The sequence below is a fragment of the Lithobates pipiens genome, unplaced genomic scaffold (genome assembly GCF_037356315.1).
Source record: "Lithobates pipiens isolate NorthernLeopardFrog02 unplaced genomic scaffold, aLitPip1_a1.2 Scaffold_30, whole genome shotgun sequence".
Taxonomy (NCBI): Eukaryota; Metazoa; Chordata; class Amphibia; order Anura; family Ranidae; genus Lithobates; species Lithobates pipiens.
In genome coordinates, this window is record NW_027507791.1 from 27,441,569 (window position 1) to 27,513,657 (window position 72,089).

At 56.0% G+C, this 72,089-nt stretch overlaps 1 protein-coding gene across 1 annotated transcript; it reads left to right on the forward strand.

The window, feature by feature from the left end:
• Positions 1 to 5,236: 5,236 nt before the first annotated feature.
• THBS3 (thrombospondin 3) lies at positions 5,237 to 58,550 on the forward strand. Its single transcript, XM_077463815.1, has 23 exons — positions 5,237 to 5,397; positions 8,077 to 8,283; positions 10,516 to 10,772; positions 10,924 to 11,026; positions 11,142 to 11,168; positions 14,785 to 14,867; positions 15,503 to 15,554; positions 16,502 to 16,650; positions 22,993 to 23,133; positions 23,254 to 23,331; positions 23,409 to 23,561; positions 23,688 to 23,798; positions 28,131 to 28,238; positions 29,809 to 29,968; positions 30,072 to 30,190; positions 30,312 to 30,364; positions 30,916 to 31,109; positions 34,022 to 34,200; positions 48,652 to 48,700; positions 49,220 to 49,416; positions 51,202 to 51,374; positions 57,341 to 57,480; positions 58,165 to 58,550. Exons 1-23 carry the CDS (start codon positions 5,331 to 5,333, stop codon positions 58,221 to 58,223), a joined length of 2,859 nt encoding a protein of 952 aa, XP_077319941.1. The 5' UTR covers positions 5,237 to 5,330; the 3' UTR covers positions 58,224 to 58,550.
• Positions 58,551 to 72,089: the final 13,539 nt, after the last annotated feature.

Below are 72,089 nucleotides of genomic sequence, written 5' to 3' on the forward strand. Positions count from 1 at the left end.
CCCATAACTGAGCTCCTCCACCTCCATAACTTATCTCCTCCACCCCCCCATAACTGATCTCCTCCATCCCCCATAACTGATCTCCTCCATCCTCCATAACTGATCTCCTCCATCCCCCATAACTGATCTCCTCCATCCCCCATAACTGATCTCCTCCATCCCCCATAACTGATCTCCTCCATCCCCCATAACTGAGCTCCTCCATCCCCCATAACTGATCTCCTCCATCCCCCATAACTGAGCTCCTCCATCCCCCATAACTGAGCTCCTCCACCCCCCATAACTGAGCTCCTCCATCCCCCATAACTGATCTCCTCCATCCCCCATAACTGAGCTCCTCCATCCCCCATAACTGAGCTCCTCCACCCCCATAACTGATCTCCTCCACCCCCCATAACTGATCTCCTCCATCCCCCATAACTGAGCCCCTCCACCCCCCATAACTGATCTCCTCCACCCCCCATAACTGATCTCCTCCATCCCCCATAACTGATCTCCTCCACCCCCCATAACTGATCTCCTCCATCCCCCATAACTGATCTCCTCCATCCCCCATAACTGATCTCCTCCATCCCCCATAACTGATCTCCTCCATCCCCCATAACTGATCTCCTCCATCCCCCATAACTGATCTCCTCCATCCTCCATAAATGATCTCCTCCATCCTCCATAACTGATCTCCTCCACCCCCCATAACTGATCTCCTCCACCCCCCCATAACTGATCTCCTCCACCCCCATAACTGAACTCCTCCATCCCCCATAACTGAACTCCTCCATCCCCCATAACTGATCTCCTCCATCCACCATAACTGATCTCCTCCATCCCCCATAACTGATCTCCTTCATCCCCCATAACTGATCTCCTCCATCCCCCATAACTGATCTCCTCCATCCCCCATAACTGAGCTCCTCCATCCCCCATAACTGATCTCCTCCATCCTCCATAAATGATCTCCTCCATCCTCCATAACTGATCTCCTCCACCCCCCATAACTGATCTCCTCCACCCCCCATAACTGATCTCCTCCACCCCCCATAACTGATCTCCTCCATCCCCCATTACTGATCTCCTCCATCCCCCATAACTGATCTCCTCCATCCCCCATAACTGAGCTCCTCCACCCCCCATAACTGATCTCCTCCACCCCCCATAACTGATCTCCTCCATCCCCCATAACTGAACTCCTCCATCCCCCATAACTGAACTCCTCCATCCCCCATAACTGATCTCCTCCATCCACCATAACTGATCTCCTCCATCCCCCATAACTGATCTCCTTCATCCCCCATAACTGATCTCCTCCATCCCCCATAACTGAGCTCCTCCACCCCCCATAACTGATCTCCTCCATCCCCCATAACTGATCTCCTCCACCCCCCATAACTGATCTCCTCCATCCCCCATAACTGATCTCCTCCGTCCCCCATAACTGATCTCCTCCATCCCCCATAACTGATCTCCTCCATCCCCCATAACTGATCTCCTCCATCCCCCATAACTGAGCTCCTCCACCCCCCATAACTGAGCTCCTCCATCCCCCATAACTGATCTCCTCCATCCCCCATAACTGAGCCCCTCCACCCTCCATAACTGATCTCCTCCATCCCCCATTACTGATCTCCTCCATCCCCCATAACTGATCTCCTCCATCCCCATAACTGATCTCCTCCATCCCCCATAACTGATCTCCTCCATCCCCCATAACTGATCTCCTCCATCCCCCATAACTGAGCTCCTCCATCCCCATAACTGATCTCCTCCACCCCCCATAACTTATCTCCTCCATCCCCATAACTGATCTCCTCCGTCCCCCATAACTGATCTCCTCCATCCCCCATAACTGATCTCCTCCATCCCCATAACTGATCTCCTCCATCCCCATAACTGATCTCCTCCATCCCCCATAACTGATCTCCTCCATCCCCCATTACTGATCTCCTCCATCCCCCATAACTGATCTCCTCCATCCCCCATTACTGATCTCCTCCATCCCCCATAACTGAACTCCTCCATCCCCCATAACTGAGCTCCTCCATCCCCATAACTGATCTCCTCCACCCCCCATAACTGATCTCCTCCATCCCCCATAACTGATCTCCTCCATCCCCCATAACTGATCTCCTCCACCCCCCATAACTGATCTCCTCCAGTCCCCTTTTTAGTTTTATTGCCCTTCTTTGGACTCTCTCCGGTTCCAGGACATCCTTCTTGAGGACTGGTGACCAGAACTGGACGGAATGCTCCAGATGTGGGGGGAGCAGAGCTGTATAAAGCCGGAGTGCTTCCATTTATCCACAAATGCCAATTTCCTGCCGGCTTTGGTAGCTATGTCTTGGCATTGCTGAGTCTGTCATCCACTCGGACCCCCAGATCTGTCCCCATCCTGGCACCCCCCCCCCCCCAGAGGTTCTTCCCCCTAGGGGGTAGTTTGTGTTTATATTTGTAGCCCCCAAGTGCATTACTTTACATTTCTCCCCATGAAACCCCATTGGCAATATAGTTCCCCCCCCCACCCTATTATTTTATTTGGGTATTTTCTGTAAAATCTCTATATCCTGATGTGTGATGATACATGGGGGGAGGGGAGGGGGGGTGATGGATGGGGGGGAGGGGGGTGATGGCAGATGATGTCACAGAGAAGGAATGTGTGGTGTGAGATTCCAGGTGTGATTCCCCCCCCTCCCGGGAGCCCCCAATGAGGAGTGTGGGAGGTGTGGTCACCTGGGGCTTTCTGCTCTACACACCTGAGAGTACCAACATGTCCGCCAGAAGGAGCTCAGACATGGTGACTGGAGGGGGATCCCCACTGTGTTCGCACTCCAGACATCCTGACACTGGGGTGACCCCCTTCTGGCGCTGTATTGGGGTGTACCCCGGGAATGAACCCCAGAGCCGGTCAGGAAAGTGTCCCCCTCCCCCGGTGGGGGTGTATTGGGGCGTACCCTGGAGTGGTCCCCCTCCCCCGGTGGTGGTGTATTAGGGCGTACCCCGGAGTGGTCCCCCTCTCCCGGTGGTGGTGTATTAGGGCGTACCCCGGAGTGGTCTCCGGTCCCCTGGTGGTGGTGTATTGGGGCGTACCCCAGAGTGGTCCACGGTCCCCTGGTGGTGGTGTATTGGGGCGTACCCTGGAGTGGTCCCCGGTCCCCCTCCCCCGGTGGTGGTGTATTGGGGCGTACCCCAGAGTGGTCCCCGGTCCACTGGTGGTGGTGTATTGGGGCGTACCCTGGAGTGGACCCGGTCCCCCTGTGGTGGTGTATTGCGGTGTACCCCGGAGTGGTCCCCGGTCCCCCTCCCCTGGTGGTGGTGTATTGGGGCGTACCCTGGAGTGGTCTCTGGTCCCCCTGTGGTGGTGTATTGGGGCGTACCCCGGAGTGGTCCCCGGTCCCCCTCCCCTGGTGGTGTTGTATTGAGGCGTACCCCGGAGTGGTCCCTGGTCCCCCTGTGGTGGTGTATTGGGATGTATCCTGGAGTGGTCCCCCTCCCCTGGTGGTGGTGTATTGAGGCGTACCCTGGAGTGGTCCCCGGTCCCCTGGTGGTGGTGTATTGGGGCATACCCCGGAGTGGTCCCCGTTCCCCCTCCCCCGGTGGTGGTGTATTGGGGCGTACCCCGGAGTGGTCCCCGGTCCCCCTTTAGTGTTGTATTGGGGCGTACCCCGGAGTGGTCTCCGTTCCCCCTCCCCCGGTGGTGGTATATTGGGGCGTACCTCAGAGTGGTCCACGGTCCCCCTTTAGTGTTGTATTGGGGCGTACCCCGGAGTGGTCCTGGTCCCCCTGTGGTGGTATATTGGGGTGTACCCCGGAGTGGTCCCCGGTCTCCCTCCCCTTTAGTGTTGTATTGGGGCGTACCCCGGAGTGATCCTGGTCCCCCTGTGGTGGTATATCGGGGTGTACCCCGGAGTGGTCCCGGTCTCCCTGCCCTTTAGTGTTGTATTGGGGCATACCCCGGAGTGGTCCTGGTCCCCCTGTGGTGGTATATCGGGGTGTACCCCGGAGTGGTCCCGGTCTCCCTGCCCTTTAGTGTTGTATTGGGGCGTACCCCGGAGTGGTCCTGGTCCCCCTGTGGTGGTATATCGGGGTGTACCCCGGAGTGGTCCCTGGTCTCCCTCCCCTTTAGTGTTGTATTGGGGTGTACCCCGGAGTGGTCCCCGGTCCCCCTGTGGTGGTATATTGGGGTGTACCCCGGAGTGGTCCCCGGTCTCCCTCCCCTTTAGTGTTGTATTGGGGCATACCCCGGAGTGATCCCCGGTCCCCCTTTACTGTTGTATTGGGGCGTACCCCGGAGTGGTCCTGGTCCCCCTGTGGTGGTATATTGGGGTGTACCCCGGAGTGGACCCCGGTCTCCCTCCCCTTTAGTGTTGTATTGGGGCGTACCCCGGAGTGGTCATGGTCCCCCTGTGGTGGTATATCGGGGTGTACCCCGGAGTGGTCCCGGTCTCCCTGCCCTTTAGTGTTGTATTGGGGCGTACCCCGGAGTGGTCCTGGTCCCCCTGTGGTGGTATATCGGGGTGTACCCCGGAGTGGTCCCTGGTCTCCCTCCCCTTTAGTGTTGTATTGGGGTGTACCCCGGAGTGGTCCCCGGTCCCCCTGTGGTGGTATATTGGGGTGTACCCCGGAGTGGTCCCCGGTCTCCCTCCCCTTTAGTGTTGTATTGGGGCATACCCCGGAGTGATCCCCGGTCCCCCTTTACTGTTGTATTGGGGCGTACCCCGGAGTGGTCCTGGTCCCCCTGTGGTGGTATATTGGGGTGTACCCCGGAGTGGACCCCGGTCTCCCTCCCCTTTAGTGTTGTATTGGGGCGTACCCCGGAGTGGTCCTGGTCCCCCTGTGGTGGTATATCGGGGTGTACCCCGGAGTGGTCCCCGGTCTCCCTGCCCTTTAGTGTTGTATTGGGGCGTACCCCGGAGTGGTCCTGGTCCCCCTGTGGTGGTATATCGGGGTGTACCCCGGAGTGGTCCCTGGTCTCCCTCCCCTTTAGTGTTGTATTGGGGTGTACCCCGGAGTGGTCCCCGGTCCCCCTGTGGTGGTATATTGGAGTGTACCCCGGAGTGGTCCCCGGTCTCCCTCCCCTTTAGTGTTGTATTGGGGCGTACTCCGGAGTGGTCCCCGGTCCCCCTGTGGTGGTGTATTGGGGCGTACCCCGGAGTGGTCCCCGGTCCCCCTCCCCCGGTGCTGTCCTCCCCTCCTCTGGCAGGGACGGGGTTAAGGTTGTGGTGAAGAATGTTGGCGGAGACGTGTGAGAACCCCAGAGAGGGCGGAGGAGGGGAGGAACAGGCAGACATCTGTGTCATTCATCCCTGACACCCCACACTCCCTCCCAGCACTCTAACATGAAGGTCCCCGTCCTCCTTCTTCTCTGTCTCACCTCCGTCACCCCCGCCAGGCAGGAGCTACAAGGTAAGGGACCCCCGGGGGAATGGGCATGGGTTGGTGGAGGGGGCAGAGGAGTCCGAGGTGGTGGAAAGGAGTTCGGGATGGTGGGGGGAAGGGGTTTGAGGTGGTGGGGTGGAGCCAATGGGGAGGGAGAGGGGTATGGGGTGGTGGGATGGAGAGGGGTCCGGAGTGGTGAGGGGTCCGGGGTGCTGGCGGGGAGAGGGGTCTGGGGTGGTGGAGTGGAGAGCCGTCCAGGTGGAAAGGAGTCTGGGCTGGTGGAGTGGAGAGGGGTCCGGGTGGAGAGGGATTCTGGGATGTTGGGGAGGGGTTCATGATGGTGGGGCTGCGAGGGGTCTGGGGTGGTGTGTGGAGAGGGGTCCAGGTTGTGGGGCAGTGAGGGGTCTGGGGTGGTGGGGGGGAGAGGGGTCCAGGTGGACGGGGGTCTGGGGTGGAGAGGGGTCGGGGTGGAAAAGGATCTGGTGTGGTGGGGTGGAGAGGGGCCCAGGGTGGTGGGTCAGTGAGGGGTCTGGGTTGGTGGTGGGGTGATGAGAGGTCCAGGGTGGTGGGGTGATGAGAGGTACGGGGTGATGAGAGGTCCGGGGTGGTGGTGGGGTGATGAGAGGTCCGGGGTGGTGGGGTGATGAGAGGTCCGGGGTGGTGGTGGGGTGATGAGAGGTCCAGGGTGGTGGGGTGATGAGAGGTCCGGGGTGGTGGTGGGGTGATGAGAGGTCCGGGGTGGTGGTGGGGTGATGAGAGGTCCGGGGTGTTGGTGGGGTGATGAGAGGTCCGGGGTGGTGGGGTGATGAGAGGTCCAGGGTGGTGGTGGGGTGATGAGAGGTCCGGGGTGGTGGGAGGATGAGAGGTCCGGGATGGTGGTGGGGTGATGAGAGGTCCGGGGTGGTGGGGTGATGAGAGGTCCGGGGTGGTGGGGTGATGAGAGGTCCAGGGTGGTGGTGGGGTGATGAGAGGTCCGGGGTGGTGGGGGGATGAGAGGTCCGGGATGGTGGTGGGGTGATGAGAGGTCCGGGGTGGTGGGGTGATGAGAGGTCCGGGATGGTGGTGGGGTGATGAGAGGTCCGGGGTGGTGGTGGGGTGATGAGAGGTCTGGGGTGGTGGTGGGATGAGAGGTGCGGGGTGGTGGTGGTGTGATGAGAGGTCCGGGATGGTGGTGGGGTGATGAGAGGTCCGGGGTGGTGGTGGGGTGATGAGAGGTCTGGGGTGGTGGTGGGATGAGAGGTGCGGGGTGGTGGTGGTGTGATGAGAGGTCCGGGGTGGTGGTGGTGTGATGAGAGGTCCGGGGTGGTGGTGGGGTGATGAGAGGTCCGGGGTGGTGGTGGGGCGATGAGAGGTCCGGGGTGGTGGGGTGATGAAAGGTCCGGGGTGGTGGTGGGGCGATGAGAGGTTCGGGGTGGTGGTGGGGCGATGAGAGGTTCGGGGTGGGGGGGAGGGGCGATGAGAGGTCCGGGGTGGTGGTGGGGCGATGAGAGGTTCGGGGAGGGGGGGCGATGAGAGGTCCGGGGTGGTGGTGGGGCGATGAGAGGTCCGGGGTGGTGGTGGGGCGATGAGAGGTCTGGGGTGGGGGGGTGATGAGAGGTCCGGGGTGGTGGTGGGGCGATGAGAGGTCCGGGGTGGTGGTGGGGCGATGAGAGGTCTGGGGTGGTGGTGGGGTGATGAGAGGTCTGGGGTGGTGGTGGGGTAATGAGAGGTGATCCCTTTATACCCCCTTGTACCCCTTTGCACCCCCTTGTACCCTTTGCACCCCTTTGCACCCTCTTGTACCCCTTTGCACCACCTTGCACCCCCTTGTACCCCTTTGCACCCCCTTGTACCCCTTTGCACCCTCTTGTACCCCCTTGCACCCCCTTGTACCTCTTTGCACCCCCTTGTATCCCCTTGTACCCCCTGTTCTCCCATTGTCACTATTCCCATACATAGAAGGTGGAAGGACTTGTAGTGCTCCCCCTGCAGGTGACAGCAGTGTGCTCCATGTACAGATTATGGGTCTCAGAGCTCCCTCTGCTGGAAGATGCAGCAAACAGCATACAGACCTCCCATCCCCCAATTCTCTGAACTGCGACATAAACAGAGCCACGTGTGACCATTTCCTCATATAAACAAAGCCATGTGTGACCATTTCTTATATAAACAAAGCCACGTATGACCATTTCCTATATAGACGGAGCCACGTGTGACCATTTCCTATATAAACAGAGCCACGTGTGACCATTTCCCATATAAACAAAGCCACGTGTGACCATTTCCTATATAAACAGAGCCACGTGTGACCATTTCCCATATAAACAAAGCCACGTGTGACCATTTCCTATATAAACAAAGCCACGTGGGACCATTTCCTATATAAACAAAGCCACATGTGACCCTTTCCTATATAAACAAAGCCACCTGTGACCATTTCCTATATAAACAAAGCCACGTGTGACCATTTCCTATATAAACAAAGCCACGTGGGACCATTTCCTATATAAACAAAGCCACATGTGACCCTTTCCTATATAAACAAAGCCACATGTGACCATTTCCTATATAAACAAAGCCACATGTGACCCTTTCCTATATAAACAAAGCCACGTGTGACCATTTCCTATATATACAAAGCCACGTGTGACCATTTCCCATATAAACAGAGCCACGTGTGACCATTTCCCTGGGGTGTGATCTGTTTGCGATTCCCCTCCCCCGCAGTGATGGACCTCCTGACGGTCAGCGAATCGCGTCACATGGTCAGCGTGGTGGAGAAGATCCGGTCGGAGATGATGACGGTGAACGATATTTATTTCCTCTCCACGTTTCGGCTCCCCCCGAAGGCCGGAGGGGTTCTCTTCGGATTTTACTCCAAGAAAGACAACACAAAGTGGCTGGAGGCGTCTGTCATCGGCAAGGTCAACAAAGGTGAGCCCAGGAGCTAGCAATCTAATGGTCATAGTGGGTGAGGGGTCTGAGGAGCTAGCAATCTAATTGTCATAGTGGGGGAGGGGGGTCTGAGGAGCTAGCAATCTAATTGTCATAGTGGGGGAGGGGGGTCTGAGGAGCTAGCAATCTAATGGTCATAGTGGGGGAGGGGGGTCTGAGGAGCTAGCAATCTAATGGTCATAGTGGGGGAGGGGTCTGAGGAGCTAGCAATCTAATGGTCCTAGTGGGGGAGGGGTCTGAGGAGCTAGCAATCTAATGGTCATAGCGGGGGGGAGGGGTCTGAGGAGCTAGCAATCTAATGGTCATAGGGGGGGGTTTGGTCTGAGGAGCTAGCAATCTAATGGTCATAGGGGGGGTTTGGTCTGAGGAGCTAGCAATCTAATGGTCATAGTGGGTGAGGGGTCTGAGGAGCTAGCAATCTAATTGTCATAGTGGGGGAGGGGGGTCTGAGGAGCTAGCAATCTAATTGTCATAGTGGGGGAGGGGGGTCTGAGGAGCTAGCAATCTAATGGTCATAGTGGGGGAGGGGTCTGAGGAGCTAGCAATCTAATGGTCATAGTGGGGGAGGGGTCTGAGGAGCTAGCAATCTAATGGTCATAGTGGGGGAGGGGGGTCTGAGGAGCTAGCAATCTAATGGTCATAGTGGGGGAGGGGTCTGAGGAGCTAGCAATCTAATGGTCCTAGTGGGGGAGGGGTCTGAGGAGCTAGCAATCTAATGGTCATAGCGGGGGGGAGGGGTCTGAGGAGCTAGCAATCTAATGGTCATAGGGGGGGGGTTTGGTCTGAGGAGCTAGCAATCTAATGGTCATAGGGGGGGTTTGGTCTGAGGAGCTAGCAATCTAATGGTCATAGCAAGACCAGAGGGGTCTGGATTGGTTCCTCGCGGGAGGGAGATGTGAAGGAAGGGGGGTCTGGATTGGTTCCTCGCAGGAGGGAGATCTGAAGGAAGGGGGGTCTGGATTGGTTCCTCGCGGGAGGGACATGTGAAGGAAGGGGGGTCTGGATTGGTTCCTCGCGGGAGGGAGATCTGAAGGAAGGGGGGTCTGGATTGGTTCCTCGCGGGAGGGACATGTGAAGGAAGGGGGGTCTGGATTGGTTCCTCGGGGGAGGGACATGTGAAGGAAGGGGGGTCTGGATTGGTTCCTCAGGGGAGGGAGATCTGAAGGAAGGGGGGTCTGGATTGGTTCCTCGGGGAGGGAGATGGGAAGGAAGGGGGTCTGGCTTGGTTCCTCGGGGGAGGGACATGTGAAGGAAGGGGGTCTGGATTGGTTCCTCGGGGGAGGGAGATGTGAAGGAAGGGGGGTCTGGATTGGTTCCTCAGGGGAGGGAGATCAGAAGGAAGGGGGGTCTGGATTGGTTCCTCGGGGGAGGGACATGTGAAGGAAGGGGGGTCTGGATTGGTTCCTCGCGGGAGGGAGATGTGAAGGAAGGGGGGTCTGGATTGGTTCCTCGCAGGAGGGAGATCTGAAGGAAGGGGGGTCTGGATTGGTTCCTCGCGGGAGGGACATGTGAAGGAAGGGGGGTCTGGATTGGTTCCTCGCGGGAGGGAGATCTGAAGGAAGGGGGGTCTGGATTGGTTCCTCGCGGGAGGGAGATGTGAAGGAAGGGGGGTCTGGATTGGTTCCTCGCAGGAGGGAGATCTGAAGGAAGGGGGGTCTGGATTGGTTCCTCGCGGGAGGGACATGTGAAGGAAGGGGGGTCTGGATTGGTTCCTCGCGGGAGGGAGATCTGAAGGAAGGGGGGTCTGGATTGGTTCCTCGCGGGAGGGACATGTGAAGGAAGGGGGGTCTGGATTGGTTCCTCGGGGGAGGGACATGTGAAGGAAGGGGGGTCTGGATTGGTTCCTCAGGGGAGGGAGATCTGAAGGAAGGGGGGTCTGGATTGGTTCCTCGGGGAGGGAGATGGGAAGGAAGGGGGTCTGGCTTGGTTCCTCGGGGGAGGGACATGTGAAGGAAGGGGGTCTGGATTGGTTCCTCGGGGGAGGGAGATGTGAAGGAAGGGGGGTCTGGATTGGTTCCTCAGGGGAGGGAGATCAGAAGGAAGGGGGGTCTGGATTGGTTCCTCGGGGGAGGGACATGTGAAGGAAGGGGGGTCTGGATTGGTTCCTCGCGGGAGGGACATGTGAAGGAAGGGGGTCTGGATTGGTTCCTCGCGGGAGGGACATGTGAAGGAAGGGGGTGGCGGTGCCATAACCGGTTGGGTATCTTCCAGTGCTGGTCCGCTACATGCGGGAAGACTCCAAGGTCCACTCGGTCAGCCTCCAGAATGCCAACCTGTCGGACGGGAACGCGCACACGGTGATCCTGCGGCTCAGTGGCCTCCGTGGTGACACGCTCACCCTGGAGCTCTACGTGGACTGTAAGCAGGTGGACAGCAGTCTGGGCCTCCCGGAGATGATGGTGATCCCACAATTCGAGGTGGAGTCGGGGGAGATCCGCTCAGGACACAAGGCCTACCAGAGGCTGCAGGTATGGAATTTGAAGGCCCTGCCCACCTCATTGGTGATCAGTGGGAGGTGCGCTGTGTCTGGGCCCACCCCCGTGGCCTGAGGTCCAGCCCATGAGGGTCCCTGAGCCTATGGAAGGTCTGTAAGATGATTTGGTTCTTCTCTCTCTTTAGGGGTCAATGGAGTCGATGAAGATGGTTCTCGGGGGGTCTATGAGCAGAGTGGGGGCTCTGAGCGAATGCCCCTTCCAGGATGACGAGTCCATCCAGAACACAGGTAGGTACACAGAGAGGTGGGCCCCTCCTGGGCCTGTGGGGACATCCTGGCCAGGATGATGGGGACACATCTTCTTATGATTCCATCTGACATGTCTTTGTTCTCTCCCTGACAGTGAATGGCGTTGTCAACTCAATCCTTGGTAAGTCTGCTGCGTGAATATCTAATGTACTAGGAGCCAGGTGTATGGGGGAGGTATGTCCAGCAGGGGGCAGACACTCCCAGGTGTATGGGGGAGGTGTGTCCAGCAGGGGGCAGACACTCCCAGGTGTATGGGGGAGGTGTGTCCGGCAGGGGGCAGACACATCCAGGTGTATGGGGGAGGTGTGTCCAGCAGGGGGCAGACACTCCCAGATGTATGGGGGAGGTGTGTCCAGCAGGGGGCAGACACTTCCAGGTGTATGGGGGAGATGTGTCCAGCAGGGGGCAGACACATCCAGGTGTATGGGGGAGGTGTGTCCAGCAGGGGGCAGACGCTCCCAGGTGTATGGGGGAGGTGTGTCCAGCAGGGGGCAGACGCTCCCAGGTGTATGGGGGAGGTGTGTCCAGCAGGGGGCAGACACATACAGGTGTATGGGGGGGTGTGTCCAGCAGGGGGCAGACACTCCCAGGTGTATGGGGGAGGTGTGTCCAGTAGGGGGCAGACACATCCAGGTGTTTGGGGGAGGTGTGTCCACCAGAGGGGAAGACACTCCCAGGTGTATGGGGGGGTGTGTCCAGCAGGGGGCAGACACATCCAGGTGTATGGGGGAGGTGTGTCCAGCAGGGGGCAGACACTCCCAGGTGTATGGGGGAGGTGTGTCCGGCAGGGGGCAGACACTCCCAGGTGTATGGGGGAGGTGTGTCCAGCAGGGGGCAGACACAGCCAGGTGTATGGGGGAGGTGTGTCCAGCAGGGGGCAGACACATCCAGGTGTATGGGGGAGGGGTGTCCAGCAGGGGGCAGACACATCCAGGTGTTTGGGGGAGGTGTGTCCAGCAGGGGGCAGACACTCCCAGGTGTATGAGGGAGGTGTGTCCAGCAGGGGGCAGACACATCCAGGTGTATGGGGGAGGTGTGTCCAACAGGGGGCAGACACTCCCAGGTGTATGGGGGAGGTGTGTCCGGCAGGGGGCAGACACTCCCAGGTGTATGGGGGAGGTGTGTCCAGCAGGAGGCAGACACTCCCAGGTGTATGGGGGAGGTGTGTCCAGCAGGGGGCAGACACTCCCAGGTGTATGGGGGAGGTGTGTCCAGCAGGGGCAGACACATCCAGGTGTATGGGGGAGGTGTGTCCATCAGGGGGCAGACACTCCCAGGTGTATGGGGGAGGTGTGTCCAGCAGGGGCAGACACATCCAGGTGTATGGGGGAGGTGTGTCCAGCAGGGGCAGACACATCCAGGTGTATGGGGGAGGTGTGTCCAGCAGGGGGCAGACACTCCCAGGTGTATGCGGGAGGTGTGTCCAGCAGAGGGCAGACACTCCCAGGTGTATGGGGGAGGTGTGTCCAGCAGGGTGCAGACACTCCCAGGTGTATGGGGGAGGTGTGTCCAGCAGGGGGCAGACACATCCAGGTGTATGGGGGAGGTGTGTCCAACAGGGGGCAGACACTCCCAGGTGTATGGGGGAGGTGTGTCCGGCAGGGGGCAGACACTCCCAGGTGTATAGGGGAGGTGTGTCCAGCAGGGGCAAACACATCCAGGTGTATGCGGGAGGTGTGTCCAGCAGAGGGCAGACACTCCCAGGTGTATGCGGGAGGTGTGTCCAGCAGAGGGCAGACACTCCCAGGTGTATGCGGGAGGTGTGTCCAGCAGAGGGCAGACACATCCAGGTGTATGGGGGAGGTGTGTCCAGCAGGGGCAGACACATCCAGGTGTATGGGAGAGGTGTGTCCAGCAGGGGGCAGACACTCCCAGGTGTATGTGGGAGGTGTGTCCAGCAGAGGGCAGACACTCCCAGGTGTATGGGGGAGGTGTGTCCAGCAGGGTGCAGACACTCCCAGGTGTATGGGGGTGGTGTGTCCAGCAGGGGGCAGACACTCCCAGGTGTATGGGGGAGGTGTGTCCTGCAGGGGCAGACACATCCAGGTGTATGGGGGAGTGTGTCCAGCAGGTGGCAGACACTCCCAGGTGTATGGGGGGTGTGTCCAGCAGGGGGCAGACACTCCCAGGTGTATGGGAGAGGTGTGTCTAGCAGGGGGCAGACACTCCAAGGTGTATGGGGGAGGTGTGTCCATCAGGGGGCAGACACTCCCAGGTGTATGGAGGAGGTGTGTCCAGCAGGGGGCAGTCACTCCCAAGTGTATGGGGGAGGTGTGTCCAGCAGGGGGCAGACACATCCAGGTGTATGGGGGAGGTGTGTCCAGCAGGGGGCAGTCACGGGCAGGTGTATGGGGGAGGTGTGTCCAGCAGGGGGCAGTCACAGCCAGGTGTATGGAGGAGGTGTGTCCAGCAGGGGGTAGACACTCCCAGGTGTATTGGGTAGGTGTGTCCAGCAGGGGGCAGACACTCCCAGGTGTATGGGAGAGGTGTGTCTAGCAGGGGGCAGACACTCCAAGGTGTATGGGGGAGGTGTGTCCATCAGGGGGCAGACACTCCCAGGTGTGTGGAGGAGGTGTGTCCAGCAGGGGGCAGACACTCCCAAGTGTATGGGGGAGGTGTGTCCAGCAGGGGGCAGACACATCCAGGTGTATGGGGGAGGTGTGTCCAGCAGGGGGCAGTCATGGGCAGGTGTATGGGGGAGGTGTGTCCAGCAGGGGGCAGTCACAGCCAGGTGTATGGAGGAGGTGTGTCCAGCAGGGGGTAGACACTCCCAGGTGTATGGGGGAGGTGTGTCCAGCAGGGGGCAGACACTCCCAGGTGTATTGGGTAGGTGTGTCCAGCAGGGGGCAGACACTCCCAGGTGTATGGGGGAGGTGTGTCCAGCAGGGGGCAGACACTCCCAAGTGTATGGGGGAGGTGTGTCCAGTAGGGGGCAGACACATCCAGGTGTATGGGGGGTGTGTCCATCAGGGGGCAGACACTCCCAGGTGTATGGGGGAGGTGTGTCCAGCAGGGGGCAGACACTCCCAGGTGTATGGGGGAGGTGTGTCCATCAGGGGCAGATACTCCCAGGTGTATGGGGGAGGTGTGTCCAGCAGGGGGCAGACACTCCCAGGTGTATGGGGGAGGTGTGTCCAGCAGAGGGCAGACACATCCAGGTGTATGGGGGAGGTGTGTCCAGCAGGGGGCAGACACTCCCAGGTGTATGGGAGAGGTGTGTCTAGCAGGGGGCAGACACTCCAAGGTGTATGGGGGAGGTGTGTCCATCAGGGGGCAGACATTCCCAGGTGTATGGGGGAGGTGTGTCCAGCAGGGGGCAGACACTCCCAGGTGTATGGGGGAGGTGTGTCCAGGAGGGGGCAGACACTCCCAGGTGTATGGGGGAGGTGTGTCCAGCAGGGGGCAGACGCTCCCAGGTGTATGGGGGAGGTGTGTCCAGCAGGGGGCAGTCACAGCCAGGTGTATGGTGGAGGTGTGTCCATCAGGGGGCGGACACTCCCAGGTGTATGGGGGAGGTGTGTCTAGCAGGGGGCAGACATTCCCAGGTGTATGGGGGAGGTGTGTCCAGCAGGGGGCAGACACATCCAGAGCAGGAGATGTCTCTCTTTTGGTTTCAAGCTCTCGTTGATCCTCTAGGGGAGGTGGTAGGTGGGGTTTTTGCATTGGAGGGAGGAGTCTGAATTGTTTTGCTGGTTTTCTCTGCCATCGGATTGGCTGACTGTGTTTTTGTCTGTCAGGGGAGCACACCAAGGCTCTGATCACACAGATGACTTTGTTCAATAAAGTGCTGGCGGAGCTCCGGGAGGACATCAGAGACCAGGTAAGAGGACACTTGTGGGTGCAATGTGCATTAAGACCAATGGGGGTGCCGTGTCTGGGGATCAATGAGGGTGCCGTGCTTGGGGACCAATGGGGTGCTGTGTCTGGGGACCAATGGGGGTGCCGTGCCTGGGTACCAATGGGGGTGCCGTGTCTGGGGATCAATGAGGGTGCCGTGCTTGGGGACCAATGGGGTGCTGTGTCTGGGGACCAATGGGGGTGCCGTGCCTGGGTACCAATGGGGGTGCCGTGTCTGGGGATCAATGGGGGTGCCGTGTCTGGGGATCAATGGGGGTGCCGTGCCTGGGGACTAATGGGGTGCCGTGTCTGGGAACCAATGGGGGTGCCGTGCCTGGGGACCAATGGGGGTGCCGTGCCTGGGGACTAATGGGGGTGCCGTGCCTGGGGACCAATGGGTTGCCGTGCCTGGGGACCAATGGGGGGCCGTGTCCTTGGACCAATGGGGGTGCCGTGTCTGGGGACCAATGGGGGTGCCATGCCTGGGGACCAATGGGGGTGCACGGTTCCCAGAGACAGCGCCCTGCACAGCTCAGATTCCTAGTCATGGACGATGAGCCCTTCTGTAGACTCCTCGCTCCTCCTCCATGACCACCTCGCTCTTCTCTTTGTGGACAGGTGAAGGAGATGTCTCTGATCCGGAACACCATCATGGAGTGCCAAGTGTGCGGTAAGTAGTCGCCATCGCCTACCCATCCAGCACAGGGCAGCAGTCTGATTCCCCAGCATGCACTGGGCACGTTGGAAGGTGTGGGGCCCCGTGTGTCTTTCCTATAATTGGCTCACATATGGTGGGGGGGAGGGGGGCTGTATTCTGTACAGGAGGAAGGTGAGCCTGCATCTGGGAAATAATGGGAGGGGCAATCAGATTGGGGCAAAAAGGGAGGAGCAATCATATTGTGGGCAAAAAGGGAAGAGCAATCAGATTGGGGCAAAAGGGGAGGGGCAATTCGATTGGGGCAAAAAGGGAAGTAGCAATCATATTGGGGCAAAAGGGGAGGAAAAGTCATACTGGGGCAAAAAGGGGAGGAGCAATGATATTGGGGAATAAAGGGGAGGAGCAATAATATTGGGGAATAAAGGGGAGGTGCAATCATATTGGGGCAAAAGGGGAGGAGCAATCATATTGCGGCAGAAAGGGGAGGAGCAATCATACTGGGGGGAAAGGGGAGGAGCAATCATACTGGGGCAAAAGGGGATGGGCAATCAGATTGGGGCAAAAGGGGAGGAGCAATCATATTGGGGCAAAAGGGGAGGAAAAGTCATACTGGGGCCAAAAGGGGAGTAGCAATAATATTGGGGAATAAAGGGGAGGTGCAATCATATTGGGGCAAAAGGGGAGGAGCAATCATATTGCCGCAGAAAGGGGAGGAGCAATCATACTGGGGGGAAAGGGGAGGAGCAATCATACTGGGGCAAAAGGGAGTAGCAATCATACTGGGTGAAAAGGGGAGGATCAATCATACTGGGGGGAAAGGGGAGGAGCAATCATACTGGGGAGGAAGGGGAGGAGCAATCATACCGACCCCTCAGGGGCGGGACATCTGCGGTAGCCAGTCCCTGTGCAGTATTGGGGAGAAGCACAGATAATATGTGATGTTTCTGGGTCACATGCAGGCTTCCATGAACATCGGTCTCGCTGCAACCCCAATCCGTGTTTCCAGGGCGTGGACTGTATGGAGACCTATGAGTACCCCGGGTACCGCTGTGGGCCGTGCCCACCAGGATCACAGGGCAATGGGTCCCACTGCGCCGACATAGATGAGGTAACCAAACCCAGATTATTGTCGGATATCTGAGACTCCCTGTGCCCCCCCATGTGATACTACCCCTAAAATATGACGCCATCATCCCATGTGACGTAGACCTCCCCATGTGACGCCATCATCCCATGTGACGTAGACCTCCCCATGTGACGCCATCATCCCATGTGACGTAGACCTCCCCATGTGACGCCATCACCACATATGACGTAGACCTCCTCATGTGACGCCATCATCCCATGTGACGTAGACCTCCCCATGTGACGCCATCACACATGTGACGTAGACCTCCCCATGTGACGCCATCGCCGCATGTGACGCCATCACCACATGTGACGTAGACCTCCCCATGTGACGCCATCACCACATGTGACGTAGACCTCCCCATGTGACGCCATCATCCCATGTGACGTAGACTTCCCCATGTGACGCCATCATCCCATGTGACGTAGACCTCCCCATGTGACGCCATCATCCCATGTGACGTAGACCTACCCATGTGACGCCATCACCACATATGACGTAGACCTCCTCATGTGACGCCATCATCCCATGTGATGTAGACCTCCTCATGTGACGCCATCATCCCATGTGACGTAGACCTCCCTATGTGACGCCATCACCACATGTGACATAGACCTCCCCATGTGACGTCATCACCACATGTGACGTAGACCTCCCCATGTGACACCATCACCACATGTGACGTAGACCTCCCCATGTGACGTAGACCTCCCCATGTGACGCCATCACCACATGTGACGTAGACCTCCCCGTGTGACGCCATCACCACATATGACGTAGACCTCCCCGTGTGACGCCATCATCCCATGTGACGTAGACCTCCCCATGTGACGCCATCATCCAATGTGACGTAGACCTCCCCGTGTGACGCCATCACCACATGTGACGTAGACCTCCCCGCGTGACTCCATCACCACATGTGACGTAGACCTCCCCGTGTGACGCCATCACCACATGTGACGTAGATCTCCCCGCGTGACGCCATCATCCCATGTGACATAGACCTCCCCATGTGACGCCATCATCCCATGTGACGTAGACCTCCCCGTGTGACGCCATCACCACATGTGACGTAGACCTCCCCATGTGACGCCATCATCCCATGTGACGTAGACCTCCCCATGTGACGCCATCATCCCATGTGACGTAGACCTCCCCATGTGACGCCATCACCACATATGACGTAGACCTCCTCATGTGACGCCATCATCCCATGTGACGTAGACCTCCTCATGTGACGCCATCATCCCATGTGACGTAGACCTCCCCATGTGACGTCATCACCACATGTGACGTAGACCTCCCCATGTGACACCATCACCACATGTGACGTAGACCTCCCTATGTGACGCCATCACCACATGTGACGTAGACCTCCCCATGTGACGTCATCACCACATGTGACGTAGACCTCCCCATGTGACACCATCACCACATGTGACGTAGACCTCCCCCATGTGACGCCATCACCACATGTGACGTAGACCTCCCCATGTGACGCCATCATCCCATGTGACGCCATCACCACATGTGACGTAGACCTCCCCGTGTGACGCCATCACCACATGTGACGTAGACCTCCCCGTGTGGCGCCATCATCCCATGTGACGTAGACCTCCCCATGTGACGCCATCATCCAATGTGACGTAGACCTCCCCGTGTGACGCCATCACCACATGTGACGTAGACCTCCCCGCGTGACGCCATCACCACATGTGACGTAGACCTCCCCGTGTGACGCCATCACCACATGTGACGTAGATCTCCCCACGTGATGCCATCATCCCATGTGACATAGACCTCCCCATGTGATGCCATCATCCCATGTGACGTAGACCTCCCCGTGTGACGCCATCACCACATGTGACGTAGACCTCCCCATGTGACGACATCATCCTATGTGACGTAGACCTCCCCATGTGACACCATCATCCCATGTGACGTAGACCTCATGTGACACCATCATCACATGGGAAGCAGACCTCCCCATGTGGCGTAGATCTCCCCATGTGACACCATCATCCTATGTGACGTACACCTCCCCATGTGACACCATCATCCCATGTGACGTACACCTCCCCATGTGACACCATCATCCCATGTAACGTAGACCTTCCCATGTGACACCATCATCCCATGTGACGTAGACCTCCCCATGTGACACCATCATCCTATGTGACGTAGACCTCCCCGTGTGACGCCATCACCACATGTGACTTAGACCTCCCCGTGTGACGCCATCATCCCATGTGACGTAGACCTCCCCATGTGACGCCATCATCCCATGTGACGTAGACCTCCCCGTGTGACGCCATCACCACATGTGACGTAGACCTCCCCATGTGACGCCATCATCCTATGTGACATAGACCTCCTCATGTGACGTAGACCTCCCCATGTGACGCCATCATCCCATGTGACGTAGACCTTCCCATGTGACGCCATCACCACATATGACGTAGACCTCCTCATGTAACGCCATCATCCCATGTGACGTAGACCTCCTCATGTGACGCCATCATCCCATGTGACGTAGACCTCCCTATGTGACGCCATCACCACATGTGACGTAGACCTCCCCATGTGACGCCATCACCACATGTGACGTAGACCTCCCCATGTGACACCATCACCACATGTGACGTAGACCTCCCCATGTGACGCCATCACCACATGTGACGTAGACCTCCCCATGTGACGCCATCATCCCATGTGACGCCATCACCACATGTGACGTAGACCTCCCCGTGTGACGCCATCACCACATGTGACGTAGACCTCCCCGTGTGATGCCATCATCCCATGTGACGTAGACCTCGCCATGTGACGCCATCATCCAATGTGACGTAGACCTCCCCATGTGACGCCATCACCACATGTGACGTAGACCTCCCCGCATGACGCCATCACCACATGTGACGTAGACCTCCCCGTGTGACGCCATCACCACATGTGACGTAGATCTCCCCGTGTGACGCCATCATCCCATGTGACATAGACCTCCCCATGTGACGCCATCATCCCATGTGACGTAGACCTCCCCGTGTGACGCCATCACCACATGTGACGTAGATCTCCCCATGTGACACCATCATCCCATGTAACGTAGACCTCCCCGTGTGACGTCATCATCCCATGTGACGAAGACCTCCCCGTGTGACGCCATCACCACATGTGACGTAGATCTCCCCATGTGACACCATCATCCCATGTAACGTAGACCTCCCCGTGTGACGCCATCACCACATGTGACGTAGATCTCCCCATGTGACGCCATCACCACATGTGACGTAGACCTCCCCTTGTGACGCCATCACCACATGTGACGTAGATCTCCCCGTGTGACGCCATCATCCCATGTGACGTAGACCTCCCCGTGTGACGCCATCACCACATGTGACGTAGACCTCCCCATGTGACGCCATCACCACATGTGACGTAGACCTCCCCATGTGACGCCATCACCACATGTGACGTCGACCTCCCCATGTGATGCCATCATCCCATGTGACGCCATCACCACATGTGACGTAGACCTCCCCGTGTGACGCCATCACCACATGTGACGTAGACCTCCCCGTGTGACGCCATCATCCCATGTGACGTAGACCTCCCCATGTGACGCCATCATCCAATGTGACGTAGACCCCCCCGTGTGACGCCATCACCACATGTGACGTAGACCTCCCCGCGTGACGCCATCACCACATGTGATGTAGACCTCCCCGTGTGACGCCATCACCACATGTGACGTAGATCTCCCCGTGTGACGCCATCATCCCATGTGACATAGACCTCCCCATGTGACGCCATCATCCCATGTGACGTAGACCTCCCCGTGTGACGCCATCACCACATGTGACGTAGACCTCCCCTTGTGACGCCATCACCACATGTGACGTAGATCTCCCCGTGTGACGCCATCATCCCATGTGACGTAGACCTCCCCGTGTGACGCCATCACCACATGTGACGTAGACCTCCCCATGTGACACCATCATCCCATGTGACGTAGACCTCCCCATGTGACACCATCATCCTATGTGACGTACACCTCCCCATGTGACACCATCATCCCATGTGACGTACACCTCCCCATGTGACACCATCATCCCATGTAACGTAGACCTCCCCGTGTGACGCCATCACCACATGTGACTTAGACCTCCCCATGTGACGCCATCATCCCATGTGACGTAGACCTCCCCGTGTGACGCCATCATCCCATGTGACGTAGACCTCCCCGTGTGACACCATCACCACATGTGACGTAGACCTCCCCGAGTGACACCATCACCACATGTGACGTAGACCTCCCCTTGTGACGCCATCACCATATGTGACGTAGATCTCCCCGTGTGACGACATCATCCCATGTGACGTAGACCTCCCCGTGTGACGCCATCACCACATGTGACGTAGACCTCCCCATGTGACGCCATCACCACATGTGACGTAGACCTCCCCATGTGATGCCATCACTACATGTGACGTAGACCTCCCCATGTGACGCCATCATCCCATGTGACGCCATCACCACATGTGACGTAGACCCCCCTGTGTGACTCCATCACCACATGTGACGTAGACCTCCCCGTGTGACGCCATCACCACATGTGACGTAGACCTCCCCGTGTGACGCCATCACCACATGTGACGTAGATCTCCCCGTGTGACGCCATCATCCCATGTGACGTAGACCTCCCCATGTGACGCCATCATCCCATGTGACGTAGACCTCCCCGTGTGACGCCATCACCACATGTGACGTAGACCTCCCCATGTGATGACATCATCCTATGTGACGTAGACCTCCCCATGTGACGTAGACCTCCCCATGTGACGCCATCATCCCATGTGACGTAGACCTCATGTGACACCATCATCACATGGGAAGCAGACCTTCCCATGTGATGTAGATCTCCCCATGTGACACCATCATCCTATGTGACGTACACCTCCCCATGTGACACCATCATCCCATGTGACGTACACCTCCCCATGTGACACCATCATCCCATGTAACGTAGACCTCCCCATGTGACACCATCATCCCATGTGACGTAGACCTCCCCATGTGACACTATCATCCTATGTGACGTAGACCTCCCCGTGTGACACCATCACCACATGTGACTTAGACCTCCCCGTGTGACGCCATCATCCCATGTGACGTAGACCTCCCCATGTGACGCCATCATCCCATGTGACGTAGACCTCCCCGTGTGACGCCATCACCACATGTGACGTAGACCTCCCCGTGTGACACCATCACCACATGTGACGTAGACCTCCCCTTGTGACGCCATCACCACATGTGACGTAGACCTCCCCTTGTGACGCCATCACCACATGTGACGTAGATCTCCCCGTGTGACGCCATCATCCCATGTGACGTAGACCTCCCCATGTGACGCCATCATCCCATGTGACGTAGACCTCCCCGTGTGACGCCATCACCACATGTGACGTAGACCTCCCCATGTGACGACATCATCCTATGTGACGTAGACCTCCCCATGTGACGTAGACCTCCCCATGTGACGCCATCATCCCATGTGACGTAGACCTCATGTGACACCATCATCACATGGGAAGCAGACCTTCCCATGTGATGTAGATCTCCCCATGTGACACCATCATCCTATGTGACGTACACCTCCCCATGTGACACCATCATCCCATGTGACGTACACCTCCCCATGTGACACCATCATCCCATGTAACGTAGACCTCCCCATGTGACACCATCATCCCATGTGACGTAGACCTCCCCATGTGACACTATCATCCTATGTGACGTAGACCTCCCCGTGTGACACCATCACCACATGTGACTTAGACCTCCCCGTGTGACGCCATCATCCCATGTGACGTAGACCTCCCCATGTGACGCCATCATCCCATGTGACGTAGACCTCCCCGTGTGACGCCATCACCACATGTGATGTAGACCTCCCCTTGTGACACCATCACCACATGTGACGTAGACCTCCCCTTGTGACGCCATCACCACATGTGACGTAGATCTCCTCGTGTGATGCCATCATCCCATGTGACGTAGACCTCCCCGTGTGACGCCATCACCACATGTGACGTAGACCTCCCCATGTGACACCATCATCCCATGTGACGTAGACCTCCCCATATGACACCATCATCCCATGTGACGTAGACCTCCCCATGTGACGCCATCATCCCATGTGACGTAGACCTCCCCATGTGACACCATCATCATATGTGACGTAGACCTCACCATGTGACACCATCATCCCATGTGACGTAGACCTCCCCATGTAACGCCTTGTGTTGCCCCTGCAGTGCGCTTATGCCAATCCTTGTTTCTCGGGTTCCAAATGCATCAACACGTCCCCTGGATTCCGCTGTGAGGCCTGTCCGCGGGGGTACAAGGGGAACTCGGTGTCAGGGGTGGGTATCGACTACGCCAAGGCCAGCAAGCAGGTAAGAACTGAGGGTAGGGAGGGGGTTGGGATGTCTTTTGTCAATAGCCAGACCTAAGGAAGAAGGCTGAGCAGGAGGCGTGGCTTCCGATGTGTCACCACCCTCCCTTCTCCTCTCCAGGTGTGCACCGACATTGATGAATGTAATGACGGGAACAATGGAGGATGCGCCGCCAACTCCCTCTGCACCAACTCTGTGGTGAGCACCTACTCCACCCCAATTATACCCTCCTCCCCTCTCCACTCTACTCACCTCCTCCCATCTTCTCCCTTTAGGGCTCCTACAAGTGTGGCCCCTGTAAGCCGGGGTTTGTGGGCAACCAGTCTCTGGGCTGTGTGCCCAAAAAGTCCTGTATCAGCCCCGCGTTCAACCCCTGCCACATGAACGCGCACTGCGTGTTTGAGAGGAATGGTGACGTCACCTGTGCGGTAAGTTCCCACCTGCTCCTGTATTCTCACCACCAATGGTCACCATGGACTTCTGGAAAGTTCTGATTTGGCCAGTCTTGTCCTCATCCATGTCACTAACATTATCCTGTTCCTTCGTCCCCACAGTGCAACGTTGGCTGGGCCGGCAACGGGTACACATGCGGCCGAGACACCGACATAGACGGTTACCCGGACGAGCCGATGCCGTGTATAGACAACAACAAACACTGCAAACAGGTGAGACACCTCCACAACCGTGAACTGAACTTCTACTTTTATAAGACCAGCTCCTCTATGTACCTTATTATTGTGTGTGTCATGTGATCCTGGATATCACCCCTGTGGGGTGAAGGGACGTAGAGGAAACAGCAAGGAATATCATGTCATATGGCACTGGATATCGCTCCCCTATGGGTGAAGGGACGCATGGCATGTAACTGCTAGAAGGGATGTAGAGGGCACAGCAAGGAATATCATGTCATATGATGCTGGATATCACCCCTGTGGGGTGAAGGAGCATAGAGGAAACAGCAAGGAATATCCTGTCATATGATCCTGGATATCGCCCCTGTGGGGTGAAGGAGCATAGAGAAAACGGCAAGGAATATCCTGTCATATGATGCAGGATATCGCCCCTGTGGGGTGAAGGAGCATAGAGGAAACGGCAAGGAATATCATGTCATATGATGCTGGATATCGCCCCTGTGGGGTGAAGGGACGTAGAGGAAACAGCAAGGAATATCATGTCATATGGCACTGGATATCGCTCCCCTATGGGTGAAGGGACGCATGGCATGTAACTGCTAGAAGGGATGTAGAGGGAACAGCAAGGATTATCATGTCATATGATGCTGGATATCACCCCTGTGGGGTGAAGGAGCATAGAGGAAACAGCAAGGAATATCCGGTCATATGATCCTGGATATCGCCCCTGTGGGGTGAAGAAGCATAGAGGAAGCGGCAAGGAATATCATGTCATATGATGCTGGATATCGCCCCTGTGGGGTGAAGGGACGTAGAGGAAACAGCAAGGAATATCATGTCATATGATCCTGGATATCACCCCTGTGGGGTGAAGGAGCATAGAGAAAACGGCAAGGAATATCATGTCATATGATCCTGGATATCACCCCTGTGGGGTGAAGGAGCATAGAGAAAACGGCAAGGAATATCCTGTCATATGATGCTGGATATCGCCCCTGTGGGGTGAAGGAGCATAGAGGAAACGGCAAGGAATATCATGTCATATGATGCAGGATATCGCCCCTGTGGGGTGAAGGGATGTAGAGGAAACAGCAAGGAATATCCTGTCATATGGCACTGGATATCGCCCCCCTTTGGGTGAAGGGACGCATGGCATGTAACTGCTAGAAGGGATGTAGAGGGCACAGCAAGGAATATCATGTCATATGATGCTGGATATCACCCCCGTGGGGTGAAGGAGCATAGAGGAAACAGCAAGGAATATCATGTCAAATGATGCTGGATATCACCCCTGTGGGGTAAAGGAACATAGAGGAAAGTGGGAAACGGCAAGGAATATGTCATATGATGCTGGATATCGCCCCCATGAGGTGACGGGATGTAGAAGACATGGCAAGGAATATCATGTCAAATGATGCTGGATATCGCCCCTGTGGGGGAAGGGACGTAGAGGAAACAGCAAGGAATATGTCATTTGATGCTGGATATCGCCCCCATGAGGTGACGGGATGTAGAAGACATGGCAAGGACTATCATGTCATAAGATGCTGAATATCGGCCCCGTGGGGTGAAGGGGCATAGAGGACACAGCAAGGAACCTCATGTCATATGATGCTGGATATCGCCCCCTTTGGGTGAAGGGACGCATGGCATGGAATTGTTAGAAGGGATGTAGAGGGCAAAGCAAGGAATATCATGTCGTGATGCTGGATATCGCCCCCATGAGGTGAAGAGAAGCAGGGCTGCAAGGAATATCATGTCATATGACACTGGATATCGCCTCCATGAGGGGAAGGGAAGCACGGCAAGGAATATCATGTCATATGACACTGGATATCGCCCCCATGAGGGGAAGGGAAGCACGGCAAGGAATATCATGTCATATGACACTGGATATCGCCTCCATGAGGGGAAGGGAAGCACGGCAAGGAATATCATGTCATACGGCACTGGATATCGCCCCCATGAGGTGAAGGGATGCACGGCAAGGAATATCATGTCATATGACACTGGATATCGCCCCCATGAGGTGAAGGGATGCACGGCAAGGAATATCATGTCATATGACACTGGATATCGCCTCCATGAGGGGAAGGGAAGCACGGCAAGGAATATCATGTCATATGACACTGGATATCGCCTCCATGAGGTGGAGGGATGCACGGCAAGGAATATCATGTCATATGGCACTGGATATCACCTCCATGAGGTGAAGGGATGCACGGCAAGGAATATCATGTCATGTGATGCTGGATATCGCCCCCATGAGGTGAAGGGATGCACGGCAAGGAATATCATGTCATGTGATGCTGGATATCGCCCCCATGAGGTGAAGGGATGCACGGCAAGGAATATCATGTCATGTGATGCTGGATATCGCCCCCATGAGGTGAAGGGATGCACGGCAAGGAATATCATGTCATGTGATGCTGGATATCGCCCCCATGAGGGGAAGGGAAGCACGGCAAGGAATATCATGTCATACGGCACTGGATATCGCCCCCATGAGGTGAAGGGAAGCACGGCAAGGAATATCATGTCATACGACACTGGATATCGCCCCCATGAGGGGAAGGGAAGCACGGCAAGGAATATCATGTCATATGACACTGGATATCGCCCCCATGAGGTGAAGGGATGCACGGCAAGGAATATCATGTCATATGACACTGGATATCGCCCCCATGAGGTGAAGGGATGCACGGCAAGGAATATCATGTCATATGACACTGGATATCGCCCCCATGAGGTGAAGGGATGCACGGCAAGGAATATCATGTCATATGGCACTGGATATCGCCCCCATGAGGTGAAGGGATGCACGGCAAGGAATATCATGTCATATGACACTGGATATCGCCCCCATGAGGGGAAGGGAAGCACGGCAAGGAATATCATGTCATATGACACTGGATATCACCTCCATGAGGTGGAGGGATGCACGGCAAGGAATATCATGTCATATGACACTGGATATCGCCCCCATGAGGTGAAGGGATGCACGGCAAGGAATATCATGTCATATGACACTGGATATCGCCCCCATGAGGTGAAGGGATGCACGGCAAGGAATATCATGTCATATGGCACTGGATATCGCCCCCATGAGGTGAAGGGAAGCAGGGCAAGGAATATCATGTCATATGACACTGGATATCACCTCCATGAGGTGGAGGGATGCACGGCAAGGAATATCATGTGATGTGATGCTGGATATCGCCCCCATGAGGGGAAGGGAAGCACGGCAAGGAATATCATGTCATATGACACTGGATATCGCCCCCATGAGGGGAAGGGAAGCACGGCAAGGAATATCATGTCATATGGCACTGGATATCGCCCCCATGAGGTGAAGGGATGCACGGCAAGGAATATCATGTCATATGACACTGGATATCGCCCCCATGAGGGGAAGGGAAGCACGGCAAGGAATATCATGTCATATGGCACTGGATATCGCCCCCATGAGGGGAAGGGAAGCACGGTAAGGAATATCATGTCATATGACACTGGATATCGCCCCCATGAGGTGAAGGGATGCACGGCAAGGAATATCATGTCATATGACACTGGATATCGCCCCCATGAGGTGAAGGGATGCACGGCAAGGAATATCATGTCATATGACACTGGATATCGCCCCCATGAGGGGAAGGGAAGCACGGCAAGGAATATCATGTCATATGACACTGGATATCGCCCCCATGAGGGGAAGGGAAGCACGGCAAGGAATATCATGTCATATGACACTGGATAACGCCCCCATGAGGTGAAGGGATGCACGGCAAGGAACTACTAGAAGTCTAGTTGTAGGTCTCAGTCAGTTCCTGTCTCCTCGGAGAGGTCACAATGCTGCAATTCACCATCAACTCATGATGAAAAGTTTATTGAGAAAAGTTACAAAGTAAAGATTTAAAGCAGAGAAGGTATCCCGCTCAGAGATCCTCAGGAATCCGAATCGAGAACCTGGTCTCCTGACCAAACGGGAGGACTTGAAGCTCCAATCCAGGACAGTTGCCTTGTAGGACCTCCTTTCACATATCATTCACGTCAGGATTTGTAGCAGTAACACATAATTGGTGACCAGAGATATTAATTTCTGTTATTATGGAATGTCTTCTCAGCTTTTCCCGGGTTCCGGTTGTAGAACGTGGAGAACATCTCTCTATATTGCTGAACTTTCCATGGAGAAGGAGATCCAAGAACATCTCTCTGCAAAGTCATTCTAACAAAGAGAACCTGCTACTAGATGAAGAAACCTGACATTAGCATATAAGCACTCAATAGTATTAGTAATAGTATCTACATCATGATTTCTCTTTATCTTGAATATATTAATTGTCTGTATCTTCTCACGTTATGCAGGATAACTGCAGACTGACCCCCAACTCCGGACAGGAGGACGCGGATAACGATGGGATCGGGGATCAATGTGACGAGGACGCAGACGGAGACGGAATTAAGAATGTGGAGGTCATTTATATTTGTATTGTAGTTGGATAGAAAAGTGACACTTCTATAACTATCAACCAATCAGGAGGAACCTTCCTCCGTCTGACTTTCATACATTGGAGAGGATGTTCTAGAAGAGCCGAGATAAGCTCATTGCGGCCCACATGGTGGAGTTCTGTGTACTAGACACAGGGGTGGGAGGAGCTCAGAAAATCTGGAGATGGAAGGGTGGAGTTCAGTACACCTGGGGGGTGGTAGGGAGGAGCTTAGCACATGTGGGGAAGGAAGGGCGGAGCTCAGCACACCTGGGGGTGGAGGGGCGGAGCTCAGCACACCTGGGGATGGAGGGGCGGAGCTCAGCACACCTGGGAATGGAGGGGCGGAGCTTAGCACACCTGGGGAAGGAAGGGCGGAGCTCAGCACACCTGGGGATGGAAGAGCGGAGCTCAGCACACCTGGGGAAGGAAGGGCGGAGCTCAGCACACCTGGGGATGGAGGGGCGGAGCTCAGCACACCTGGAGATGGAGGGGCGGAGCTCAGCACACCTGGGGATGGAGGGGCGGAGCTCAGCACACCTGGGGAAGGAAGGGTGGAGCTCAGCACACCTGGGGATGGAGGGGCGGAGCTCAGCACACCTGGGGATGGAGGGGCGGAGCTCAGCACACCTGGGGAAGGAAGGGCGGAGCTCAGCACACCTGGGGATGGAAGAGCGGAGCTCAGCACACCTGGGGAAGTAAGGGCGGAGCTCAGCACACCTGGGGAAGGAAGGGCAGAGCTCAGCACACCTGGGGGTGGAGGGGCGGAGCTCAGCACACCTGGGGGTGGAGGGGCGGAGCTCAGCACACCTGGGGATGGAGGGCGGAGCTCAGCACACCTGGGGATGGAGGGGCGGAGCTCAGAACACCTGGGGGTGGAAGGACAGAGCTCAGCACACCTGGGGAAGGAAGGGCGGAGCTCAGCACACCTGGGGAAGGAAGGGCGGAGCTCAGCACACCTGGGGAAGGAAGGGCGGAGCTCAGCACACCTGGGAAAGGAAGGGCAGAGCTCAGCACACCTGGGGAAGGAAGGGCGGAGCTCAGCACACCTGGGGAAGGAAGGGCAGAGCTCAGCACACCTGGGGAAGGAAGGGCGGAGCTCAGCACACCTGGGGATGGAGGGGCGGAGCTCAGCACACCTGGGGATGGAGAGGTGGAGCTCAGCACACCTGAGGATGGAGGGGCGGAGCTCAGCACACCTGGGGAAGGAAGGGCGGAGCTCAGCACACCTGGGGAAGGAAGGGCGGAGCTCAGCACACCTGGGGATGGAGGGGCGGAGCTCAGCACACCTGGGGAAGGAAGGGTGGAGCTCAGCACACCTGGGGATAGAGGGGCGGAGCTCAGCACACCTGGGGATGGAGGGGCGGAGCTCAGCACACCTGGGGAAGGAAGGGCGGAGCTCAGCACACCTGGGGAAGGAAGGGCGGAGCTCAGCACACCTGGGGAAGGAGGGGCAGAGCTCACCATACCTGGGGGTGGAGAGGCGGAGCTCAGAACCCTGGGGGGCTGAGCCATGTAGTGCCAGCGGTGTTCTCACTTACTGCCTCCTCACACAGGATAACTGCAGGCTCATTCCCAATAAGGACCAACAAAATTCGGATACGGACTCCAACGGCGACGCCTGTGACAACTGCCCCAATGTCCCCAACAATGACCAGAAGGACACCGACGCCAACGGTGAAGGAGACGCCTGTGACAATGACATTGATGGTGACGGTGAGACCCAACCTGATCTACATTTTTATTGTGGGGGGGGGGGGGTAGTAAGGGCTGGTGGGGTGCAGATTTTCAGGCTAAATACCCCTCTCTGTATGTACAGGGATCCCCAACATGCTGGATAATTGCCCCAAAGTGCCGAACCCCCTCCAGACGGACAGGGACATGGACGGGGTGGGCGACGCCTGTGACAGCTGCCCCGAAACCAGCAACCCCACGCAGGTAAGAAATGTGTGGTCACGTGACCCCTGGTGCTCCAGGTGAGGTGATTGGCTGCTACAGAGCAATATACCCCTCCCCCGCAGTCCCTGCCCTTCCTTTACACCTCCTGTCCTTCCTCCAGACAGATGCCGACAGCGACCTGGTGGGCGACATGTGTGACACCAACCAGGACAAGTAAGACCCCTCCTCTGTTTCCTCCTCTCATTGGCTAATAATGTTACTCTTACTTCTGATCGGGTAATAATGTTCTCATTGGGTAATCCTATTCTTCTCTATTCTGATTGGCTAATAATGTTCTTCTCTCTTCCGATTGGCTAATAATGTTGTTCACTATTCCGATTAGGTAATAATGATCTTCTCATCATCTCTGATTGGGTAATAATGTTCTTCTTCCTTCTAATTGGATAATAATATTCCCCTCCCCCAGTGACTGTGCCTAGGCTGACATGATGTCATCAGTCTGCTGCAGGCAGGAGGAGGCATTTCCTCAGTCCCCTCTCCCAGCGATTAGATTGTACATTGTAACTTTGCAGCCAGTAACAAGGTGAGACTGATGACAGGTCCACTTTGATGTGTACATGTTATTGGATGATGGAGTGGGGGATGGAAGTCTTATTTATTACAGAGAGCGGATTGGTGGTCGCTGCTATGATTGGGGACACCAGTGTCCAATCAGAAGGCCCGGCAGTGTGGACGCTCTGAATCTGACGATTGTCCTTCCTCAGGGACGGGGACGGTCACCAGGACACTAAGGACAACTGTCCGGAGATCCCCAACAGCTCCCAGCTGGACTCGGACAATGACGGTGTGGGCGACGAGTGTGACCAGGATGATGACAACGACGGCGTCCCGGACTACATCCCACCCGGACCCGACAACTGCCGCCTGATCCACAACCCCAACCAGAAGGACACCGACGGTACGGAGGAGAACCTACCCCTGTGGGTGATGATGGGGGTCACTATGTGAAGGATGGAGATGAGGGTCACTATGTGAAGGATGGAGATGAGGGTCACTATGTGAAGGATGGAGATCAGGGTCACTATGTGAAGGATGGAGATGAGGGTCACTATGTGAGGGATGGAGATGAGGGTCACTATGTGAAGGATGGGGATGAGGGTCACTATGTGAAGGATGGAGATGAGGGTCACTATGTGAAGGATGGAGATGAGGGTCACTATGTGAGGGATGGAGATGAGGGTCACTATGTGAAGGATGGAGATGAGGGTCACTATGTGAAGGATGGAGATGAGGGTCACTATGTGAGGGATGGAGATGAGGGTCACTATGTGAAGGATGGGGGGTGTGGGTTTGTGTATGTGAGGGATGGGAAGTGAAACATTTAGACCGGGCTCTCTTCTCTCTATCTACAGCTTCAGCCTCTCCTCTCCATATCTCCAGCCTCAGCTCAGGCTCTCCTCTCTGTATATACAGCCTCCTCTCCTCTGCCTCTTCTGTCTTTGATTGCTGGACTGTCCTTATGTCTGATCCATCAGAGAGTCAGGTATGACGTTTTCCCATCATGCCTTCTACATTGTGGGGTGTATGAGGTGGGCTCCCCCCATGTCGGTGATCTTTACACCGCCAATGGGATCTCTTATTACAACCTTCACCTTCTTCTATGGCTGAGACGCTGAGGACTTGCCCGCGAGTCTCGCTGGGAAATGCCAATTCTCTCAGCGCCACCATCATCCTTCCCAATCTGAGGCCAGCCTCATCCTCTACAGTTCAGGGGATAGACTGATGGGCTGTTCTATAAGAGTTATAATCTACGTTGTTCAAATCTATTGTATCAATAATCCTTATAATACGAATCTGATATAACGAGGAATGGTGCCATCAGACCAGGACATCCCCAGGATGGTGCCACTAGACCAGGACATCCCCAGGATGGTGCCATCAGACCAGGACTTCCCCAGGATGGTGCCACTAGACCAGGACATCCCCAGGATGGTGCCATCAGACCAGGACATCCCCAGGATGGTGCCACTAGACCAGGACATCCCCAGGATGGTGCCATCAGACCAGGACATCCCTAGGATGGTGCCATTAGACCAGGACTTCCCCAGGATGGTGCCACTAGACCAGGACATCCCCAGGATGGTGCCATCAGACCAGGACTTCCCCAGGATGGTGCCACTAGACCAGGACATCCCCAGGATGGTGCCATCAGACCAGGACATCCCCAGGATGGTGCCACTAGACCAGGACATCCCCAGGATGGTGCCATCAGACCAGGACATCCCTAGGATGGTGCCATTAGACCGGGACTTCCCCAGGATGGTGCCATCAGACCAGGTCATTTCCAGGATGGTGCAATCAGACCAGGCCATCCCCGGGATGGTGCCATTAGACCAGGACATCCCCGGGATGGTGCCATTAGACCAGGACATCCCCAGGATGGTGCCATTAGACCAGGACATCCCCAGGATGGTGCCACTAGACCAGGACATCCCCAGGATGGTGCCATCAGACCAGGACATCCCCAGGATGGTGCCATCAGACCAGGACATCCCCAGGATGGTGCCACTAGACCGGGACTTCCCCAGGATGGTGCCATCAGACCAGGTCATTTCCAGGATGGTGCAATCAGACCAGGCCATCCCCGGGATGGTGCCACTAGACCAGGACATCCCCAGGATGGTGCCATTAGACCAGGACATCCCCAGGATGGTGCCATTAGACCAGGACATCCCCAGGATGGTGCCATTAGACCAGGACTTCCCTAGGATGGTGCCATTAGACCAGGACTTCCCTAGGATGGTGCCATTAGACCAGCACTTCCCTAGGATGGTGCCATTAGACCAGGACTTCCCTAGGATGGTGCCATTAGACCAGGACATCCCTAGGATGGTGCCATTAGACCAGGACATCCCCAGGATGGTGCCATTAGACCAGGACATCCCCAGGATGGTGCCATTAGACCAGGACTTCCCTAGGATGGTGCCATTAGACCAGGACTTCCCTAGGATGGTGCCATTAGACCAGGACTTCCCTAGGATGGTGCCATTAGACCAGGACATCCCTAGGATGGTGCCATTAGACCAGGACATCCCCAGGATGGTGCCATTAGACCAGGACTTCCCTAGGATGGTGCCATTAGACCAGGACATCCCCAGGATGGTGCCATTAGACCAGGACTTCCCCAGGATGGTGCCATTAGACCAGGACTTCCCTAGGATGGTGCCATTAGACCAGGACTTCCCTAGGATGGTGCCATTAGACCAGGACTTCCCCAGGATGGTGTCATTAGACCAGGACTTCCCTAGGATGGTGCCATTAGACCAGGACTTCCCTAGGATGGTGCCATTAGACCAGGACTTCCCTAGGATGGTGCCATTAGACCAGGACTTCCCTAGGATGGTGCCATTAGACAAGGTCATCCCCAGGATGGTGCCATTAGACCAGGACTTCCCTAGGATGGTGTCATTAGACCAGGACTTCCCCAGGATGGTGTCATTAGACCAGAACATCCCCAGGATAATACCATTAGACCAGGACTTCCCTAGGATGGTATCATTAGACCAAGACTTCCCCAGGATGGTGCCATTAGACCAGGACTTCCCTAGGATGGTGTCATTAGACCAAGACTTCCCTAGGATGGTGCCATTAGACCAGGACTTCCCCAGGATGGTGCCATTAGACCAGGACTTCCCCAGGATGGTGCCATTAGACAAGGTCATCCCCAGGATGGTGCCATTAGACAAGGACTTCCCTAGGATGGTGTCATTAGACCAGGACTTCCCCAGGATGGTGTCATTAGGCTCAGGCACCATTTTTTCCAAGTGTCTCTTGCGGTGGCCTATGGTGACACTGGTATTCTCTTCACAGGTGACGGAATTGGTGACGTGTGTGAAATTGATTTTGATAATGACTCCGTGGCCGACAACTATGACGTCTGTCCTGAGAGCGCAGAGGTGACGCTCACCGACTTCAGAGCGTACCAGACGGTCATCCTGGATCCAGAGGGTGACGCACAGATAGACCCCAACTGGGTGGTGCTGAACCAGGTGACGTGGGGGGCGGGGCGGGATGGTCATTGTGTCAGGAGGAGGTGCTGAGGTCACCTCGGATATAGGTTGGCTTCAGTAAGAACTGATCCGTCTCCTGCACACTAACCAATCAGATCGGTTCTTTTATTCTCCAGCCACCATGATCCAGTGCATGCTGAAATCTGATTGGTGGGTGTTATATACTGCTATATGTTGTGTGCAGAGGTCCTCCCTATACCTGAGTGTGCAGAGGACCCCCCTATACCTGAGTGTGTGCAGAGGACCCCCTATACCTAAGTGTGTGCAGAGGAACCCCCTATACCCGAGTGTGTGCAGAGGACCCCCCTATACCCGAGTGTGTGCAGAGGACCCCCCTATACCCGAGTGTGAGGACCCCCCTATACCCGAGTGTGTGCAGAGGACCCCCCTATACCCGAGTGTGTGCAGAGGACCCCCTATACCCAAGTGTGAGGACCCCCTATACCTGAGTGTGAGGACCCCCCTATACTCGAGTGTGTGCAGAGGACCCCCCTATACCCGAGTGTGAGGACCCCCCTATACCCGAGTGTGAGGACCCCCCTATACCCGAGTGTGAGGACCCCCCTATACCCGAGTGTGAGGACCCCCCTTTACCCGAGTGTGAGTACCCCCTGTACCCGAGTGTGTGCAGATGACCCCCCTATACCCGAGTGTGAGGAACCCCTATACCTGAGTGTGAGGACCCCCCTATACCCGAGTGTGTGCAGAGGACCCCCCTATACCCGAGTGTGAGGACCCCCCTATACCCGAGTGTGTGCAGAAGACCCCCCTATACCCGAGTGTGTGCAGAAGACCCCCTATACCCGAGTGTGTGCAGAGGACCCCCTATACCCGAGTGTGTGCAGAGGAACCCCCCTATACCTGAGTGTGTGCAGAGGACCCCCTATACCCGAGTGTGTGCAGAGGACCCCCCTATACCCGAGTGTGTGCAGAGGACCCCTATACCCGAGTGTGTGCAGAGGACCCCCCTATACCCGAGTGTGTGCAGAGGACCCCCCTATACCAGAGTGTGTGCAGAGGGCCCCCCTATACCCGAGTGTGTGCAGAAGACCCCCTATACCCGAGTGTGTGCAGAGGACCCCCCTATACCCGAGTGTGAGGACCCCCTATAACCGAGTGTGTGCAGAAGACCCCCTATACCCGAGTGTGTGCAGAGGACCCCCCTATACCTGAGTGTGAGGACCCCCCTATACCCGAGTGTGTGCAGAGGACCCCCCTATACCCGAGTGTGTGCAGAGGGCCCCCCTATACCCGAGTGTGTGCAGAAGACCCCCTATACCCGAGTGTGTGCAGAGGACCCCCCTATACCCAAGTGTGAGGACCCCTATAACCGAGTGTGTGCGGAGGACCCCCCTATACCCGAGTGTGTGCAGAGGACCCCCTATACCCGAGTGTGTGCAGAGGGCCCCCCTATACCCGAGTGTGTGCAGAAGACCCCCTATACCCGAGTGTGTGCAGAGGACCCCCCTATACCCGAGTGTGTGCAGAGGACCCCCTATACCCGAGTGTGTGCAGAGGGCCCCCCTATACCCGTGTTTGTGCAGAAGACCCCCTATACCCGAGTGTGTGCAGAGGACCCCCCTATACCCAAGTGTGAGGACCCCTATAACTGAGTGTGTGCGGAGGACCCCCCTATACCCGAGTGTGTGCAGAGGACCCCCTATACCCGAGTGTGTGCAGAGGACCCCCTATACCCGAATGTGTGCAGAGGACCCCCCTATACCCGAGTGTGTGCAGAGGACCCCCCTATACCCGAGTGTGTGCAGAGGACCCCCCTATACCCGAGTGTGTGCAGAGGACCCCCCTATACCCGAGTGTGTGCAGAGGACCCCCCTATACCCGAGTGTGTGCAGAGGACCCCCCTATACCCGAGTGTGTGCAGAGGACCCCCCTATACCCGAGTGTGTGCAGAAGACCCCCTATACCCGAGTGTGTGCAGAGGACCCCCCTATACCCGAGTGTGAGGACCCCCTATAACCGAGTGTGTGCAGAAGACCCCCTATACCCGAGTGTGTGCAGAGGATCCCCCTATACCTGAGTGTGAGGACCCCCCTATACCCGAGTGTGTGCAGAGGACCCCCCTATACCCTAGTGTGTGCAGAGGGCCCCCCTATACCCGAGTGTGTGCAGAAGACCCCCTATACCCGAGTGTGTGCAGAGGACCCCCCTATACCCAAGTGTGAGGACCCCTATAACCGAGTGTGTGCGGAGGACCCCCCTATACCCGAGTGTGTGCAGAGGACCCCCTATACCCGAGTGTGTGCAGAGGGCCCCCTATACCCGAGTGTGTGCAGAAGACCCCCTATACCCGAGTGTGTGCAGAGGATCCCCCTATACCCAAGTGTGAGGACCCCCTATAACCAAGTGTGTGCAGAGGACCCCCCTATACCCAAGTGTGAGGACCCCCCCTATACCCGAGTGAGAGGACCCCCTATACCCGAGTGTGTGCAGAGGACCCCCCTATACCCGAGTGTGTGCAGAGGGCCCCCCTATACCCGAGTGTGTGCAGAAGACCCCCCTATACCCGAGTGAGAGGACCCCCCTATACCCGAGTGTGTGCAGAGGACCCCCCTATACCCGAGTGTGTGCAGAGGACCCCCTATACCCGAGTGAGAGGACCCCCCTATACCCGAGTGTGTGCAGAGGACCCCCCTATACCCAAGTGTGAGGACCCCCTATAACCGAGTGTGTGCAGAGGACCCCCCTATACCCGAGTGTGAGGACCCCCTATACCTGAGTGTGAGGACCCCCCTTTACCCGAGTGAGAGGACCCCCTATACCCGAGTGTGTGCAGAAGACCCCCTATACCCGAGTGTGTGCAGAGGACCCCCCTATACCCAAGTGTGAGGACCCCTATAACCGAGTGTGTGAGGAGGACCCCCCTATACCCGAGTGTGTGCAGAGGACCCCCTATACCCGAGTGTGTGCAGAGGACCCCCCTATACCCAAGTGTGAGGACCCCCTATAACCCGAGTGTGTGCAGAGGACCCCCCTATACCCGAGTGTATGCAGAGGACCCCCCTATACCCGAGTGTGAGGACCCCCATATACCCGAGTGAGAGGACCCCCTATACCCGAGTGTGTGCAGAGGACCCCCCTATACCCGAGTGTGTGCAGAGGGCCCCCCTATACCCGAGTGAGAGGACCCCCCCTATACCCGAGTGTGTGCAGAGGACCCCAGTATACCCAAGTGTGTGCAGAGGACCCCCCTATACCCGAGTGTGAGGACCCCCCTATACCCGAGTGTGAGGACCCCCTATACCCGAGTGTGTGCAGAGGACCCCCTATACCCGAGTGTGTGCAGAGGAACCCCCTATACCCGAGTGTGTGCAGAGGACCCCCCTATACCTGAGTGTGTGCAGAGGACCCCCTATACCCGAGTGTGTGCAGAGGACCCCCCTATACCCGAGTGTGTGGAGAGGACCCCCTATACCCGAGTGTGTGCAGAGGACCCCCTATACCCGAGTGTGTGCAGAGGAACCCCCTATACCCGAGTGTGTGCAGAGGACCCCCCAATACCCGAGTGTGTGCAGAGGACCCCCCTATACCTGAGTGTGTGCAGAGGACCCCCTATACCCGAGTGTGTGCAGAGGACCCCCCTATACCCGAGTGTGTGCAGAGGACCCCCTATACCCGAGTGTGTGCAGAGGACCCCCTATACCCGAGTGTGTGCAGAGGACCCCCCTATACCCGAGTGTGTGCAGAGGACCCCCTATACCCGAGTGTGTGCAGAGGAACCCCCTATACCCGAGTGTGTGCAGAGGACCCCCCAATACCCGAGTGTGTGCAGAGGACCCCCCTATACCTGAGTGTGTGCAGAGGACCCCCTATACCCGAGTGTGTGCAGAGGACCCCCCTATACCCGAGTGTGTGCAGAGGACCCCCTATACCCGAGTGTGTGCAGAGGACCCCCTATACCCGAGTGTGTGCAGAGGACCCCCCTATACCCGAGTGTGTGCAGAGGACCCCCTATACCCGAGTGTGTGCAGAGGAACCCCCATATACCCGAGTGTGTGCAGAGGACCCCCCTATACCCGAGTGTGTGCAGAGGACCCCCTATACCTGAGTGTGTGCAGAGGACCCCCTATACCCGAGTGTGTGCAGAGGACCCCCCTATACCTGAGTGTGTGCAGAGGACCCCCTATACCTGAGTGTGTGCAGAGGACCCCCCTATACCCGAGTGTGTGCAGAGGACCCCCCTATATCCGAGTGTGCAGAGGACCCCCCTATACCCGAGTGTGCAGAGGACCCCCCTATACCTGAGTGTGTGCAGAGGACCCCCCTATACCCGAGTGTGTGCAGAGGACCCCCCTATACCCGAGTGTGTGCAGAGCACCCCCCTATACCCGAGTGTGTGCAGAGGACCCCCTATACCTGAGTGTGTGCAGAGGACCCCCCTATACCCGAGTGTGCAGAGGACCCCCCTATACCCGAGTGTGAGGACCCCCCTATACCCGAGTGTGTGCAGAGGACCCCCCTATACCTGAGTGTGCAGAGGACCCCCTATACCTGAGTGTGTGCAGAGGACCCCCCTATACCCGAGTGTGTGCAGAGGACCCCCCTATACTCGAGTGTGTGCAGAGGACCCCCCTATACCCGAGTGTGTGCAGAGGACCCCCCTATACCTGAGTGTGTGCAGAGGACCCCCCTATACCCGAGTGTGTGCAGAGGACCCCCCTATACCTGAGTGTGTGCAGAGGACCCCCCTATACCCGAGTGTGAGGACCCCCCTATACCTGAGTGTGAGGACCCCCCTATACCTGAGTGTGTGCAGAGGACCCCCCTATACCCGAGTGTGTGCAGAGGACCCCCCTATACCTGAGTGTGTGCAGAGGACCCCCCTATACCCGAGTGTGAGGACCCCCCTATACCTGAGTGTGAGGACCCCCCTATATCCGAGTGTGCAGAGGACCCCCCTATACCCGAGTGTGCAGAGGACCCCCCTATACCTGAGTGTGTGCAGAGGACCCCCCTATACCTGAGTGTTCAGAGGACCCCTCTATACCCGAGTGTGTGCAGAGGACCCCCCTATACCTGAGTGTGTGCAGAGGACCCCCCTATACCTGAGTGTGTGCAGAGGACCCCCCTATACCCGAGTGTGTGCAGAGGACCCCCCTATACCTGAGTGTGTGCAGAGGACCCCCCTATACCCGAGTGTGTGCAGAGGACCCCCCTATACCTGAGTGTGTGCAGAGGACCCCCCTATACCCGAGTGTGTGCAGAGCACCCCCCTATACCCGAGTGTGTGCAGAGGACCCCCCTATACCTGAGTGTGTGCAGAGGACCCCCCTATACCCGAGTGTGCAGAGGACCCCCCTATACCCGAGTGTGAGGACCCCCCTATACCCGAGTGTGTGCAGAGGACCCCCCTATACCTGAGTGTGCAGAGGACCCCCTATACCTGAGTGTGTGCAGAGGACCCCCCTATACCCGAGTGTGTGCAGAGGACCCCCCTATACTCGAGTGTGTGCAGAGGACCCCCCTATACCCGAGTGTGTGCAGAGGACCCCCCTATACCTGAGTGTGTGCAGAGGACCCCCCTATACCCGAGTGTGAGGACCCCCCTATACCTGAGTGTGTGCAGAGGACTCCCCTATACCCGAGTGTGTGCAGAGGACCCCCCTATACCTGAGTGTGCAGAGGACCCCCTATACCCGAGTGTGTGCAGAGGACCCCCCTATACCCGAGTGTGTGCAGAGGACCCCCCTATACCTGAGTGTGTGCAGAGGACCCCCCTATAACCGAGTGTGCAGAGGACCCCCCTATACCCGAGTGTGAGGACCCCCCTATACCCGAGTGTGTGCAGAGGACCCCCCTATACCTGAGTGTGTGCAGAGGACCCCCTATACCCGAGTGTGTGCAGAGGACCCCCCTATACCCGAGTGTGTGCAGAGGACCCCCTATACCCGAGTGTGTGCAGAGGACCCCCCTATACCCGAGTGTGAGGACCCCCCTATACCTGAGTGTGAGGACCCCCCTATACCTGAGTGTGTGCAGAGGACCCCCCTATACCCGAGTGTGAGGACCCCCCTATACCTGAGTGTGTGCAGAGGACCCCCTATACCCGAGTGTGTGCAGAGGACCCCCCTATACCCGAGTGTGTGCAGAGGACCCCCCTATACCCGAGTGTGTGCAGAGGACCCCCCTATACCTGAGTGTGTGCAGAGGACCCCCCTATACCCGAGTGTGTGCAGAGGACCCCCCTATACCTGAGTGTGTGCAGAGGACCCCCCTATACCCGAGTGTGTGCAGAGGACCCCCCTATACCCGAGTGTGTGCAGAGGACCCCCCTATATCCGAGTGTGCAGAGGACCCCCCTATACCCGAGTGTGCAGAGGACCCCCCTATACCCGAGTGTGTGCAGAGGACCCCCCTATACCTGAGTGTGTGCAGAGGACCCCCCTATACCCGAGTGTGCAGAGGACCCCCCTATACCCGAGTGTGAGGACCCCCCTATACCCGAGTGTGTGCAGAGGACCCCCCTATACCTGAGTGTGCAGAGGACCCCCTATACCTGAGTGTGTGCAGAGGACCCCCCTATACCCGAGTGTGTGCAGAGGACCCCCCTATACCTGAGTGTGTGCAGAGGACCCCCCTATACCCGAGTGTGTGCAGAGGACCCCCCTATACCTGAGTGTGTGCAGAGGACCCCCCTATACCCGAGTGTGTGCAGAGCACCCCCCTATACCCGAGTGTGTGCAGAGGACCCCCCTATACCTGAGTGTGTGCAGAGGACCCCCCTATACCCGAGTGTGCAGAGGACCCCCCTATACCCGAGTGTGAGGACCCCCCTATACCCGAGTGTGTGCAGAGGACCCCCCTATACCTGAGTGTGCAGAGGACCCCCTATACCTGAGTGTGTGCAGAGGACCCCCCTATACCCGAGTGTGTGCAGAGGACCCCCCTATACTCGAGTGTGTGCAGAGGACCCCCCTATACTCGAGTGTGTGCAGAGGACCCCCCTATACCCGAGTGTGTGCAGAGGACCCCCCTATACCTGAGTGTGTGCAGAGGACCCCCCTATACCCGAGTGTGTGCAGAGGACCCCCCTATACCTGAGTGTGTGCAGAGGACCCCCCTATACCCGAGTGTGAGGACCCCCCTATACCTGAGTGTGAGGACCCCCCTATACCTGAGTGTGTGCAGAGGACCCCCCTATACCCGAGTGTGAGGACCCTCCTATACCTGAGTGTGTGCAGAGGACCCCCCTATACCCGAGTGTGTGCAGAGGACCCCCCTATACTCGAGTGTGTGCAGAGGACCCCCCTATACCCGAGTGTGTGCAGAGGACCCCCCTATACCTGAGTGTGTGCAGAGGACCCCCCTATACCCGAGTGTGTGCAGAGGACCCCCCTATACCTGAGTGTGTGCAGAGGACCCCCCTATACCCGAGTGTGAGGACCCCCCTATACCTGAGTGTGAGGACCCCCCTATACCTGAGTGTGTGCAGAGGACCCCCCTATACCCGAGTGTGTGCAGAGGACCCCCCTATACCTGAGTGTGTGCAGAGGACCCCCCTATACCCGAGTGTGAGGACCCCCCTATACCTGAGTGTGAGGACCCCCCTATACCTGAGTGTGTGCAGAGGACCCCCCTATACCCGAGTGTGTGCAGAGGACCCCCCTATACCTGAGTGTGTGCAGAGGACCCCCCTATACCCGAGTGTGAGGACCCCCCTATACCCGAGTGTGAGGACCCCCCTATATCCGAGTGTGCAGAGGACCCCCCTATACCCGAGTGTGCAGAGGACCCCCCTATACCTGAGTGTGTGCAGAGGACCCCCCTATACCTGAGTGTTCAGAGGACCCCCCTATACCCGAGTGTGTGCAGAGGACCCCCCTATACCTGAGTGTGTGCAGAGGACCCCCCTATACCTGAGTGTGTGCAGAGGACCCCCCTATACCCGAGTGTGTGCAGAGGACCCCCCTATACCTGAGTGTGTGCAGAGGACCCCCCTATACCCGAGTGTGTGCAGAGGACCCCCCTATACCTGAGTGTGTGCAGAGGACCCCCCTATACCCGAGTGTGTGCAGAGCACCCCCCTATACCCGAGTGTGTGCAGAGGACCCCCCTATACCTGAGTGTGTGCAGAGGACCCCCCTATACCCGAGTGTGCAGAGGACCCCCCTATACCCGAGTGTGAGGACCCCCCTATACCCGAGTGTGTGCAGAGGACCCCCCTATACCTGAGTGTGCAGAGGACCCCCTATACCCGAGTGTGTGCAGAGGACCCCCCTATACCCGAGTGTGTGCAGAGGACCCCCCTATACTCGAGTGTGTGCAGAGGACCCCCCTATACCCGAGTGTGTGCAGAGGACCCCCCTATACCTGAGTGTGTGCAGAGGACCCCCCTATACCCGAGTGTGAGGACCCCCCTATACCTGAGTGTGTGCAGAGGACTCCCCTATACCCGAGTGTGTGCAGAGGACCCCCCTATACCTGAGTGTGCAGAGGACCCCCTATACCTGAGTGTGTGCAGAGGACCCCCCTATACCCGAGTGTGTGCAGAGGACCCCCCTATACCTGAGTGTGTGCAGAGGACCCCCCTATACCCGAGTGTGCAGAGGACCCCCCTATACCCGAGTGTGAGGACCCCCCTATACCCGAGTGTGTGCAGAGGACCCCCCTATACCTGAGTGTGTGCAGAGGACCCCCTATACACGAGTGTGTGCAGAGGACCCCCCTATACCCGAGTGTGTGCAGAGGACCCCCCTATACTCGAGTGTGTGCAGAGGACCCCCCTATACCCGAGTGTGTGCAGAGGACCCCCCTATACCTGAGTGTGTGCAGAGGACCCCCCTATACCCGAGTGTGTGCAGAGGACCCCCCTATACCTGAGTGTGTGCAGAGGACCCCCCTATACCCGAGTGTGAGGACCCCCCTATACCTGAGTGTGAGGACCCCCCTATACCTGAGTGTGTGCAGAGGACCCCCCTATACCCGAGTGTGTGCAGAGGACCCCCCTATACCTGAGTGTGTGCAGAGGACCCCCCTATACCCGAGTGTGAGGACCCCCCTATACCCGAGTGTGAGGACCCCCCTATATCCGAGTGTGCAGAGGACCCCCCTATACCCGAGTGTGCAGAGGACCCCCCTATACCTGAGTGTGTGCAGAGGACCCCCCTATACCTGAGTGTTCAGAGGACCCCCCTATACCCGAGTGTGTGCAGAGGACCCCCCTATACCTGAGTGTGTGCAGAGGACCCCCCTATACCTGAGTGTGTGCAGAGGACCCCCCTATACCCGAGTGTGTGCAGAGGACCCCCCTATACCTGAGTGTGTGCAGAGGACCCCCCTATACCCGAGTGTGTGCAGAGGACCCCCCTATACCTGAGTGTGTGCAGAGGACCCCCCTATACCCGAGTGTGTGCAGAGCACCCCCCTATACCCGAGTGTGTGCAGAGGACCCCCCTATACCTGAGTGTGTGCAGAGGACCCCCCTATACCCGAGTGTGCAGAGGACCCCCCTATACCCGAGTGTGAGGACCCCCCTATACCCGAGTGTGTGCAGAGGACCCCCCTATACCTGAGTGTGCAGAGGACCCCCTATACCCGAGTGTGTGCAGAGGACCCCCCTATACCCGAGTGTGTGCAGAGGACCCCCCTATACTCGAGTGTGTGCAGAGGACCCCCCTATACCCGAGTGTGTGCAGAGGACCCCCCTATACCTGAGTGTGTGCAGAGGACCCCCCTATACCCGAGTGTGAGGACCCCCCTATACCTGAGTGTGTGCAGAGGACTCCCCTATACCCGAGTGTGTGCAGAGGACCCCCCTATACCTGAGTGTGCAGAGGACCCCCTATACCTGAGTGTGTGCAGAGGACCCCCCTATACCCGAGTGTGTGCAGAGGACCCCCCTATACCTGAGTGTGTGCAGAGGACCCCCCTATACCCGAGTGTGCAGAGGACCCCCCTATACCCGAGTGTGAGGACCCCCCTATACCCGAGTGTGTGCAGAGGACCCCCCTATACCTGAGTGTGTGCAGAGGACCCCCTATACACGAGTGTGTGCAGAGGACCCCCCTATACCCGAGTGTGTGCAGAGGACCCCCTATACCCGAGTGTGTGCAGAGGACCCCCCTATACCTGAGTGTGTGCAGAGGACCCCCCTATACCCGAGTGTGAGGACCCCCCTATACCTGAGTGTGAGGACCCCCCTATACCTGAGTGTGTGCAGAGGACCCCCCTATACCCGAGTGTGAGGACCCCCCTATACCTGAGTGTGAGGACCCCCCTATACCTGAGTGTGCAGAGGACCCCCTATACCTGAGTGTGTGCAGAGGACCCCCCTATACCCGAGTGTGTGCAGAGGACCCCCCTATACCTGAGTGTGTGCAGAGGACCCCCCTATACCCGAGTGTGTGCAGAGGACCCCCTATACCTGAGTGTGTGCAGAGGACCCCCCTATACCCGAGTGTGTGCAGAGGACCCCCCTATACCCGAGTGTGTGCAGAGGACCCCCCTATACCTGAGTGTGTGCAGAGGACCCCCCTATACCCGAGTGTGCAGAGGACCCCCCTATACCCGAGTGTGAGGACCCCCCTATACCCGAGTGTGTGCAGAGGACTCCCCTATACCCGAGTGTGTGCAGAGGACCCCCCTATACCTGAGTGTGCAGAGGACCCCCTATACCCGAGTGTGTGCAGAGGACCCCCCTATACCCGAGTGTGTGCAGAGGACCCCCCTATACCTGAGTGTGTGCAGAGGACCCCCCTATAACCGAGTGTGCAGAGGACCCCCCTATACCCGAGTGTGAGGACCCCCCTATACCCGAGTGTGTGCAGAGGACCCCCCTATACCTGAGTGTGTGCAGAGGACCCCCTATACCCGAGTGTGTGCAGAGGACCCCCCTATACCCGAGTGTGTGCAGAGGACCCCCTATACCCGAGTGTGTGCAGAGGACCCCCCTATACCCGAGTGTGAGGACCCCCCTATACCTGAGTGTGAGGACCCCCCTATACCTGAGTGTGTGCAGAGGACCCCCCTATACCCGAGTGTGAGGACCCCCCTATACCTGAGTGTGAGGACCCCCCTATACCTGAGTGTGCAGAGGACCCCCTATACCTGAGTGTGTGCAGAGGACCCCCCTATACCCGAGTGTGTGCAGAGGACCCCCCTATACCTGAGTGTGTGCAGAGGACCCCCCTATACCCGAGTGTGTGCAGAGGACCCCCCTATACCTGAGTGTGTGCAGAGGACCCCCCTATACCCGAGTGTGTGCAGAGGACCCCCCTATACCCGAGTGTGTGCAGAGGACCCCCCTATATCCGAGTGTGCAGAGGACCCCCCTATACCCGAGTGTGCAGAGGACCCCCCTATACCCGAGTGTGTGCAGAGGACCCCCCTATACCTGAGTGTGTGCAGAGGACCCCCCTATACCCGAGTGTGCAGAGGACCCCCCTATACCCGAGTGTGAGGACCCCCCTATACCCGAGTGTGTGCAGAGGACCCCCCTATACCTGAGTGTGCAGAGGACCCCCTATACCTGAGTGTGTGCAGAGGACCCCCCTATACCCGAGTGTGTGCAGAGGACCCCCCTATACCTGAGTGTGTGCAGAGGACCCCCCTATACCCGAGTGTGTGCAGAGGACCCCCCTATACCTGAGTGTGTGCAGAGGACCCCCCTATACCCGAGTGTGTGCAGAGCACCCCCCTATACCCGAGTGTGTGCAGAGGACCCCCCTATACCTGAGTGTGTGCAGAGGACCCCCCTATACCCGAGTGTGCAGAGGACCCCCCTATACCCGAGTGTGAGGACCCCCCTATACCCGAGTGTGTGCAGAGGACCCCCCTATACCTGAGTGTGCAGAGGACCCCCTATACCTGAGTGTGTGCAGAGGACCCCCCTATACCCGAGTGTGTGCAGAGGACCCCCCTATACTCGAGTGTGTGCAGAGGACCCCCCTATACTCGAGTGTGTGCAGAGGACCCCCCTATACCCGAGTGTGTGCAGAGGACCCCCCTATACCTGAGTGTGTGCAGAGGACCCCCCTATACCCGAGTGTGTGCAGAGGACCCCCCTATACCTGAGTGTGTGCAGAGGACCCCCCTATACCCGAGTGTGAGGACCCCCCTATACCTGAGTGTGAGGACCCCCCTATACCTGAGTGTGTGCAGAGGACCCCCCTATACCCGAGTGTGAGGACCCTCCTATACCTGAGTGTGTGCAGAGGACCCCCCTATACCCGAGTGTGTGCAGAGGACCCCCCTATACTCGAGTGTGTGCAGAGGACCCCCCTATACCCGAGTGTGTGCAGAGGACCCCCCTATACCTGAGTGTGTGCAGAGGACCCCCCTATACCCGAGTGTGTGCAGAGGACCCCCCTATACCTGAGTGTGTGCAGAGGACCCCCCTATACCCGAGTGTGAGGACCCCCCTATACCTGAGTGTGAGGACCCCCCTATACCTGAGTGTGTGCAGAGGACCCCCCTATACCCGAGTGTGTGCAGAGGACCCCCCTATACCTGAGTGTGTGCAGAGGACCCCCCTATACCCGAGTGTGAGGACCCCCCTATACCCGAGTGTGAGGACCCCCCTATATCCGAGTGTGCAGAGGACCCCCCTATACCCGAGTGTGCAGAGGACCCCCCTATACCTGAGTGTGTGCAGAGGACCCCCCTATACCTGAGTGTTCAGAGGACCCCCCTATACCCGAGTGTGTGCAGAGGACCCCCCTATACCTGAGTGTGTGCAGAGGACCCCCCTATACCTGAGTGTGTGCAGAGGACCCCCCTATACCCGAGTGTGTGCAGAGGACCCCCCTATACCTGAGTGTGTGCAGAGGACCCCCCTATACCCGAGTGTGTGCAGAGGACCCCCCTATACCTGAGTGTGTGCAGAGGACCCCCCTATACCCGAGTGTGTGCAGAGCACCCCCCTATACCCGAGTGTGTGCAGAGGACCCCCCTATACCTGAGTGTGTGCAGAGGACCCCCCTATACCCGAGTGTGCAGAGGACCCCCCTATACCCGAGTGTGAGGACCCCCCTATACCCGAGTGTGTGCAGAGGACCCCCCTATACCTGAGTGTGCAGAGGACCCCCTATACCCGAGTGTGTGCAGAGGACCCCCCTATACCCGAGTGTGTGCAGAGGACCCCCCTATACTCGAGTGTGTGCAGAGGACCCCCCTATACCCGAGTGTGTGCAGAGGACCCCCCTATACCTGAGTGTGTGCAGAGGACCCCCCTATACCCGAGTGTGAGGACCCCCCTATACCTGAGTGTGTGCAGAGGACTCCCCTATACCCGAGTGTGTGCAGAGGACCCCCCTATACCTGAGTGTGCAGAGGACCCCCTATACCTGAGTGTGTGCAGAGGACCCCCCTATACCCGAGTGTGTGCAGAGGACCCCCCTATACCTGAGTGTGTGCAGAGGACCCCCCTATACCCGAGTGTGCAGAGGACCCCCCTATACCCGAGTGTGAGGACCCCCCTATACCCGAGTGTGTGCAGAGGACCCCCCTATACCTGAGTGTGTGCAGAGGACCCCCTATACACGAGTGTGTGCAGAGGACCCCCCTATACCCGAGTGTGTGCAGAGGACCCCCTATACCCGAGTGTGTGCAGAGGACCCCCCTATACCTGAGTGTGTGCAGAGGACCCCCCTATACCCGAGTGTGAGGACCCCCCTATACCTGAGTGTGAGGACCCCCCTATACCTGAGTGTGTGCAGAGGACCCCCCTATACCCGAGTGTGAGGACCCCCCTATACCTGAGTGTGAGGACCCCCCTATACCTGAGTGTGCAGAGGACCCCCTATACCTGAGTGTGTGCAGAGGACCCCCCTATACCCGAGTGTGTGCAGAGGACCCCCCTATACCTGAGTGTGTGCAGAGGACCCCCCTATACCCGAGTGTGTGCAGAGGACCCCCTATACCTGAGTGTGTGCAGAGGACCCCCCTATACCCGAGTGTGTGCAGAGGACCCCCCTATACCCGAGTGTGTGCAGAGGACCCCCCTATACCTGAGTGTGTGCAGAGGACCCCCCTATACCCGAGTGTGCAGAGGACCCCCCTATACCCGAGTGTGAGGACCCCCCTATACCCGAGTGTGTGCAGAGGACCCCCCTATACCTGAGTGTGCAGAGGACCCCCTATACCTGAGTGTGTGCAGAGGACCCCCCTATACCCGAGTGTGTGCAGAGGACCCCCCTATACCCGAGTGTGTGCAGAGGACCCCCCTATACCCGAGTGTGTGCAGAGGACCCCCCTATACCCGAGTGTGAGGACCCCCCTATACCTGAGTGTGAGGACCCCCCTATACCTGAGTGTGTGCAGAGGACCCCCCTATACCCGAGTGTGAGGACCCCCCTATACCTGAGTGTGAGGACCCCCCTATACCTGAGTGTGCAGAGGACCCCCAGTGTGTCTCCCATGTCATGTGACCGGTGAGGTAGGTACTCGGTACTGATGGTGATTCTCTCTCGGCAGGGGATGGAGATCGTCCAGACAATGAACAGCGACCCCGGACTGGCGGTTGGTGGGTATCGGAATGTTGATAGTGTGTGTGACGATTGTATCCGAGGGACGTCTCACCCACACCTGCTGTTCTCTATAGCCATGGCAATAGTATATGTCAGATAGTACAGTCTGCACCCTGCTGAACGCCGGCCGAGATCAGTTATGGGGGGAATTGTATAGACAGAGAGGAATGGTAGAGTGCGATCGCTGCGCCGACCCTGAGAATAATACGCCCCGTGATTTCCCTACTTCACCTAGCAACGGGGACCCCGCCCCTGACCCCAGCCCCGCCCCCGACCCCACCCCCACCCCCAGTTTTAATTGTAGAAATCCGCTCACTTTATGATATTTATTATTATGGGATGGAATTTTCAAGGAAATATGAAGTCACCCTGTCCTAAAAATGCCAAGTGCCTGGCTGCCACCCACGTCCAATGGCAATGCCTGTGAGTGTCTGTGAGATGGGGGCGGTGCTCTATGGCGGAGGGGTGTGTCCAGTCCTCCTCGTTGGTCGATAACGGTTCTCCTCTCTGTCCAGGGTACACGGCGTTCAACGGCGTGGACTTCGAGGGGACCTTCCATGTCAACACCGTCACCGATGACGACTACGCCGGCTTCATCTTCAGCTACCAGGACAGCGCCAGCTTCTACGTGGTGATGTGGAAGCAAACCGAGCAAACCTACTGGCAGGCCACGCCCTTCCGTGCCGTGGCAGAGCCGGGCCTGCAGCTGAAGGTCAGTGATTGGAGTGTGCCAAGAGGGCTGGGTGGCGGCATCTGTGGCCTCGCCCAATAATCCCCCCTCACCCAAAAATCCCCCCCAACCCAATAATACCCACTCGCCCAATAATCCCCCCACTCACCCAATAATCCCCCCACTCACCCAATAATACCCACTCACCCAATTATCCCCCAACCCAATAATACCCACTCGCCCAATAATCCCCCCACTCACCCAATAATCCCCCCTCACCCAAAAATCCCCCCCAACCCAATAATACCCACTCGCCCAATAATCCCCCCACTCACCCAATAATACCCACTCGCCCAATAATCCCCCCACTCACCCAATAATACCCACTCGCCCAATAATACCCACTCACCCAATAATCCTCCCACTCACCCAATAATCCTCCCACTCACCCAATAATCCACCCACTCACCCAATAATACCCACTCACCCAATTATCCCCCAACCCAATAATACCCACTCGCCCAATAATCCCCCCACTCACCCAATAATCCCCTCTCACCCAAAAATCCCCCCCAACCCAATAATCCCCCCACTCACCCAATAATACCCACTCGCCCAATAATCCCCCCACTCACCCAATAATACCCACTCACCCAATAATCCCCCCACTCACCCAATAATCCTCCCACTCACCCAATAATACCCACTCACCCAATAATCCCCCCACTCACCCAATAATACCCACTCACCCAATTATCCCCCAACCCAATAATACCCACTCACCCAATAATACCCCCTCATCCAATAATTCCACCAACCCAAAAATCCCCCCACTCACCCAATAATCCCCCCTCGCCCAATAATCCCCCCTCACCCAATAATACCCCCTCACCCAATAATGCCCCCCTCACCCAATAATACCCCCTCACCCAATAATGCCCCCACTCACCCAGTAATCCCCCCATCACCCAATAATCCCCCAACCCAATAATACCCCCTCTCATCCAATTATCCCCCCACTCATCCAGTTATCCCCCCTCACCCAATAATACCCCCTCACCCAATAATGCCCCCACTCACCCAATAATGCCCCCTCATCCAATAATGCCCCCACTCACCCAGTAATCCCCCCCATCACCAAATAATCCCTGAACCCAATAATCCCCCCACTCACCCAAAAATCCCCCCAACCCAGTAATCCCCCAACCCAGTAATCCCCCCAACCCAATAATACCCCCACTCACCCAATTATCCCCCCTCACCCAATAATCTTCCCAACCCAATAATCCCCCCCACTCACCCAATAATCCCCCACTTACCCAATAATCCCCCCCATCACCCAATAATCCCCCCCTCACACAATTATACCCCCCCTTCACCCAATAATCCCCCCCTCACCCAATAATCCCCCACTTACCCAATAATCTCCCCCATCACCCAATAATCCCCCCCATCACCCAATAACCCCCCCTCACCCAATAATCCCCCCATAGCCCAATAATCCCCCCATAGCCCAATAATATCCCCTCGCCCAATAATCCCCCACCCAATAATATCCCCTCAGCCCAATAATCCCCCCTCAACCCAATAATCATCCCCTCACCCAATAATCCCTCCATCACCCAATATTACCCCATAACACAATAATACCCCATCACACAATAATACCCCATCACCCAATAATCCCCAACCCAGTAATCCCCTCCCCCACCCACCCAATAATCCCACCTCACTCAATAACCCCTCTTTACCCAATAACCCCATCACTCAGTACCCCCAGTAGGTATTCCAGGTGTCTCACCCCCTCCCTCATCCTCTCCCCTCCAGGCGGTGAAGTCGAAGACGGGCCCCGGGGAGCAGCTGCGGAACGCCTTGTGGAACACGGGACACACGACTGACCAGGTGCGCCTGCTCTGGAAGGATCCACGGAACGTGGGCTGGAAGGACAAGACGTCATACCGCTGGCAGCTCTCACATCGCCCCCAGGTGGGCTATATCAGGTCAGCACGGGAAACCACCTTCATCAGGACCGTGCGCGCTGACCGCACACCTTACACTCCCATTGTACAATTTACTTTATCAACCCCTATAGTGTTCCCCAAACCAGATTGTACAATCAGATATGGGGGGCTATCATGGCTGACACCTCAGCAGTACCCCCCTCTCTGCCCTCCAGCCTGGTGGTGTCTGGACTGAGATACAAAGTCATTACATTGTATTACATTATATATTACATTGTATTATGAATAGAAGGTGCTGTGTGGGGGGTTTGTTACTCTATGGTGCCCCCACCCTAGTCCTGGCTGTGCCGGGTATTACACTGTGACCAACAGCTTGGAATGGTTTGGCCCATTTGATAGTAAGATCAGAATAGGCAATAAAAGGGCCCATCCCCCAATCCGTTCTGGACTGATCAAAATATTTATATCTCACTTGTCAGTTCACTGTGACTGTGACCTGTCACCTTCCCTCCACAATACAGAAAACATGGATGGCTGGTAGACGGGGATCCATATCCAGGAGAGAGAAAGTCTGGGAGATGGAGGACCTACCCGAGGCTGCATAGAGGCTTGGGTCACTGGAAGCCTCAGAGTGCTTTGGGGTCACATAGCCACTGAGAGCTCAGAATTGTGGGGGTCACTGGAGACACTGGGTGGCGTTGAATCAATAAAAGTCATGGGGTGCTTTTGGGTCATGAAGTTATTGGAGGCTTAGGAGCACTGAGGACACTGGGTTCACTAGAGGTACAGGAGCACTGGAGGCACTGGGGACACTGGGGTCACTGAAGGATATCGGGGTCATTGGAGGCACTGGAGTCACGGAAGCACTGGGGTGACTGGAGACACTGGAGGCATTGAAGACATTGGGATCGCTGGAGACACTGGGGCCATTGGAAGCACTGGAGACACTGGGGTCACTGGAGGCACTGAAGACACTGGAGGCACTGGGATCGCTGGGGTCACTGGAGACACTGGGGCCATTGGAAGCACTGGAGACACTGGGGTCACTGGAGCCACTGAAGACACTGGAGGCACTGGGATCGCTGGGGTCACTGGAGCCATTGGAAGCACTAGAACACTGGGGTCACTGGAGGCACTGAAGGCATAGAAGCACTGGGTTCGCTGAAGTCACTGGAAACACTGCGTTCACTGGAGACTCTGGGATCGCTGGAGGCACTGGAGGGTCGAGACACTGGGGTCAATAGAGACATGGGTCACTATAGGCACTGGGGGCACTGGAGACACTGGGGGCACTGGAGACACTGGGGGCACTGGAGACACTGGGGACACTGGAGACACTGGAGACACTGGGGTCCCTGGGGTCACAGTTCTGGTGTAGCGATGCTTCATCGTTTGAAGCCAGCACTAATGAGGAGAGCTGTTTTCTGGTTGGCCATGACACCAAATCTGTTATATAAGACCCCACCCCTGAGGAGCCCCTCTTGGCATCCCACAATGCAATGTCCAATAGAACGACTGGTGCATTATGGGATGGCGGGGGGCTGAGTGTGATAGGTGGGGGGCTCCCACAGAGGAGTATCTGGTGGTCATCTATGGCAGATATTGGTGCCGTGTAATAGGGACCGCCATGTGTCACCTGTGTTGGGGGGTCCCAGCGGAGGTTTCGGGAATGCCCTGACCACACTCGGACATATAGTGCCCCCACATGGAGAGTGAGGGGTCTGCACTCAGCACTGGTGGGATCAGATCATCCTGTGAAATTCCTGGGCTGCAGAGCTGACACTCTAATCAGATTGGTCAGAATTAGGACAGTGAGGAGTTAATGCCCCCCGCAGAGGGGGAAGGGAGGGGCAGATGAGAAAATCCCCCATCCTCTTCTTGTTTAGTGAAGCGATGAGATCAGCGGGAAGCTGAACCCGGCCAGTCCTTGTCGCCGTCACCCCGGCAACGCAATGGCGGTCAGGAATGTCAGGCTGGGAGCCAGAGGGATCGCCTCTTTCATATGGAAAAGGGGAGAACAATGGCCGGCCTCTGGGAACCGGACTGCTCTGTCTTCCTGGGGGGGACCCCTATGCTGGGCCCCCAACTTAATACCCAACACCAGCCCTACAAGGGATGAGCTCATAGTATGGCCCCTGCGAGAGAGAGAGAGAGAGGGGGGAGGGGAGGGATAGAGGGAGAGAGGGATGTATGGAGGGATGGAAGGAGAGAGGGAAGGATGGTGGGATGGAAAGAGGGGGGGAGGGGGGGAGGATGGGAGGAGGGAGGGAGAGAAGGATGGATGGATGGATGGGAGGAGGGATGGAAGGAAGGGGGGGAGAGAGGGATAGGAGGGATGAATGGAAGGAGAGAGGGATGAGTGGAAGTAAAGATGGAGGGATGGATGGAGGAAAGGATGGATGGATGGAGGGATGGATGGAGAGAGGGATGAGTGGAAGGAAAGATGGATGGATGGAGGAAGGGGTGGAGGGATGGATGGATGGAGGGATGGATGGATGGAGGAAGGGGTGGAGGGATGGAGGGAGGAAGGGGTGGAAGGATGGATGGATGGAGGGATGGATGGATGGATGGAGGAAGGGGTGGATGGATGGATGGAGGGATGGATGGATGGATGGAGGAAAGGGTGGAGGGATGGATGGAGGAAGGGGTGGAGGGATGGATGGATGGAGGGAGGAAGGGGTGGAGGGATGGATGGATGGAGGGATGGATGGATGGAGGAAGGGGTGGAGGGATGGAGGGATGGATGGATGGAGGAAAGGGTGGAGGGATGGATGGAGGAAGGGGTGGAAGGATGGATGGATGGATGGATGGATGGAGGAAGGGGTGGATGGATGGATGGAGGGATGGATGGATGGAGGGATGGATGGATGGAGGAAAGGGTGGAGGGATGGATGGATGGAGGAAGGGGTGGAGGGATGGATGGAGGAAAGGGTGGAGGGATGGATGGAGGAAGGGGTGGAGGGATGGATGGATGGATGGATGGATGGATGGAGGGATGGATGGAGGAAAGGGTGGAGGGATGGATGGATGGATGGATGGAGGAAAGGGTGGAGGGATGGATGGAGGAAGGGGTGGAGGGATGGATGGATGGAGGAAGGGGTGGAGGGATGGATGGAGGAAGGGGTGGAGGGATGGATGGAGGAAGGGGTGGAGGGATGGATGGATGGATGGATGGAGGAAGGGGTGGAGGGATGGATGGATGGATGGAGGAAAGGGTGGAGGGATGGATGGAGGAAAGGGTGGAGGGATGGATGGATGGAGGAAGGGGTGGAGGGATGGATGGATGGAGGAAGGGGTGGAGGGATGGATGGATGGAGGAAAGGGTGGAGGGATGGATGGAGGAAGGGGTGGAGGGATGGATGGATGGATGGAGGAAGGGGTGGAGAGATGGATGGATGGATGGATGGAGGAAGGGGTGGAGGGATGGATGGATGGATGGAGGAAGGGGTGGAGAGATGGATGGAGGAAGGGGTGGAGGGATGGATGGATGGAGGAAGGGGTGGAGGGATGGATGGAGGGATGGATGGATGGAGGAAAGGGTGGAGGGATGGATGGAGGAAGGGGTGGAGGGATGGATGGATGGATGGAGGAAGGGGTGGAGGGATGGATGGATGGATGGATGGATGGATGGAGGAAAGGGTGGAGGGATGGATGGAGGAAGGGGTGGAGGGATGGATGGATGGATGGATGGAGGAAGGGGTGGAGGGATGGATGGATGGATGGATGGAGGGATGGATGGAGGAAGGGGTGGAGGGATGGGTGGAGGGATGGATGGATGGAGGAAGGGGTGGAGGGATGGATGGAGGAAGGGGTGGAGGGATGGATGGAGGGATGGATGGATGGAGGAAAGGGTGGAGGGATGGATGGATGGATGGATGGATGGATGGATGGAGGAAGGGGTGGAGAGATGGATGGAGGAAGGGGTGGAGGGATGGATGGAGGAAGGGGTGGAGGGATGGATGGAGGGATGGATGGATGGAGGAAAGGGTGGAGGGATGGATGGATGGATGGATGGATGGAGGAAGGGGTGGAGAGATGGATGGAGGAAGGGGTGGAGGGATGGATGGATGGATGGATGGAGGAAGGGGTGGAGGGATGGATGGATGGAGGAAAGGGTGGAGGGATGGATGGAGGAAGGGGTGGAGGGATGGATGGATGGAGGAAGGGGTGGAGGGATGGATGGAGGAAGGGGTGGAGGGATGGATGGAGGGATGGATGGATGGAGGAAAGGGTGGAGGGATGGATGGAGGAAGGGGTGGAGGGATGGATGGAGGGATGGATGGATGGAGGAAAGGGTGGAGGGATGGATGGAGGAAGGGGTGGAGGGATGGATGGAGGGATGGATGGATGGAGGAAAGGGTGGAGGGATGGATGGATGGATGGATGGAGGAAGGGGTGGAGAGATGGATGGAGGAAGGGGTGGAGGGATGGATGGAGGAAGGGGTGGAGGGATGGATGGATGGAGGAAAGGGTGGAGGGATGGATGGATGGATGGATGGAGGAAGGGGTGGAGAGATGGATGGAGGAAGGGGTGGAGGGATGGATGGATGGATGGATGGAGGAAGGGGTGGAGGGATGGATGGAGGGATGGATGGATGGAGGAAAGGGTGGAGGGATGGATGGAGGAAGGGGTGGAGGGATGGATGGATGGAGGAAGGGGTGGAGGGATGGATGGAGGAAGGGGTGGAGGGATGGATGGAGGGATGGATGGATGGAGGAAAGGGTGGAGGGATGGATGGATGGATGGATGGAGGAAGGGGTGGAGAGATGGATGGAGGAAGGGGTGGAGGGATGGATGGAGGGATGGATGGATGGAGGAAAGGGTGGAGGGATGGATGGAGGAAGGGGTGGAGGGATGGATGGAGGGATGGATGGATGGAGGAAAGGGTGGAGGGATGGATGGAGGAAGGGGTGGAGGGATGGATGGAGGGATGGATGGAGGGATGGATGGATGAAAGGGTGGAGGGATGGATGGATGGATGGATGGATGGAGGAAGGGGTGGAGAGATGGATGGAGGAAGGGGTGGAGGGATGGATGGAGGAAGGGGTGGAGGGATGGATGGAGGGATGGATGGATGGAGGAAAGGGTGGAGGGATGGATGGATGGATGGATGGATGGATGGATGGAGGAAGGGGTGGAGAGATGGATGGAGGAAGGGGTGGAGGGATGGATGGATGGATGGATGGAGGAAGGGGTGGAGGGATGGATGGAGGGATGGATGGATGGAGGAAAGGGTGGAGGGATGGATGGAGGAAGGGGTGGAGGGATGGATGGAGGGATGGATGGATGGAGGAAAGGGTGGAGGGATGGATGGATGGATGGATGGAGGAAGGGGTGGAGAGATGGATGGAGGAAGGGGTGGAGGGATGGATGGATGGATGGAGGAAGGGGTGGAGGGATGGATGGAGGGATGGATGGATGGAGGAAAGGGTGGAGGGATGGATGGAGGAAGGGGTGGAGGGATGGATGGATGGAGGAAGGGGTGGAGGGATGGATGGATGGATGGATGGATGGAGGAAGGGGTGGAGGGATGGATGGATGGAGGAAGGGGTGGAGGGATGGATGGAGGAAGGGGTGGAGGGATGGATGGATGGAGGAAGGGGTGGAGGGATGGATGGATGGATGGATGGATGGAGGAAGGGGTGGAGGGATGGATGGAGGGATGGATGGATGGAGGAAAGGGTGGAGGGATGGATGGAGGAAGGGGTGGAGGGATGGATGGATGGAGGAAGGGGTGGAGGGATGGATGGATGGATGGATGGATGGAGGAAGGGGTGGAGGGATGGATGGATGGATGGAGGAAGGGGTGGATGGATGGATGGAGGAAGGGGTGGAGGGATGGATGGATGGATGGAGGAAGGGGTGGATGGATGGATGGATGGATGGATGGATGGATGGAGGAAGGGGTGGAGGGATGGATGGATAGAAGAGTGATCGGTAATCTGTAGACATGATGTGGTGTATACAGTATATATCGCACGCTCTCCATCTTGTCTTCTTTCAGAGTGAAGTTGTATGAAGGAGTAGATTTGGTGGCGGATTCCGGAGTCGTTATAGACACCACCATGCGAGGAGGACGGCTCGGGGTCTTTTGCTTCTCCCAAGAGAACATTATCTGGTCCAACCTACAGTACAGGTGTAATGGTGAGTAGGACAGGTGTACATTGGGTGTAACAATGAATGGGGCAGGTGTATATTAGGTGTAATGGTTTAATGAACAGTTATGTAACAGCTGTAATGCTAACTGTGCACAGTGTATATCACAGGTGTATCAGGTATACAGGTGGGTGTGCACAGTGTATATCACAGGTGTATCAGGTATACAGGTGGGTGTGCACAGTGTATATCACACAGGTGTATCAGGTATACAGGTGGGTGTGCACAGTGTATATCACAGGTGTATCAGGTATACAGGTGGGTGTGCACAGTGTATATCACACAGGTGTATTGGGTATACAGGTGGGTGTGCACAGTGTATATCACACAGGTGTATTGGGTATACAGGTGGGTGTGCACAGTGTATATCACAGGTGTATTGGGTATACAGGTGGGTGGGCACAGTGTATATCACAGGTGTATCAGCTATACAGGTGGGTGTGCACAGTGTATATCACAGGTGTATTGGGTATATAGGTGGGTGTGCACAGTGTATATCACAGGTGTATTGGGTATACAGGTGGGTGTGCACAGTGTATATCACACAGGTGTATGAGGTATACAGGTGGGTGTGCACAGTGTATATCACAGGTGTATCAGGTATATAGGTGGGTGTGCACAGTATACTCTTTCAGTGGTTCTCATGCACATAACTATCTTCTCTCTCCACAGACACGATTCCAGAAGATTTTGAACCATACAGGAAGATGCTGTTGGAGAGTCGGGAGTAGGTTTAGCGCCCCCATCTGACAGAGTTTCCAACTTCTGCACACCAGCGTTTGTCCACAGAGCATACCGATTCCACGTTTTGAGAGAAGAGGTCGGACCCCAAACTGGGCGGAGGGGCCCATCATAGCTCTGTGACCGGGGACCACTCAGCAGACATTGTCCCCATTTTGGTGGGGAAGGTGTGACCTCCCATGGTCCCTCTCTGGTAGGACATTGGAAGGAAGTGACTTTGGGACAATCCTCTACCTATGGCTGCCCAGGGCCTGGCGGTTGTATCATAAAATCTGGAATATTCCATCACATCTCATAAAGTTCAGGAGGTTTTTATAGCGGGTGTTGTGTCCTCTGTGTGCCGTGTCTGGAGCTTCTCGGGGTTTGGGGTCTTTGATGTGGCTGGAATATTACCCAGAATCCCCAGCTGATGGGAAGGTTCGGGTCATTCTAGGCTGCTCTTCCATTCATCTGTAGCCCAATTGGAGGAACGCTGGGGGTCTTTAATAATGCAGGAACAGTCCGTGACACGCAAGCCGTATCCTGTATCGGCCACATGGACCAAAAATACCATCTGAAAAGCAAAAATCTTTAAAATGATCCAACAGCCAATCAGCTGAGCTGCTGCTGTCTATCTAAAGCCCCCCCCCCACACTCCCCATCAGTGTTCAGATACAGGTTGGCAATGATGGTACCTGATGGTGCTCCAAACACCTCTGTAGGTCACTGAACACCGGAACACCGGGACACCACGCTCACCGATTATCTGCTGTGTAAACTCGTTAGACCTCATTGGCAGATAATCTGCTGTCAACGTCACAAGCCAAGAGATTTCCATCAGTGTCCCAGCTCCTACCAGAGGGACAGGTGTACATCAGGTGTAATGGTGAGGGGGACAGGTGTACATCAGGTATAATGGTGAGGGGGACAGGTGTACATCAGGTGTAATGGTGAGGGGGGACAGGTGTACATCAGGTATAATGGTGATGAGGACAGGTGTACATCAGGTGTAATGGTGAGGGGGACAGGTGTACATCAGGTGTAATGGTGAGGGGGACAGGTGTACATCAGGTGTAATGGTGATGAGGACAGGTGTACATCAGGTGTAATGGTGAGGGGGACAGGTGTACATCAGGTGTAATGGTGAGGGGGACAGGTGTACATCAGGTATAATGGTGAGGGGGACAGGTGTACATCAGGTGTAATGGTGAGGGGGGACAGGTGTACATCAGGTATAATGGTGAGGGGGACAGGTGTACATCAGGTGTAATGGTGATGAGGACAGGTGTACATCAGGTGTAATGGTGAGGGGGACAGGTGTACATCAGGTGTAATGGTGAGGGGGACAGGTGTACATCAGGTGTAATGGTGATGAGGACAGGTGTACATCAGGTGTAATGGTGATGAGGACAGGTGTACATCAGGTGTAATGGTGATGAGGACAGGTGTACATCAGGTGTAATGGTGATGAGGACGGGTGTACATCAGGTGTAATGGTGAGGGGGACAGGTGTACATCAGGTGTAATGGTGATGAGGACAGGTGTACATCAGGTGTAATGGTGATGAGGACAGGTGTACATCAGGTGTAATGGTGATGAGGACAGGTGTACATCAGGTGTAATGGTGATGAGGACAGGAGTACATCAGGTGTAATGGTGAGGGGGGACAGGTGTATATCAGGTGTAATGGTGATGAGGACAGGTGTACATCAGGTGTAATGGTGAGGAGGGACAGGTGTGCATCAGGTGTAATGGTGAGGAGGGACAGGTGTACATCAGGTGTAATGGTGAGGGGGACAGGTGTACATCAGGTGTAATGGTGAGGAGGGACAGGTGTACATCAGGTGTAATGGTGAGGAGGGACAGGTGTACATCAGGTGTAATGGTGAGGGGGACAGGTGTACATCAGGTGTAATGGTGAGGGGGACAGGTGTACATCAGGTGTAATGGTGAGGGGGACAGGTGTACATCAGGTGTAATGGTGAGGAGGGACAGGTGTACATCAGGTGTAATGGTGAGGGGGGACAGGTGTACATCAGGTGTAATGGTGAGGGGGGACAGGTGTACATCAGGTGTAATGGTGAGGAGGGACAGGTGTACATCAGGTGTAATAGTGAGGGGGGGACAGGTGTACATCAGGTGTAATGGTGAGGGGAGAAAGGTGTACATCAGGTGTAATGGTGAGGAGGGACAGGTGTGCATCAGGTGTAATGGTGAGGAGGGACAGGTGTACATCAGGTGTAATGGTGAGGGGGACAGGTGTACATCAGGTGTAATGGTGATGAGGACAGGTGTACATCAGGTGTAATGGTAAGGGGGACAGGTGTACATCAGGTGTAATGGTGATGAGGACAGTTGTACATCAGGTGTAATGGTGAGGGGGGACAGGTGTACATCAGGTGTAATGGTGATGAGGACAGTTGTACATCAGGTGTAATGGTGAGGGGGGACAGGTGTACATCAGGTGTAATGGTGAGGGGGGACAGGTGTACATCAGGTGTAATGGTGAGGGGGACAGGTGTACATCAGGTGTAATGGTGATGAGGACAGGTGTACATCAGGTGTAATGGTGATGAGGACAGGTGTACATCAGGTGTAATGGTGAGGGGGGACAGGTGTACATCAGGTGTAATGGTGAGGGGGACAGGTGTACATCAGGTGTAATGGTGATGAGGACAGTTGTACATCAGGTGTAATGGTGAGGGGGGACAGGTGTACATCAGGTGTAATGGTGATGAGGACAGTTGTACATCAGGTGTAATGGTGAGGGGGGACAGGTGTACATCAGGTGTAATGGTGATGAGGACAGTTGTACATCAGGTGTAATGGTGATGAGGACAGGTGTACATCAGGTGTAATGGTGAGGGGGACAGGTGTACATCAGGTGTAATGGTGATGAGGACAGGTGTACATCAGGTGTAATGGTGAGGAGGGACAGGTGTACATCAGGTGTAATGGTGATGAGGACAGGTGTACATCAGGTGTAATGGTTAGGGGGACAGGTGTACATCAGGTGTAATATTGATGAGGACGGGTGTACATCAGGTGTAATGGTGAGGGGGGACAGGTGTACATCAGGTGTAATGGTGATGAGGACGGGTGTACATCAGGTGTAATATTGATGAGGACAGGTGTACATCAGGTGTAATGGTGATGAGGACAGGTGTACATCAGGTGTAATGGTGATGAGGACAGGTGTACATCAGGTGTAATGGTGAGGGGGACAGGGGTACATCAGGTGTAATGGTGATGAGGACAGGTGTACATCAGGTGTAATATTGATGAGGACAGGTGTACATCAGGTGTAATGGTGACGAGGACAGGTGTACATCAGGTATAATGGTGATGAGGACAGGTGTACATCAGGTATAATGGTGGGGGGGACAGGTGTACATCAGGTGTAATGGTGAGGAGGACAGGTGTACATCAGGTGTAATGGTGATGAGGACAGGTGTACATCAGGTGTAATGGTGAGGGGGACAGGTTTACATCAGGTGTAATGGGGATGAGGACAGGTGTACATCAGGTATAATGGTGACGAGGACAGGTGTACATCAGGTGTAATGGTGAGGGGGACAGGTGTACATCAGGTGTAATGGTGATGAGGACAGGTGTACATCAGGTGTAATGGTGAGGGGGACAGGTGTACATCAGGTGTAATGGTGAGGGGGGACAGGTGTACATCAGGTATAATAGTGATGAGGACAGGTGTACATCAGGTGTAATGGTGAGGGGGACAGGTGTACATCAGGTGTAATGGTGAGGGGGACAGGTGTACATCAGGTGTAATGGTGAGGGGGACAGGTGTACATCAGGTGTAAGGGTGAGGGGGACAGGTTTGCGTCAGATGTAAAGAGGGTGGGACAGGTGTATATCAGGTATGGAGGTGGGGTGGCAGAGGTGTATATGAGGTGTAATGGGGGAGGACGTGTATATCAGGTACAGGGGGTTGGGACAGGTTTATATCTGGTGTAAAAGGGGTGTGACAGGTGTATATCACGTATAGGGGGTGGCACAGGTGTATATCAGGTGTAATGGGGAGGACAGGTTTATATCATGTATGGGGAGTGGGACAGGTATGTGTATCAGGTGCAATGAGGGTGGGACAGGTATATGTCAGGTGTAATGGGGGTAGGGCGGGTACATGTGAGGTGTAATGGGGGTAGGGCGGGTATATGTGAGGTGTAACGGGGGTAGGAAAGGTACATGTGAGGTGTAACGGGGGTAGGGAAGGGTACATGTGAGGTGTAATGGGGGTAGGGAAGGGTACATGTGAGGTGTAATGGGGGTAGGGAAGGGTACATGTGAGGTGTAACGGGGGTAGGGAAGGGTACATGTGAGGTGTAATGGGGGTAGGAAGGGTACATGTGAGGTGTAACGGGGGTAGGGAAGGGTACATGTGAGGTGTAACGGGGGTAGGGAAGGGTACATGTGAGGTGTAACGGGGGTAGGGAAGGGTACATGTGAGGTGTAATGGGGGTAGGGAAGGGTACATGTGAGGTGTAATGGGGGTAGGGCGGGTATATATCAGGTGTAATGGGGGTAGGGCAGGTATATGTCATGTGTAATGGGGGTAGGGCAGGTATATGTCATGTGTAATGGGGTAGGGCAGGTATATGTCAGGTGTAATGGGGGTAGGGCGGGTATATATCAGGTGTAATGGGGGTAGGGCAGGTATATGTCAGGTGTAATGGGGGTAGGGCAGGTATATGTCAGGTGTAATGGGGTAGGGCGGGTATATGTCAGGTGTAATGGGGTAGGGCGGGTATATGTCAGGTGTAATGGGGTAGGGCGGGTATATGTCAGGTGTAATGGGGTAGGGCGGGTATATGTCAGGTGTAATGGGGTAGGGCGGGTATATGTCAGGTGTAATGGGGGTAGGGCGGGTATATGTCAGGTGTAATGGGGGTAGGGCGGGTATATGTCAGGTGTAATGGGGGTAGGGCGGGTATATGTCAGGTGTAATGGGGGTAGGGCGGGTATATGTCAGGTGTAATGGGGGTAGGGCGGGTATATATCAGGTGTAATGGGGGTAGGGCAGGTATATGTCAGGTGTAATGGGGGTAGGGCAGGTATATGTCAGGTGTAATGGGGGTAGGGCAGGTATATGTCAGGTGTAATGGGGTAGGGCAGGTATATGTCAGGTGTAATGGGGTAGGGCAGGTATATGTCAGGTGTAATGGGGGTAGGGCAGGTATATGTCAGGTCTAATGGGGTAGGGCAGGTATATGTCAGGTGTAATGGGGTAGGGCAGGTATATGTTAGATGTAATGGGGGTAGGGCAGGTATATGTCAGGTGTAATGGGGGAAGGGCAGGTATATGTCAGGTGTAATGGGGTAGGGCAGGTATATGTCAGGTGTAATGGGGGAAGGGCAGGTATATGTCAGGTGTAATGGGGTAGGGCAGGTATATGTCAGGTGTAATGGGGTAGGGCAGGTATATGTGAGGTGTAATGGGGTATGGCAGGTATATGTCAGGTGTAATGGGGTGGGACAGGTATATGCCAGGTGTAATGGGTAGGGCAGGTATATGTCAGGTGTAATGGGGGTAGGGCAGGTATATGTCAGGTGTAATGGGGGTAGGGCAGGTATATGTCAGGTGTAATGGGGGTAGGGCAGGTATATGTCAGGTGTAATGGGGTAGGGCAGGTATATGTCAGGTGTAATGGGGTAGGGCAGGTATATGTCAGGTGTAATGGGGGTAGGGCAGGTATATGTCAGGTCTAATGGGGTAGGGCAGGTATATGTCAGGTGTAATGGGGTAGGGCAGGTATATGTTAGATGTAATGGGGGTAGGGCAGGTATATGTCAGGTGTAATGGGGAAGGGCAGGTATATGTCAGGTGTAATGGGGTAGGGCAGGTATATGTCAGGTGTAATGGGGGAAGGGCAGGTATATGTCAGGTGTAATGGGGTAGGGCAGGTATATGTCAGGTGTAATGGGGTAGGGCAGGTATATGTGAGGTGTAATGGGGTAGGGCAGGTATATGTGAGGTGTAATGGGGTGGGACAGGTATATGCCAGGTGTAATGGGTAGGGCAGGTATATGTCAGGTGTAATGGGGGTAGGGTAGGTATATGTCAGGTGTAATGGGGGTAGGGCAGGTATATGGCAGGTGTAATGGGGTAGGGCAGGTATATGTCAGGTGTAATGGGGTAGGGCAGGTATATGGCAGGTGTAATGGGGTAGGGCAGGTATATGTCATGTGTAATGGGGTAGGGCAGGTATATGTCAGGTGTAATGGGGTAGGGCAGGTATATATCAGGTGTAATGGGGTAGGGCAGGTATATGTCAGGTGTAATGGGGGTAGGGCAGGTATATGTCAGGTGTAATGGGGTAGGGCAGGTATATGTCAGGTGTAATGGGGTAGGGCAGGTATATGTCAGGTGTAATGGGGGTAGGGCAGGTATATGTCAGGTCTAATGGGGTAGGGCAGGTATATGTCAGGTGTAATGGGGTAGGGCAGGTATATGTTAGATGTAATGGGGGTAGGGCAGGTATATGTCAGGTGTAATGGGGGAAGGGCAGGTATATGTCAGGTGTAATGGGGTAGGGCAGGTATATGTCAGGTGTAATGGGGTAGGGCAGGTATATGTCAGGTGTAATGGGGTAGGGCAGGTATATGTCAGGTGTAATGGGGTAGGGCAGGTATATGTGAGGTGTAATGGGGTAGGGCAGGTATATGTCAGGTGTAATGGGGTGGGACAGGTATATGCCAGGTGTAATGGGTAGGGCAGGTATATGTCAGGTGTAATGGGGGTAGGGTAGGTATATGTCAGGTGTAATGGGGGTAGGGCAGGTATATGGCAGGTGTAATGGGGTAGGGCAGGTATATGTCAGGTGTAATGGGGTAGGGCAGGTATATGGCAGGTGTAATGGGGTAGGGCAGGTATATGTCATGTGTAATGGGGTAGGGCAGGTATATGTCAGGTGTAATGGGGTAGGGCAGGTATATATCAGGTGTAATGGGGTAGGGCAGGTATATGTCAGGTGTAATGGGGGTAGGGCAGGTATATGTCAGGTGTAATGGGGTAGGGCAGGTATATGTCAGGTGTAATGGGGGTAGGGCAGGTATATGTCAGGTCTAATGGGGGTAGGGCAGGTATATGTCAGGTGTAATGGGGTAGGGCAGGTATATGTTAGATGTAATGGGGGTAGGGCAGGTATATGTCAGGTGTAATGGGGGAAGGGCAGGTATATGTCAGGTGTAATGGGGTAGGGCAGGTATATGTCAGGTGTAATGGGGTAGGGCAGGTATATGTCAGGTGTAATGGGGTAGGGCAGGTATATGTGAGGTGTAATGGGGTAGGGCAGGTATATGTCAGGTGTAATGGGGGTAGGGCAGGTATATGTGAGGTGTAATGGGGTAGGGCGGGTATATGTGAGGTGTAATGGGGGTAGGGCGGGTATATGTCAGGTGTAATGGGGTGGGACAGGTATATGCCAGGTGTAATGGGTAGGGCAGGTATATGTCAGGTGTAATGGGGGTAGGGTAGGTATATGTCAGGTGTAATGGGGGTAGGGCAGGTATATGGCAGGTGTAATGGGGTAGGGCAGGTATATGTCAGGTGTAATGGGGTAGGGCAGGTATATGGCAGGTGTAATGGGGTATGGCAGGTATATGTCATGTGTAATGGGGTAGGGCAGGTATATGTCAGGTGTAATGGGGTAGGGCAGGTATATATCAGGTGTAATGGGGTAGGGCAGGTATATGTCAGGTGTAAGGGGGTAGGGCAGGTATATGTCAGGTGTAATGGGGTAGGGCAGGTATATGTCAGGTGTAATGGGGGTAGGGCGGGTATATGTAAGGTGTAATGGGGGTAGGGCGGGTATATGTAAGGTGTAATGGGGTAGGGCAGGTATATGTCAGGTGTAATGGGGGTAGGGCAGGTATATGCCAGGTGTAATGGGGTAGGGCAGGTATATGTCAGGTGTAATGGGGGTAGGGCGGGTATATGTAAGGTGTAATGGGGGTAGGGCAGGTATATGTCAGGTGTAATGGGGTAGGGCGGGTATATGTCATGTGTAATGGGGGTAGGGCGGGTATATGTAAGGTGTAATGGGGTAGGGCAGGTATATGTCAGGTGTAATGGGGGTAGGGCAGGTATATGTCAGGTGTAATGGGGTAGGGCAGGTATATGGCAGGTGTAATGGGGTAGGGCAGGTATATGTCAGGTGTAATGGGGGTAGGGCGGGTATATGTAAGGTGTAATGGGGGTAGGGCAGGTATATGTCAGGTGTAATGGGGGTAGGGCAGGTATATGTCAGGTGTAATGGGGGTAGGGCAGGTATATGTCAGGTGTAATGGGGTAGGGCAGGTATATGTCAGGTGTAATGGGGGTAGGGTTGCCACATCATCCCTTTAATCCAGGACACACTTTAATTACACAAGTTCTGTGGCTGATTAAGGTGGTAATTAAACTCACTTGGTGCCTTATCTGCATTAAATCAGCCTCAGAACCTGTGTAATTAATGTGTCCTGGATTAAAGGGATGATGTGGCAACCCTAAATGGGGGTAGGACAGGTGTATATCAGGTGTAATAGGGGTAGGACAGGTGTGAATTGGGTGTAATGGGGGTGTGACAGGTGTATATCAGGTATGGGGATGGGACAGGTGTATGTCAGGTATGCGGTGTAGAACAGGTGTATGTCAGGTATGGGGATGGGACAGGTGTATGTCAGGTATGGGGGATGGGACAGGTGTATGTCAGGTATGAGGATGGGACAGGTGTGTATCAGGTATGGGGGATGGGACAGGTGTATGTCAGGTATGGGGGATAGGACAGGTGTATGTCAGGTATGGGGGATGGGACAGGTGTATGTCAGGTATGGGGGATGGGACAGGTGTATGTCAGGTATGGGGAATGGGACAGGTGTATATCAGGTATAATGGGGGTAGGACAGGTGTGAATTGGGTGTAATGGGGTTGGGACAGGTGTGTATCAAGTATAATGGGGGTAGGACAGGTGTGATTCGGGTATAATGGGGGGTGGGACAGGTGTGTATCAGGTATGGGGGGTGGGACAGGTGTATATCAGGTACAATGGGGTAGTACAGGTGTGTATCAGGTATAATGGGGGTAGGACAGGTGTGTATCAGGTATGGGGGGGTGGGACAGATGTATATCAGGTGTAATGGGGGTGGGACAGGTGTGTATCATGTATGGGGAGTGGGACAGGTGTGTATCAGGTATAATGGGGGTGGGACAGGTGTATATCAGGTATAATGGGGGTGGGACAGGTGTATATCAGGTATGTGGGGTGGGACAGGTGTATATCAGGTATAATGGGGGTGGGACAGGTGTATATCAGGTCTAATGGGTTGGGACAGGTGTATATCAGGTGTAATGGGGGTAGGACAGGTGTATATCAGGTGTAATGGGGGTGGGACAGGTGTATATCAGGTATGTGGGGTGGGACAGGTGTGTATCAGGTATAATGGTGGTAGTACAGGTGTATATCAGGTGTAATAGGGGATGGGACCGGTGTATATCAGGTATGGGGGGTGGGACAGGTGTATATCAGGTCTAATGGGGGTAGGACAGGTGTATATCAGGTGTAATAGGGGATGGGACAGGTGTATATCAGGTATGGGGGGTGGGACAGGTGTGTATCAGGTCTAATGGGTTGGGACAGGTGTATATCAGGTGTAATGGGGGTAGGACAGGTGTGTATCAGGTGTAATGGGGGTGGGACAGGTGTATATCAGGTGTAATGGGGGTGGGACAGGTGTATATCAGGTATGTGGGGTGGGACAGGTGTATATCAGGTGTAATGGGGGTAGGACAGGTGTGTATCAGGTGTAATGGGGGTAGGACAGGTGTATATCAGGTGTAATGGGGGTGGGACAGGTGTATATCAGGTATGTGGGGTGGGACAGGTGTATATCAGGTATGTGGGGTGGGACAGGTGTGTATCGGGTATAATGGGGGTAGGACAGGTGTGTATCGGGTATAATGGGGGTAGGACAGGTGTATATCAGGTATGGGGGATGGGACAGGTGTGTATCGGGTATAATGGGGGTAGGACAGGTGTATATCAGGTATGGGGGATGGGACAGGTGTGTATCGGGTATAATGGGTTGGGACAGGTGTATATCAGGTATGGGGGATGGGACAGGTGTGTATCAGGTGTAATGGGGGTAGGACAGGTGTGTATCAGGTTTAATGGGGGATGGGACCGGTGTATATCAGGTATAATGGGGGATGGGACCGGTGTATATCAGGTATAATGGGGGATGGGACCGGTGTATATCAGGTATAATGGGGGATGGGACCGGTGTATATCAGGTATAATGGGGGATGGGACCGGTGTATATCGGGTATAATGGGGGTAGGACTGGTGTGTATCAGGTATGGGGGATGGGACAGGTGTGTATCAGGAATGGGGGATGGGATGGGTGTGTATCAGGAATGGGGGATGGGATGGGTGTGTATCAGGTATAATGGGGGTGGGACAGGTGTGTATCAGGTATAATGGGGGATGGGACCGGTGTATATCAGGTATAATGGGGGATGGGACCGGTGTATATCAGGTGTATGGAGCTGCCTGCACAGAAGGAGGTAAGGATCGGAGTGCCACACCGTAGTAATAAAATTCAGTTTAATCCAATGAAGAGAACATACTGACGCGTTTCAGAGCCACGCCGCCTTCATTAAGGCAGAAATGAATATAAAATATATATCTATAGAGATAAAAAGTATATAAAATAATGAAGAGCAGAGCATACATGGTCATATCGGAGGAGGTCCAGGTATGGGGGGGGGCCGTCTTTATCAGAGAAACAATAACAATACAATCTTCAATATAAAGTCCAGGCAAAAAAAAAAAATTCCAATGAAACGCATCTTTTTCGGAGTCCATGGCGGTCAGTTGATCAGGTGACCCTCCTGTGTCCGGGATGGAGGAATGATTGGCAGAGGTAGAAGAGACATAAAGTTCTCATCCCGGGGGGAAGTATTTTCCGGCCACAACTACTTCCTGTCCAGCCTGTGCTGAGCCTGTAATGGCGGCTCCCATGAAATAATAGGACATTGTCTATACAATGTGAATGAATTTTCCCATTCCGGATCTGGGGGGGGTCCTGTGTGTTCCGTGGGGGGGTCCTGTATGTGCTGGGGGTTCTTGTATGTTCTGGGGGGTTCCTGTATGTTCTGGGGGTTCCTGTATGTTCTGAGGGGAGGCCTGTATGTTCTGGGGGGTTGTGTATGTTCTGGGGGGTCCTGTATGTTCTGGGGGGGTTGTGTATGTTCTGGGGGGTCCTGTATGTTCTGGGGATGGGGGTCCTGTATATTATGGAGGTTCCTCTATGTTCTGGGGGTTCCTGTATGTTCCGAGGGGTGGGGGTCCTGTATGTTCGGGGGTGGGGGTCCTGTATGTTCTGGAGGTTCCTGTATGTTTGGGGGGTGAGGGGTCCTGTATGTTCTGGGGGGTTCCTGTATGTTCGGGGGCTGGGGTCCTGTATGTTCTGGGAGGTTCCTGTATGTTCGGGGGTTGGGGGTCCTGTATGTTCGGGGTGGGGGGTCCTGTATGTTCTGGGGGGTTCCTGTATGTTCGGGGGTAGGGGGTCCTGTATGTTCGGGGTGGGGGGTCCTGTATGTTTTGGGGGGTGTCCTCTATGTTCGGAGGGGAGCTCATGTATGTCCTGGGTGCTCATGTATGTTCTGGGGGTTCCTGTATGTCCCGGGGGTCCTGTATGTCCCGGGGGCTCATGTATGTTCTGGGGGTTCTGTATGTTCTCGGGGTCCTGTATGTTCTGGGGGTTTCTATATGTTCTGGGGGCTCATGTATGTTCTGGGGTTCCTGTATGTCCCGGGGTCCTGTATGTTCTGGGGGCTCATGTATGTTCTGGGGGTTCCTGTATGTCCCGGGGGTCCTGTATGTTCTGTGGGTTTCTGTATGTTCTGAGGGCTCATGTATGTTCTGGGGGTTCCTGTATGTTCTGGGGGTTCCTGTATGTTCCGGGGGGGGTCCTGTATGTTCTGGGGGAGGGTCCTGTATGTTCTGGGGGTTCCTGTATGTTCCGAGGGCCTGTATGTTCTGGGGGGTTCCTGTATGTTCCGGGGGTCATGCATTTTATGGGGGGTCCTCTATGTTCCGGGGGGCCTGTATTTTATGGGGGTCCTGTATGTTCTGGGGGGTCCTGTATGTTCCGAGGGGTGGGGGGTCCTGTATGTTTTGGGGGGTCCTGTATGTTCCGGGGGCCTGTATTTTATGGGGGTCCTGTATGTTCTGGGGGTGGGGGGGTGGGGGGGTCCTGTATGTTCTGGGGGTTCTTATATGTTTTGGGGGGGCCTGTATTTTATGGGGAGTCCTGTGTTCCAGGGGGCCCTGTATGTTCTGGGGGGTCCTATATGTTATGGGGGGTTCCTGTATGTTCTAGGAGGCCTGTATTTTATGAGGGGGTCCTGTATGTTCTGGGGGGTTCCTGTATGCTCCGGGGGGCCTGTATTTAGGGGGGTTCCTGTATGTTCCGGTGGGCCTGTATTTTATGGGGGGTCCTTTATGTTCTGGGGGGTTCCTGTATTTTATGGGGGGGTCCTGTATGTTCTGGGGGGTTGGGGTTCCTGTATGTTCTGGGGGGTTCCTGTATGTTCTGGGGGGTCCTGTATGTTCTGGGGGGTTGGGGGTCCTGTATGTTCTGGGGGGGTCCTGTATGTTCGGGAGGTGGGGGGTCCTGTATGTTCAGGGGGGTTCCTGTATGTTCTGGAGGGGTTCCTATATGTTCCCGGGGGGGTCTGTTTTTTATGGGGTGGTCCTGTATGTTCTGGGGGGTCCTGTATGTTCCCGGGGGTCTGTTTTTTATGGGGTGGTCTGGTATGTTCTGGGGGGGACTGTATTTTATGGGGGTCCTGTATTTTATGGGGGGTCCTGTATGTTCTGGGGGGTTGGGGTTCCTGTATGTTCTGGGGGCTTCCTGTATGTTCTGGGGGGTTCTGTATGTTCTGGGGGGTTGGGGGTCCTGTATGTTCTGGGGGGGTCCTGTATGTTCGGGAGGTGGGGGTTCCTGTATGTTCTGGAGGGGTTCCTATATTTTCCCGGGGGGGTCTGTTTTTTATGGGGTGGTCCTGTATGTTCTGGGGGGTCCTGTATGTTCCCGGGGGTCTGTTTTTTATGGGGTGGTCTGGTATGTTCTGGGGGGGACTGTATTTTATGGGGGTCCTGTATTTTATGGGGGGTCCTGTATGTTCTGGGGGGTTGGGGTTCCTGTATGTTCTGGGGGGTTCTGTATGTTCTGGGGGGTTGGGGGTCCTGTATGTTCTGGGGGGGTCCTGTATGTTCGGGAGGTGGGGGTTCCTGTATGTTCTGGAGGGGTTCCTATATTTTCCCGGGGGGTCTGTTTTTTATGGGGTGGTCCTGTATGTTCTGGGGGGTCCTGTATGTTCTGGGGGTTCCTGTATGTTCCCGGGGCATGGTGAATCCAGAAGTGGCGGTTGAGGAAGTCCAGCAACGCAGGAGGCCGGGACGAGTGCAATATTGGAAGGAGATGGCACAACACTGCACACTGTCCCGATCCTTCTGCGTCCCTAGAAACGCCGGTGGCTTCCCGGTGTCGGAGAAGGTACTCAGTCTGGTTGCTATGGGATACAGAGGCACGGATCAGTCATCGGTCTGGTTGCTATGGGATACAGAGGCACGGATCAGTCATCGGTCTGGTTGCTATGGGATACAGAGGCACGGATCAGTCATCGGACTGGTTGCTATGGGTTACGGCATTCACGCAGAATAAATCCCCTTCTGTCCACCTCGGAGGGGGTTTGGTTCACGGGGTCACATGGGGCCCCCGATCTCTGACCCCCGACCCCGTGCCTGATAATGGAGATTACACACATGGCGTCCCCCTTTCTAGGACTGGCAGATGTAGACCGTACAGCAGCT

What these genes read in the sequence shown, in the direction of transcription:
- THBS3 (XM_077463815.1), top strand. Translation starts at nt 5,331, where the DNA reads ATGAAGGTCCCCGTCCTCCTTCTTCTCTGTCTCACCTCCGTCACCCCC. An exon ending in CATCGGCAAGGTCAACAAAG is followed by an intron (nt 8,284 to 10,515) that starts GTGAGCCCAGGA and finishes GGTATCTTCCAG; the next exon opens with TGCTGGTCCGCTACATGCGG. An exon ending in CGACCCCGGACTGGCGGTTG is followed by an intron (nt 48,701 to 49,219) that starts GTGGGTATCGGA and finishes CTCTCTGTCCAG; the next exon opens with GGTACACGGCGTTCAACGGC.